The sequence below is a fragment of the Rhipicephalus microplus genome, chromosome 6, assembly GCF_043290135.1.
Source record: "Rhipicephalus microplus isolate Deutch F79 chromosome 6, USDA_Rmic, whole genome shotgun sequence".
In the NCBI taxonomy this organism is placed as follows: Eukaryota; Metazoa; Arthropoda; class Arachnida; order Ixodida; family Ixodidae; genus Rhipicephalus; species Rhipicephalus microplus.
Genome location: NC_134705.1, coordinates 106,193,995 through 106,266,083, shown reverse-complemented (window position 1 = coordinate 106,266,083; position 72,089 = coordinate 106,193,995). Strand labels below are relative to the sequence as shown.

General features: G+C 46.6%; 1 protein-coding gene across 4 annotated transcripts; it reads right to left on the bottom strand.

The window, feature by feature from the left end:
* Positions 1 to 13,649: 13,649 nt before the first annotated feature.
* On the bottom strand, positions 13,650 to 69,895 carry LOC142765410 (uncharacterized). Of its 4 annotated transcripts, none has more exons than XM_075866385.1 (7): positions 69,816 to 69,895; positions 69,615 to 69,746; positions 49,250 to 49,297; positions 20,349 to 20,396; positions 19,965 to 20,012; positions 17,019 to 17,196; positions 13,650 to 13,821 (listed from the first exon to the last, which is right to left on the bottom strand). In XM_075866385.1, exons 2-7 carry the CDS (start codon positions 69,702 to 69,704, stop codon positions 13,793 to 13,795), a joined length of 441 nt encoding a protein of 146 aa, XP_075722500.1. In that variant the 5' UTR covers positions 69,705 to 69,746; positions 69,816 to 69,895; the 3' UTR covers positions 13,650 to 13,792. The 4 variants fall into 4 exon arrangements, with proteins under 4 accessions (XP_075722500.1, XP_075722499.1, XP_075722501.1 ...); XM_075866384.1 differs by having other exon boundaries at positions 69,615 to 69,758; positions 69,816 to 69,889; XM_075866386.1 differs by having other exon boundaries at positions 49,250 to 49,294; positions 69,615 to 69,758; positions 69,816 to 69,889.
* Positions 69,896 to 72,089: the final 2,194 nt, after the last annotated feature.

The following is a 72,089-nucleotide window of genomic DNA, read 5'->3' as shown; positions in this document are numbered from 1 at the left end:
TGCTACCGGCTTTTTAGCTCCATACGTGTATATGTGAGCAGCTCCTTTAAATCCGCATGAGATGTAGCAGCTGCCATGCTTGTCTTGCAAAGACGTTGCATGCTGCCATGCAAAGACGTTGGCTTCAGACGCGTTTTCTTTTAGTGCCTCCCTGCGCCTTTCACGTGTATAGGCAAAATGATGTCGTACGGTAGTGCTAACTGTAAAAAGTCAATCAGCATAGCCGAAAAGTTTAGCTTGAGAACATTTAGCGCAGTTAGACAAAGGACATTCAGATGCACCACATTGTGAAGTCACCTGGGCTGCGGACGTCACTTCCCAATTTAACGTGACGTAGATTTCAGCGCTGTTAGGTTGTGTTCCTTAATTCCTTTTCAATCTGAGAAGCGTTCCTTGAATAACTCAATGGCGTCTGCATAACAGGCTTCGAAAGTCAGAAAACCACATACCAGCTGCCGCTTAAACGCAACCTAATGACGTAGATAGAAGAAATTTATCGTTGTTGACAAAACGTTCTTCAGGTAGACAGTTTGCTCGAACTGCTCCCTGAAAGCCGACCATTAATGTATATCACCTCTAAAAGTTGTCATGACAAGGTTCGGTAGCCTTGTGCCAATTCTGGTCAGCACGTCAGAAGGTGATGGGGTTGCGTTCTGAGGAGCAGCCGCTGCTGTACATCCTCCGTGCCGAAAACCATCTGCCTTTTAGCGTATCTCAGCGGGCATGCTTGTAGCTCTGACGGTATGCTCTGCTGCCACGACATACTCCGATCTCAGCTCCTCGTTCACAAAGTACTCCTCGACAGCATCATTATTCTCCGAGACCTCGTTATATTAAGCTAAAAAATTGCCCCGAATCTTCATGTTACATGGCAAATGTCGCTGAAATACGATAGCCTTGTGTCTGGACAGAGTGACCTAAATGTTTATTTGATGTTCTGCGCAAGAAAAGCGGTGAATAGTATTCTGGAGGCGCTGCGTCAAAGTGCCTTGAGCGTGCAGCGGAGGTGAAAGAGCGCATCGAGGCACGTTAGACACGAGCGCAGTCTGGCAGTTACCTTCGAAAACGTGGAGAAAGATGCGTGCCTGTCTCGGAGGTGATAAGGTGTAGAACGCAAAGCGACGGGCAGGTGCCACTATCGTGTCGTCGTAGCATAGCATTGGAAAAACGTACCTTTTTGAGCATCGCGTTGCGCTTGTAGCGCAGAGCGATAAACCTACAGTCGTTAGAGTTACTTGTGTGTGCATCTTCTAGTATAAAGTCAGACATACAAAACATTGATATCTTGTTATGACGCCTCAGATATGCACCTCTACTTTCCAGCAGAGAGCCTTCAGGCACGAGCACTGAGAATATGCTTTGGCCTGCCGCGGTGCACGTCAACCTCTGGCACTATAAAGGAGTCGCGCACCTACCCTATACAGGTTTACACGCCCTGTGAACCTCTTCGAGTGCACCTTCGTCTGCTGACCCGACATGCACAACACCCGTTGTCTTTACTAAAAGTGGACCGACCAGGCTGCACCTAGTCGCGATGCCTCGATACGCATAGACACATGATCCCTTCAGGCTTTGCACGTGCCGTAATCCCTGCAGTGCCTACTTGGACATTGAATAAACCGCTAGTGTGCCTTCACATACGTGAAATTTCATATAAGTCGCGTGTTTCTTATATTGCCCTCAAGAAACTCACCTAGGCACATTTGGATGATCAATACAGCGTCTCTGTGCACATTTACACCGATGGATCCCTAACTTCATCCGCTTCAGCTGCAGCCTTCGTGATCCCTCAACTCGGTATTTCCCGACAGTACAAATTAGATCAAAGGTCATCTTCGACTGCTGCACAAATTGTTGCTCCGCAGGAAGCCATAAAATTTGTGAACGACCAAGCACCGCGTAAATGGACGATTCTGTCTGATGCAAAATCAGCGCTTCAAGCTATCCATTCTTGTTCAAGAAGAGGCCAATTTTACAATTTAGCGTTAGGAATCGTCCAAGCATTTGACCTAACACACAGGAGCGGTCACTTAATTGCACTCCAATGAAGTCCTGGACACTGCGGCCTGGTTGGCAACAAAACAGGCGATAGCGAAGCAAGAGTGGCAATATACAACGCTCCTATGTACGCCAAAGTACCGTATTCGCGAAGTGACGTCAACATATTGTTGAGAACACTCATGCGCGAATGCGCTGCCGTTTACTGATCGCTACATGATCACGGGAACACGCGTTTGCGGGAAACAGACCCCAGTATGACTTTTCGTCTTCCAGATAAAATTAGCCAAATGCATGCTAATATACTGCACCTGATTCGCCTGGGCGTTGCCTTCACTCGCCACTACACCCACCTAATCGGCCGTGCGGACAGCCCGAATTGTGAGCGCTGCCAAGTGCACAAAACTTTAGCTCACATATTTTGTGACTGTGCACTATACGTGGCGCAAAGAAAAATGCTAACTGCCACGTTGGCAAGCATCGGACGAATGCCATTAAGTGAAAGCCACATATTGTCAGCAATGAACGACCAAACAGTCTTAAAAACTGCTACAAAGGCTGCTTTAGTCTTTATAAAAAGCACTGGACTAGATACTAGACTATAGGGTACTACGCCAAGTGGCTACTGTACATACGCACCACCTCTTCTTGTCCCCATCATCACCCTTCATTTCTCTTTCCTTCCCTCTTCCCTTACCCCCATGTAGAGTAGCTGGCTAGAGCGAACTGGCTCAGGCTGACCTCTCTGCCTTTAATAAATTCTCACTCACACACAGATATGCGCAATAAGTGAATGTTATATGACAATCGCGCAACTATGAACGCTAAATCTTGAGCAATATCGGTGGGCGCTGCGGATGGTGTCCGCCGTTTGGTGCGGTATGAGGTATCGTTTAGGGCAGATAAAAAGACAAATGTACAGACACACAGGCAGACCAAAATTTTTCCGTAGAAGGTGCCCAAGAAAGATTATCGTCTTTGAAACGGTCATGAATACCTCTGAGCTTAGGCTTGTCAGTGGTAGGGTCTGTTAGCAGGAACCTTTATTCCTGAAGAAGCTTCGTATTCTGGGCTCGTCGAGCCGAGCGCTTGGTCATAAAGCGATCCTACGGATCTGGTGCTATATTATAGGGGCCTGATCTACGCCGATTTAGAACTATTTGTTGCAGGCCTCGCCGCCCGCAGCACGACGCAGTCTACTAGAAGGTCTCCTCGAGTCGTGCAATGACGGGGACGCGTCCGCACGAGGGGTCTCCGAACTAGGATGTAAAGGAAAATTATTGATCGGCGAAGCAACCAGACCTAACGCAGTTTCTAGATTCCAGCTAGTTACTCCTCTTGTGCAGTGCTAGCTTGCACATGTTGATTTCTTTTCTTTCTCAATATATCTATCTATCCATTATTCTATCTATCTATCTATCTATCTATCTATCTATTTATCTATCTATCTATATCTATATCTATCTCTGTGTTTGTGTGTGTGTGTGTGTGTGTGCGCGCGCGCGCGTGTGTGTGCGTGTGTGTGTGTGTGTGTGTAGCCGCATATGACTTTTAGCTGTCCTGTCTGTTTCGTTGATGACATCAATTCCAAACTTTGTATCGCATAACATGACTCTACGACAAGCATAAAGCGAATATTGACATGATAATCATAATATCCCTATTGAAAAAACCTCCACCATAGGAATGGTGGATTCCACCAACCACAATTTTGGTGGATTATGGCGGTGAAATGTTGGTGGCACATGGTGTATGGTGGCTATGGTGGAGCGAATGGTGGATGGCGCGCTCCAGCCAGCAATTGTTGAGCGCGAAGCAGTGTCAGAACCACCGTGGTGAGCTGCCACTAAAGAAGTAATAAGCATTATTGTATAAAAAAAGAATGTATCAAGCACCCGTGAAAAAATAAGTTGCGCCAGCATGGGATCAAACTTGCCACCTCCGAATTACGACCTGAGCACACTGACCTCTGCGCCACGCCGACAGATTGAGTCATGGCTGTTAAAGAAGTAGTCAACTCACAAAGTCACTGTTTAACTTCAGTTTTGTTTGTCGTTTACTCGGGAGGGACGATATCTGCACCTGCTACTAAACTTTGCATATTTGTTAAACACGAACAACTGCTGCCTGTAACAATTGCCACTGCGATAATGGCAACGGCGCTATGTATTTGTTACAATTTACAACCGAAAGGAAAAAAAAATCAACTCAGGGAACTGAGGCGCCGATAGGGTTTCTCGACGGTTACTGGCAAGTTTATTATACGTTTCTTGCTCCTTCCAAAGGGCGATATCACTTCAGGCTTCATTATGCTTCTATGCTCATTCGATAGATACGCCCACACAATTGATTTTGATTTTTTTCGCGCAACGCACACCGCAGTAGTGCCAGCTAACCGCTGTTGCTCTGTCGTTAAGAACAGCTACATAACGGCTTGTCCAAAACGAATGCAATGCGCCAAAAACAGTATGCTTTCATATTGGTTCAGTTAGCGTACGAATTGGCGTGTCTATATTCTCGCATAAGAGCCAGCGAAGTGCCGGCGAGTGCAACCGGTGGCTGTCGGTGAGGGGAGGCGTACCTTTGGTGGAAGTGCTGCAAGCGCGTCGCATCGATGTTTCTCGCTTCTAGCGCGGACACCGTACACAATAAAAATGGCTTCATTTAGGTTAAACGATGCCGCAGCTGTGCTGTATTGTCATTTTTCGCTCGTCAAAATTGTGTATTCTGAAACCCAGAAGCGCTGATAACACTTGTACGGGCTCAGCCTGTAGGACTAGCCTGTGGTGGAAATCATGGTGGTGGAACAAAAAGGTGAAAGTCGAATTCACTGGGGCTCGTCTCTACGCATATCGAAAGTTATAGTTTATGCATATTCGCACACACTTTGTTAACCTGAAAGTACGGCTGAAGCAATAGAGTGTGCAAGATTTTCCAGAATTGCGTTTATGGCGTGACGACATAGGGTGAGCGCTGTGCACGTTCTGCTCTAACATTGAAAAGCGCAATTGAGAACTGGAGCCCAGTTATTTGTCGACAACTGCGCGCCGATGTATAACATTTATTGTGTTGTTCACAGTGACACCTCTGGTCATATAAACATCACAACAAAGAAACACATAGTGGATGTCAAACTCATATAAGTACGTGCGTGAAATGTAAACATATTCCTGGCCGCATCTTGTATGATTCACAAAAATTGAAGCGTTGTTGACACCACAGGAAATAAAAAAAACGTACAAGAAAGCGTAATGAGCAGCGTTGGTTTCTTTTGACCGTAAACATATATCTCTGCGTATTCAAGAATGAAAGACTACAAATGAGTGATTTCACATACTGTCATATGCTTCTCATCGTGCCTCCACCATCTACCAAGCATCCATCATGCTACCGTCATTCGCCTTGCTCACCAAGCCTTCCACAAAACACGTTTTGCCTCGACACCATGAGGCGGCATTTTCCACCGTCACCTCTATTGACTCGCCACCACCACCACCACCTACCATCATTTTTTCCACTGTCACGGTCATCAGCCATTATGCCCACTACTGTTTCCAACATATCCACTAATAATTCCACCATATCCACTAATATTTCCACCATATCCACTATTCTTTCTACCATATCCACCAATGATTCCAGCATCCACCAATGTAGGATTTTCTATAGGAATGTATGTCTTAATTGTTGTAATCAACAATTAGTGGTTTTGCTGCTATAACGATAGCTATGTCCTCATGACATAATGCAAAACTGGTAGGGTATGACATGACTGCATGGCGAACATAAAAGAACGACGCTCATGTAGAAATCATGATATACATGTCTTGTAAGTCATGACTACATTTTACGCTCACAGCGCGCTAGCGGCCGCTGACCTAGCTTCGCGTATGCCAAATTCGGTGTTTCGTTACAGCAATTGATGACAAACTTATATGACTGGTTGCAACATGGTAATCATAACATAAGTGTCATGTAAAAACATGACGACGCTCATGATGTGCTCGCGGATGTTTCGCTAGCTTCACGTATACCAAATTTAGTATTAGATTGCACGAATGGACGAGGAAGGCGAATGAGACGTGCCAACATGATAATCATGGTATTCGAGTTTATAAAACACGACTACATGCTACGCTCGTAGCATGCTCATGGCGGTTTGGGTTGCTTTACATATACCAAATGTGATATCCCGTGTCGTGAACAAACGATAAAGGTAAATGAGAGGTCCAAACATGTTTGTCATGATGAGCGTGTCATTTAAAGCATGACTACATGGTACAGTCGTTGAGTTCTCACGGCCGTTTCACTAGCTCTACAATAAATAAACATTTTTTCACGTGACATGAATCGACGACGAAAGTAAATGACACGTCCAAGTATGATAATCTTGATATGCGTGTCATGTAAAGCACAGCTACATGCTACGGCACGGCTACATGGTACAGTCATAGAGTGCCCACGGCCGCTTCACTAGCTCGACATATAATAAATATGGTATCACGTGACGTGAATATACGACGAAAGTCAATGACACGTCTAAACATGATAATCATGACATGGAAGTCATGCACGGCACAATTGATGTACGCCTCGTACTGTTGTACCGATTTGAAAGTGACATATCATTTGTGCTTGACATATCACTGATCACACTGTGCGGGGGATCTGCCAGTTTTTTTCATTGAGGAAATACAGATAGCCACTTTGTAGAAACGGGAAGATTTATATAGAAAAAAGATTGGCAGATTCCACGTATCTAGGGAATCAATTTTATGTGAAATATGCTGATGCAAGCTGAATAAATTGATGTAATTTATTTGAATGAAGCGTTACGTGTGGTGCTAAAGATCTTGCTCCACGCATGCACAGTGACATTCTCGATTTCTGTGCGCAGTGATGCCGGGCGGAGAGGACAACAATCTTTCTCCACTTACTCGCTGTTTAACAAGACCGGCGGCAGCCGCTGGTTAAAATATATTTTACCTTAACCCTTATCCATCTGGTGTCTCTTCTATAACGTAAAAATTTCGTCGAATGTATTGTACGCCCAGACATTTACTAAACAGCCAACTCGTTTTGCATAGCCAGTTGTTTAAAATAAATCAGAATGCTAGCAGAAACACGTATATTAGCAACACCATAAGCGGTAAGCTGACATTAAGCAGTTGTACTCACGACGAAGGTAGTCCTGGACACTGCTAGGCAAATAAGCCTCAACTGATGGCGCCAAACTATAATTCACGGTAATCCAACGTAATAGCTGTGTCATAGGAGTACGTTTGTATTGTTTTCGAAAATGAAGCCCACGCTGCAATCACAATTGGCTCTTCAAGGACATTGCCATCTATTTAAAGTGTAGTTCCAAAAGCAGGTGTGGCTCTGTGGTGGAATGCTTCATTACCACACAGAATGCCGGTGTTCAATTCCTGCTTCTACTACAACAATTACTTTTTGCATACGTCGAACCAACGATGAAAATGGCAGCTTCTTCTTCACTCCCTCGGGTTAAACTCACCTAAGACTGTTCACCTCATCCCTGGTTACATATGAACTGTCAGTTACCTGTTGCTCCCTATCTGTCTTCAGGTGTGTGCCACACTATTACAATGACCTTAAGAGGTGAGCACGAGAGCACCATACATGGGTGGCTAAATAAACAGGTAGGCATATACGTGGATTGACGCTCAGAGTGTCTGCATACGCAAAAAATGCGTCGCATTTAAGAGCATGGACCAGCAGTAAATGTGTGATAAGTATTTTCATGCAATGTATGAGCCCATGTCTGAAATTTCGGTATATTCCGGTCCCACACTGTCGTTGTTCTTCTTTTAAAGACAAGGGAGCTTTCTGCAGACACTCACGTTTTCAGTCTGTCAACACGAAAGCATCGACGGGTTGCGGATATTTTGGCCACAACTGGTGTGGAGGGGGCGCCTTACGCAGGGGGCGGAAACTGCCTATACCTTCCATGTATTCGCCTTCGGTAGCGGCAGTACCATTTTTATCACTGGTGATTGCCGGGCATCCTACTATAAATAAACCATGACAGAAAATTACTTTCATGACGTCCCGAAAAAGAAGGAAAGAATGAAAATATAGAAAAAGGAAGGTTGCCGAAGAAGCCCTTTTTCTTTCAGTTAACGCACCAGCAGAATGCTCTTGTGCCTTCACACACTATTGAAATGCACTGAGGCGATGCAACAATTCGTGAAACTTTGTTTATCTCTTTCTATTCTTGTTCGTGTCTTCTGAAGCGACTAAAGTTAAGCTGACGAATTTCTCACCTTGACGAAATTCGACCGACACAAAGGAAATGAGCTTTCTATTTCACGTTTTGTATATATAAAGTAACAGACACATGCCCGTAGTGTGTTAGTGTTATTCTAGAAAAGCAGAATAAACTTACAAGTGACATATGACTATATTCTGCAAACAATTAACCCAGAGTATTTGAGCCACTGGGAAATTTTTGAACAATTACGAGCAAAGATGCCAAATTCAACTCAATCATTTCCGTAATGATTGCACAGTTTTCTTACTGAACTTGAGTACCAAACGAGACGGATGTTGAGAAGCACATAGAGGATTGATGCAACCACAAATTTTTCGATAGAAAGTTTCACTAGAAGCAATGGTTGGGCAAGTTTACAAGTCAGTCGTCAGGGCAACAGAATTCAATACAGTGACGAAGAAAAGTTCACCTGTCAAAACGTTGGATTCATCAATATTCTCAGTTATATTTTGGAAACACTTTTTTCATCACGTGTTCAAGAGTGACACTATATGAAGTAAACACTCACAACTTGCCGAACCGTGGCGACAAGAATTTATTGAGCAGGAAGCCGTCTATGATCACTTGACGTCAATTGAAGTAAAAGTTGAAGCAAAAAGAAGCTAGAACTATATGAATGAGGCAGACAAAATTCAAGCCTTTCAATAAACGTTTTTTCCTGACAGAAGCTATGCTGTCATTATCACCAATTAGGCAAGTGACACTGTACTTCTGTTAGCCCAGTCTTGCTTGCACAAAACAGAATTTACTCATATCTGCTCTTGTGAAGTCATAACTTGCTCAAATAGCGGGTTCGAGTACTTTTTCTCACCTGCTGTATTTTGAAAATACCGAAAAACTTTCGCATAACTAAAATACCCGCGTTACCATAAGGCAGAACCGCAGAAAACATGTGTCGCCCAATTAAGCCATCTTCGACAAATGCATAGTTGGCTTGTTCGGTGCAGCTCGCTGCGGATTCTGTTCTCTGCCCACCAAAACTTGTCTTTATCTTTCCATTAGTTGATACGCCAACCGAAAGAGATAACTGAGGGTGATCCAGCTTTTGAAACTCCTAAGCGATATGCGAGAAGGAGTGTAGGCAAGCGCTAAGAACGAAAGTCTATCACTTCCCGCACTTCGCCTGAATATAAAATTTACAAAATAGGAAATAGAAAAGGACATACAAAGAAAAGAGAATTTATTTACAAAGTTATCAAATTTTGTGATTCGTAAAAGCTAGTGAAAGCCACTAAATTCCAACTTTAACATCAACCTCACTTTGTTAAACCAAATTTTAGGACGCCAGGCAACCACCATAAGTGTGCACTTTCCTTGAAACCGAAACTAGCGAAATGTTTTGGGACCTGTCCTACGTTCAAAATAAATGCGAGTGAAAGTCGCTCCTTACTCGGTCTAAAATTATGTGCTTGCACAGTAAGCCGTATAGTAAATAGGAATGTGCCTGTTGTCCAGGGGGAGCTTTGCAATGGTGATTTTATTCTTAAAGACCAGTGTCACCACAAAGCACCAAGATCTATTTCCTCCATGGACACAGACGAGTAAGGTGACCTTTCACACAAGTGTATCAGCACAAGTATAAAATTCAACAGATGTCATCGGGCTGCCAAAGAAGTAAAACATTGATGGGCTGCCAGGCGTGGTGATACCAAGCTGCTTCCTCACTTGAGGACTTGGGAATAGGTGCGACGACACCACAAAACAAGATAAGTGGAATTAGCAAGAAACAAATATAACACATGGAGTAAGTTTTCCTGACAACAATGCGAACAATTCAGAATATTAGGTTATATTTTTCTATACTTTCCTTTGTGCAATGTAATATATATGTTTTAGCGTTTGTGTATTAATACAGAAGCATAGTAAAATCGCCGCCCTATTCACACAGTGAATGATGTTGGAGGAACTTGCTCTGAATTGATCGGGTAACCCGTGGATGCTCCGGACATATTCATCGATTATCGTATAAAAACCTGACAGGTTCCTTCACCCCTTTTCCACTTTTGTTCTGCTTTGCTGGCCTCCAGCACAGGGCTTGTTCAATGATGAGCTTTCTTCCCTTCAATCTCTCGGGCTGTGACAGCTGACTTGGCGATGAACTCGAGCTGCTGCTGCATTGCAAGCCATCCAAGCTGGCACCTTGGCTTCTCGGTGTTCCAGCTGCAGTGTGGTCAGTATAACAGACTAGTTATGTGCCATAACGCAGCAAAGAGTCCAGTCGCCGTTCCATTTTAGGTGATCGAAGTTCCATGATCTTGGCATCATTAGCCTGGCGTTATACGAGTGCCTTAACATGGGGCGACGCAGAAGTTTTGTGTCGTCGCACGTTATCTATCCGGCTATTGCGTTAGCAGGTATGTTCTGCTCGCCGCAAGCGTGCCGGATGTCGGTGTAAAATTTTGATAGAAGCAAGTTATGGGAAATATAGGACTCTCCGGAAAGCGCATATGTACATTTGTGTTGCATAAAAAATTTAAACTGTCGATCATTAACGAAATAGCGAAAGTGCCGGAAGGAGAGGTGAATTCAATTTCTTGACGAAAGGTGCTGTATTGAGCTTGTGTGGGGCTTAGTGTCTGTGCGAAAAGGCTAGTAGTTGCCACGAGTAGTGACCTTGCTGCTGGAGAACAGTACCCATGTCTGTGCTAGACACGTCAGCCATGAGAGCTAAACGTGCTGTAGAGTAGCGTCCCAACACAAAGGCAGCGTTTGCAATCGCACCCTTGATCTTCACAAAGGTGCTCTCAGCAGTGACAATTGAAGGAGCAAGGACGTCTTGTTCTTGCTGGTAAGCAGATGGTTCAAAGGTACTACTGTATCTGCATGATTCTTGACAAATCGCCACTAAATGTTAACTTTGTCAAGGAACTGCCACAGATTTGTGATCGTTGTGTGCCGAGCAAAGCTTAGGAGTGCTTAGATTTGCGATGAAACTAGGCGGATGCTGGTGTCCAGGCGATGTCCTAGAAAGAGAAAGTTAGCGACACAAAATTCTCTTTCAGAGAAGGTGATGACAATGCAGTGTTCACATAGACGTTCTAGCAGACAACGAAGCTGTTGCAAGTGCACTCTAACATATTTTCTGGCATCAAAAGATATGACACGTAGGTGAACACGAAGGTTAGACCACGCCTGACTGCCTTTTATTGAGCATTGCCCTTGGTGAAACTTTGTTCAAGTGCTGCTGTAAAAGGCTCACTCGGGGAATTGCATCGAGAGTTGGCCGGCATGCCACAGCTTCTCTTAAGTTAGAGAAGATAATCCTTAGTGTCACTGTAATGTTTCTTGTAGCTTTGTGCTTTTTTCCCAAACGGTGATCATCATCAGGGACACGCGCCACACAGGGGAGGACAGAGGACGTCGGTGCTAAAGCCCCGAAAACTAACACACCAAGAATGACAAAGTGCCTTTCACAACGACATGTTTTTCTATCGAAACGTGGACCAGCCTCCCTGTGGCGATTCCTCTGTTTATTCTGCTTATCACACTACTGCATGAATGACGTCACTTACACAGCGTACGTTAATCTACCATTAAGCAGTTAGTAAACATGTGTTTTTCCTCGCACTGTCAGTACTTCATTGTCATGCTGTTCTTAACGCCTGGATTTAGCCAACCCCTAATGAATATTTAGAAATGATTTCCTTTTTTCTTAAAATTTGGTGTTATTGTTTCATTCAACACTGTGTTGTTACAGCTTTATCCATATGCAATTCTTGAGAAAATGAGAGAAAATTGGAGAATAGAAATGTCGCGGCACTTAGAATGATCTCATTACACTGCACAGCAAAGTTAACCGACGTTACAACCTAACTTTACTGGTATATAGACTACTAATAGTGTAACCATCTTTTATTCATTTCGACAAGATGTTCATTTACCTCTATAAAGTTGTCGCTATAACTAATTAACTCATGGAAGCTTGTGAACAAACATAGACCCGGCACCATAGGTTCTTTTACGAATGACTAACCCGTAGTAGATTGCTTTCTTCTACTTTGAGGAAATATTGTAAGAACCTGATGTGCCTCCTGTAATAGTGGTTGGCAAAGCTCATGTATTATGACGTGTCCCCTCGCAAAGTAACGGTTGCTAAGGAATTTGTTTACACTTACGGAGTTATCTTCCTCTAAAAAAGTTTTTTACATGAAGGTTACGTGGAATTCTTGTGGCAATAAAAGTACCACTTCTGAAGGAGAGCCTATCGAAGCCTCCTCTGCTGTCGAATGAAAGTTGACGGTGACCTAAGAAATATATATTTATATATTCATTTTCTGAAGGCATACTACGTTGATGTATAAAACACAATATTTCACCAGCGGCTCTCATTTGTGGCATCTAAACTATCCATGCAGAAGACCAGCATAAGGTGATGATGTCAAACACAATATAAGACTCACATCAGTTGTCAAAATATTTCTGATGTCGTCATGTGACGTAACACGCGGACATCATCTCTTGACATCGTTGCTTGATCATTTGTGAGTCATCCACAGAGGCAGCGCAGTACAGGGTTATAAACTGGAAGCTGACATTGGCTCTGACTCTAGAAGCATTGAAAAACCGTGTTCGTAGCAGAAAGGTCTGGTAATCTGGTGCAACGTGTAGAGCACATCATGTACATTGACGTAAAATCAACAAAAGAGAGAAGATGGCCTCATGCTTTGAGTCGACTAAAGTGATTCATTTGTGACCCAGTGAGCTTTCGCAACGTCGACAAAGCGCCTTATATAATTGAGCTGACTTGCGATTGGACAGGCTTGGGTACGCGTTTGCCGAGAAAGCATGACAGGAAGTGATGGTCATTGTGATGCTCAGACAGTCCCAATTTCTTTGTGTTAGTGCTTTACGATACTGCAGGCTAAAGGTTCTGCTCAGTAATCAAAAAGCTACCTACACAGGCAACTAAAATGTAAGACAAATTGGTAGTTGAAAAAACGTTTTAAGGTAAACAAGTTATTTGCATATATGCCACATGAATCAAAGAAAGAAATTTTTACTAGAAATTAAAAAAAACTGCAGTACCATATTACTGCCAGAGAAACACCATTCCAATCGCGAACGGTGTTTGAGAAAAAAAAACAGTGTGAAAGCTTTTGGTAAGGTGAACTGCTGAAATTAGACTTCCTAAAAGTAGCTGGAACAAATTATTTTCCTTGTGGCATGCACGTCTGGAAGTAAGGCGTTTAGGCCCTGAGATGTTCAGTTTTATGGTGAAATATCATGCATACATAAACATCTACCGCAGCAGTGGTAGCAAGCTGCACAGGGCTTCGATAACTAGCGTGCCATGAAAAAAGACTTTGGTCTACAACGGACGTAGTTTTGCTGCGATGAATAATAGAGACAGCAAACGTGACAGTTTTTCTTCGTTTTGTAAGAAGTAGGATCGTATCCAATTTTATTCGATGTGCAAGACAGTCGTATTTACGTAATCCAAAATGAAGCCCATTCACTTTCGTTAAGACATAGTGCGAACAATGGTTTTATGAATTTCAACTATATGCAAAGGCCGTCTATGCAAGTTCCTGCAAAAGAGGAAAATATTTGTTAATTTTCTTTCTGCCTTGTAGCCAAGCGGAAGAGCAGCACAAATATCCCCCCTCAACGCAGAATTCAATGCAACATGGCCGTAGCCACTTATGATAGACGTCGACAGTCTTCTCTTGACAGCACACTGCTAATCCCACAACCATACCTTCGGAGGTATCTACTCTATCGATTCACTGGTTATTGTGCCGGTAACTTGCGCTCGCCTTGCAGGCCCCTCTTTGAACTCCTCCTCTTGACGGCTTACGCTTCGAGTCTCAAACTTACTTCAGCTAGCCGGGGGCAGTCTTAAAACAGTATTTTCGAGAAGATGGTGGAGACGGGAGTTGAAGGGTAAAACTTTGAGCAAAATTTCAGCTAGCGTTTCTTTTCAGAAGTGCCTTATTTGTCATATACACTCAATTTTGCATGATAAATTGGTTATAAGATTCCAACAACATATTGATATTGATCTTGATCTTCAAAATGAATACTGAATTGCGATTTTTTATTTTGGTTTATGGTTATCCACTACCGCATAAAAACAATCATTCTAGTACCTAAGTAAAGGTAGGTGGGTAGTGGTCGTTCAAGGTCCACCAAGTACAAAAATTGGTTGTCTCCTGCTTACGGGAACTCATTGGCGTCGGCAGTGGCCCGGGCATGCTCGAACAAGTACTGTTGAGCCGTCTGGTCTGAGTAGCCGGACATGGCTGCCTTCTATTGATTAGATTGATTGATTGATATGTTGGGTTTAACGTCCCAAAGCCACCATATGATTATGAGAGACGCCGTAGTTGAAGGCTCCGGAAATTTCGACCACCTTGGGTTCTTTGACGTGCACCCATATCTGAGCAAACGGGCCTACAACATTTCCACCTCCATTGGAAACGCAGCCGCCGCAGCCGGGATTCAAACCCGCGACCTGCGGGTGAGCAGCCGAGTAGCTTAACCGCTAGACCACCGCGGCGGGGCTGGCTGCCATCCAGTCCTTCCGGGAAGGTTGAGTGGAGAGGTGAGGTTTGGGGTATTTTGCTAGGCCCACATCAAGCGATAATTGTCATAGGAGTTTCTCCCACAGTGAGGCCAGTTCCCGTCCAAACCAGGCTAAGGTACTTTAAGTTTGCCGGGATCTATTGAGTTTTGGTGTGAAGGCGAAGGAGTATTCACTCCTCTTCCTTTCTGAGGCTCTCGCATCTTTTCGAATGAATGGAATAGCCGATTCAGTAATATTATGTGATCCTCTCAAACGTGTAAACGGGGTTGGTTTCGAGATTCGGATTGGTACGGGATCGGGATGAGGATGGTGTCTGGAGAGTCGGAGCTCAGGCTGTGGCACTGGCCACCTCATTACCGTTAAGGATTCTGCAAGCCCGAGCTTACACGATCGTTAGATGTGCCGCGGCCCCTAAGAAGTCTCTTTTTAAAGAATTTTGTAGTCAAAGTAGAGGTTATAGCCCTGTTCAATATTGTGGCAGGCACTCCTTGATTCGATGATAATAACTCGAGACCTGTTATGCGGTGGCACGTGCAATGGCGAACTTCTTTGCTTGCGTGATTATACGTTCAGCGAAGCTAAGTTCATTTGTTGTGGCGCTTTTATGGACGTTAATGGCGCTGAACCAATCTCCGTGGTGCGTGCCGGAGGAGTCTACGTAGAAACTCCCGAAGTTATGAACATAGGGGTAACTAAAGGCTTCTGCGTGTGTGAGGCGTAGACCATGGTGGTTGTCTCTGGTGACGTTACCTTGCTTACTTTGCAATCCTGTATGAAACGGGATCAGCAATAGTCAATTCTATAGTTTTTTTCATGCTTGCTTTCTTGTTTTGCAAACATCAACAAGCAGCACACTTCCGCTAACTCAGCGCAGAATCATACTACAGCTTCATTTAGTGAAAAACTCGTTTTAAGCACAGGAGTTCGAAAGTCACCAAATCTATATTTGTGTTTTTTTTTGAACAGTCAAAATGAACATACCATTGTGGTTACTCCTTAGGACACCATTTGCAGTAAAACGTTTAAGAGGCTCATTTTCTATAATTACCCACAGGTTACGTTCGCAAATACATAATTAATGTTAAGACGTCAGTCATAGCATTATGACCACCTTCCGGCAAGTGACGTTTTTGAAAAAAACGCCAGGCCTGCGAGGTAGGCGCATCACAGTCATAGCGAAAGCTCAAAGAGCGGCTTTTTAGAGCCTTTTCAAAACTCCCATTGGGTACGTTCTGCAACCACACTTGCTTGGTACTCACTAGGGCATTAATTAACAACTTTTAGGTAGTAGTTCAGCATTCGATAAGCTATTTTTCGTCATTTATTTAGAAGCCTGGTATCCGCTAAACACCAGCAAGGAATTTTGTGCCAATTATCCATGCAGTAGCTGACGACAATGAGAAAATATGGTTGTAGTGCGTATGCGCCGCAATTATTCGGGAAAACAAGAACAAGCGTTTGCAATAGGTTGGAGCACTGAACGGCCCACTCGTTACGCTTATCGCATTGTGCGACGACTGATTGTTCTTTCGCTGTTTTAAAACGCTTTAAAAGTCGTATTAACGTGATTGCTTTCCCGACATCAAGCCCGCGTAAGGCAAGTTGTGACAACAAGACACAAACACCAGAGTAGCTTCTTGGTAGAATACTGGGCTGGCACCCAGCGGACTCGGGTACGAGCCCTACTGCGTCATTTGTGCTAGGTCATGCCTGTCTAAGGCAAGTTTTACCACAAGGTACAAGCACCGGCGTAACTCAGTAGTAAAATAGTGGGCTGGCACCCAGCGGACCCAGGTTCAACTCAACTGTGTCATTGGTGCAATGTTTCTTTTCTAATATCACGCAATGTGGTTACGGACACCGGCGGTGGCGACGGCAGCGGTGGCGGACAACACGCAACTGCGCGTAACCCGAAAAGTGATCTCAGCTGTAAATCTACAAAGATTTGGGTCATAGCAATTGCTCCAATACTATTGAAAAACTGTGTTTTTCAAATTCACTTTTTATATTGCGCGAAGCTTCTGAGAAAGCCTCGAAATTTTACACTGTATGTTTCAATTCACACGTGCTTGCGTCACGAATGAACTTGATGGTGAAATGGTTTCCGAGTTATTTGCCATTATAAACCTACGGGAAGTGAGTTAACAAGAAGAGCTCTGCCTCGTTGCCTATACGAACGCGAAACAGAACAAAATTTACCTTCAAGTGGACCACAGGGGCAAGCGCCGTAGTACAGCGTAGTTAAAGCACTGGGTGAGCAGGGCTGGCCATGTGTGCTGAGTGGTTTACATCGTTTACGGTTGCGACCGTAGTTAAGGCAACATGTCCCTTCTTCGCAGACTGAACGCTCGGAGCATTGTTGATTCCTAACCTTCAGCTATAAGGCAGAAAAAGTAGAAAAAACGCCGCACTATATTAAAGTCACAACATCTATGCTAGTGTTTGTTGTCGAAAAAAACACTTGTGATAAGCATATTCGGTAAACACCAAAATATAGTGTATCCAACACAATAATTTCCTACCAATTTGTTCACTCTTTGTTTACAGTTTTCAGCTTTAGTTGCAATGTGACGGATTGCACAATTGAATAAATCTGTCTTTTTGCCGATAGCGGCCGTACTCACAACGATAGAAATCAGCCAGCTTCAAAGTGTCATCAGCGCTGCAGCGACAGCCCCTATAGAAGATAGCTTTTAGGAGACACCAACAGGTTGGATCATCGTCCTCAGATTCACACCATAAATGAACAAAGAAGCACCATGAAATATATTTATGGGCTCACGATTATAGTGACCAGCAGCCTTCTTTTAGCTTTCAGTGCGCAACGCAAAAAGTTTAAAGGAGAACTGTGAGAAGCCTATAAAATTTGAAGTACAGAATACAAACAGAATGAAAAAGAAAGAGGCATAAATGTAAAAGGCACCGGCCGACCAAATTTTCACCGCTGATGACTCAAAAGACATAGAGGCGCACAGTTACAATGACGCTTTGAATTAGGGCAGAGTATTGGTAGTATTGGATGTACTTTTTAAGAAAGCGAAAGAAGACGACCACCTGTTGTAGCACGAAGCCACAACAAATTCCGTACGGATATCTCAGAAAGAAAAGCATCTTAGTAGTCAAAAACTTTATCCTGGTGTGGAGTAAAATCCCTGAACCAATGACTTTTCGTGGGGGTCGCTATCAATTAGGCTACCCATAAACCAAACAATGAACTACGCGAGCGCGAATTTATCGACATCTTGAAGCACATTGACAGAAGCAATGCGAGAAAATTGTGCGGAAACCCACAAGCTGACGGAATAGCAAAGACAGCAAAATAATACCACCAATTTTCATAACACGAAGGCACGAAAAAATGCGCATGAATTTTTCAGAAAAAAAAGCTTCTGAGTCGCCGAAAAACTTGTCCTCGTCCAGTGTGTAAACCCAAAACCAACGGCTTTTTATTGCTTTCGCTCTACCAACTGAGCTAACATTAAACCTAGGAATCGGCAGTGCCAGGGTGAAAACATGAACAACGCGAAGCAGATGAACAGAAGTATTGCAAATGAGTTTTGCGAAAACACGCATGGTGACAGAAAGGTCAAAAGGGGGAAAGAAGACAGCCATTTGTTGTGTCACAAAGCCCCAAGAAAGTCTACATGGATTATTGATAAGAAAATATTCTTAGTTTCTGTAAAATTTGTACCCAAACCAGGCAAAATGTTTTATTCGTCCTGAGAATTATTGAAGGCGAGGTATGGTTAACATGGCCTTCACGGCCGCTTTCAAATTTTTGCCACTGTCCAGAAGAAACGCACAGTTACACAAGAAAATGCCGCTTCAACAACTGATAGCACAAATGAATTCCACACTTTAATGCAAATTATGTCTTTACACAAATGCAGAAGGTAGCTATATGCCTCTATATTTGCTTATTAAGGCACCATTATTACTTATCAGCACTTACAAAAAATATTGCCAGGAAATTCTTAGGGTATGTTACTGGAAGTTATTCTAGCTTAAATGCGTCGCCCACTTTTCAATCTTCGCAATAGATTACAGTTACTTCTAATGACGCCACCTATTGTTAGGCGAGAATTACGCTACTTTTGTCATGTTTGGTGTGGTGAGAGTGCCGACTTGGACGTAGAGGAACAAGTCATTAGGCAGAAGCGCGTGGACAAGCCATGCGAGGAGATGAAGACGACGATGGGCTGCGACACGAGTCGCGAGAATACAGTGAAGTGCGCGTGGAGTGGATGGCCACGTGGTTGAAAAGGTGGTGCTCGCTCGAATGAAAACAGTTTGGAGGTGGTTCACTATAGCGTCACGATCGTGGTTTGTCTCGAGTGCTTGGCTGGGCCCAAAGCTTGACCGTCGGAGATTGAAGTCAAGCGAAGTAGGCACCTTCGACTCATTTTATAGAGTAGATAGGCACGTTCAACCGTTATAGCTTACGCCCTGACAATAAACACGCCAATACACCCTCTAATGTGTAAGGAGGGATGACCCGACACTGTTGCTTTGTGGTAGAGCATCTGGTGTGTTATTTGAAGCCCAAAGGTTCGGGTCCTGCCGGAGGCGAGTTCTCTTTTCATCAACTTTTTTTCTACACACCTACATCATATTTTTCAATAATGACCGCTGCGATTTCTCAGGCAATAATTTCTGTAGGTCCTCACTAATATTGTGCCTGACAAAGAAAACAAAGCCCTTAGAGTTGCAATGTACCTCAAGTATTATTGTGACGGTATTGACACGGTCTTAACGGTCTTAACAATGCGTGATTATAGGAATTTCACTAGAACATCGATATATGTGAGTAAAAACAGTGACTCTTCTATAGTGTTATCATTGAGGCTATTAAAGTAAAAAAAAATTATTGTATGGTCCAACCACTGGTATTCTTTGTAATATAAAAATCAAGTTATGGATATTTTGGTAGATGAGTTTTTTGAACTACAATATTTCTACAGCATTCGTTTGGACCTATTTAGTCCTGTTTTCTTCACTAGGGTGCATATGTAAGTGGTCTCATCTAAGGAATGGTACTATATTTAATAAAAAAGAAATTAGATAAATACATCTTGTGCATCTTGTGTAAGTTGTGCATTCTTCGAACTTCGGTATACTGTACTGAGTAAGAAAATGAAAACTTGCCCTTTCAGCAGGAATCAAACCACCGTAAAACGCTGCGGCCAACCATCTCTGAAAAGAGAACGGTATGACGACCAAGAAATGGAAGTGTGTAGATGCACATACAATGTAGCCGTTGCAATTGAATGAGTATTTATAGGTAAGCGGATGCAATTGAGCTGCTTATTCCATAGTTTTTAGTGAAAGTGCTGCTGATCTTGCACGAAGTCAACTTTTCATTCCTTCAGAACAGTTAGACCAGTTGTTGTTGGAGTTTCCCGCAACACTGTAAAAAACCTGCAACGTGACGATGAAGCTCACGATGATAATAGGGCAAACTATATTGCACAATGTATGACCCATTAAGCATGGGTGACCACGTAGTGTTCATCAGGATCAAATACTTGCCTGAGATGGACTAGGGTGAATAGTTCCCGGATTCTCAGGCGACCCAGGCTGAAATGTCGAGACAACCAAAATGAATATTGAATATTGGACGCAAGCGCATACAAATATTTGTCCAACCTATGAATCGTGATTTGAACGAATCATCTCTCTTGTATGTTGTGCTTTGTTGTACTATAGACGCGTTGTATCGGTTGCTCCAACTTAGGTTTTCTCTAATATGGCTATAATAATTAAAATATTCTGTTTTATAGATAATTGCGTCAATATGTTGGAACATTTTATTCTATATTAGTGGCAGTATACCCGATACCGCATTTGTGCTCGAAAAAAATTGATAAGTGTAACCTTAAGAGACAAGAGAAGAGCAGAGTGGATTAGGGAACAAACAAGGGTTAAGGATATTATAGTTGAAATCAAGAAGAGGAAATGGACATGGGCCGGGCATGTAGTGCGTAGACAGGATAACCGCTGGTCATTAAGGGTAACTAACTGGGTTCCCAGAGAAGGCAAGCGGTTCAGGGGTGAGAGAAAGTTAGGTGGGCAGATGAGCTTAAGAAGTTGGCGGGTATAAAATGGCACAGCGAGCACAGGACCGGGTTAATTGGCGAAACATGGGAGAGGCCTTTGTCCTGCAGTGGACGTAGTGAGGCTGATGATGAAGGTGATGATGATGATGATATATAGAACATCAGAGCATGAAACAATTACTTACTGAAAATATTTATTCAACTTGCGCAGACATTTATCTCTAATACTCTAAGTCTAAGTAGTGTAGCAGTATAGCCAAAGTTTTTCGACAGTGTTTACAAAGTAAGCAGTCGACATGTTCATGTAAAATTGCTCTTACTGTGCGCAATTATTTTAGTTGGGACATCGCCGTTACAGAATATCAATAATTGCCTGTCTCACAAGAGCCCTACGTTTTTTGTGATAATATTTTAAAAGACATAAAATCTGATTACCACTTATTCAGCAAAAAGGCCTAATGTAAAACCAAACCCCTCCACAGTGGAACTAAATTGGCTTGTTAGAACGCATTCATATTGAATTGCGTCTAATATACTCCTTAGTAAAGAATACAAAAATTACAAAAACACTTGTTCGTCAGCTGGAGTTTAGGAAGTTGGGTGCTGCTCAGGCGTGAAAAGTTTGCGTAGCAATATTGTGTGTTCTATTGTTCAACACACGAAGAACAGTAGGGAAACACAAGAACCGTGGTGCTTTGGAGTTTGAACTTCTTCATTCTCTATGGTTTATTTTTCAAACTTTAACCTATATACCAGCTTTGTCTTGATGGTAATCAATTCAGTTTTCAAAGTTTTTACACTACGGAATTGTATTGTTGCAAAACGGAAGTGATGTGGATATAAGAACAAGCCTCACAAATATTGCGCACCAGAAGTGGCATTTTATGTATTATTGTTGGGCTTGGCTTTGCGATACCACTCTTTTTTTAGTCACAATTTCTTGAAGCATTCTATAGATCAGCACAAAAAAGCACAAAATGTAAACTCAAGCAAGCACCAGGGTCTGGTATTCTCTTATCTAATTCAGCATGCTAGCGTTACCGTCATTTCGCCCATACCTTTCCGACTTCACTTGCTATTTTATCGCAAGTGTTGGAGTTTGGCGTAGTAAAGACAGCCCTTTGATAGCTGTCGATGCAGTACAAATATCAGCTGTCGTGGAGACACTGCGGAATCAGGGTGTCTAGGAAGCATATATAAACATCCTTGAAAAAATCTAGAGAGTATCAACTGCCAACATAGTGCTCCATAAAAAAGCAACAAAGTACCAATCAAGAAGAGTGTATTTCAGGGAGATAAAATTTTCTCATTGCTATTTACCGCATGCTTACAGGAAGTTCTGAGAGGGCTAGAATGGGAACAGTTAGGGATAAGAGTTCATGAAGAGTACATTGGGAACTTTCGCTTCACCGATGACATTGCATTGCTCAGCATCTCAGGGAGAAGTTGCAAGTCATGATTACGGAGTTAGACAAAGCCAGCAGAAATGTAGGTCTTGAAATTTTCTTCAGAATACGGAAGTAATAAACAAACCCCTCGGAGGAGAACAACGCATCGAGATAGTTAATAGTGCACTTGTAGTTACAGAAGACTACGTCTGCTTAGGGCCGGTAATAACCACGGAGCTGAGTCACGAAATTAGAGTAACTAGAATAAGATTGGGGCGGTACACATTTGGCAGGCACTCTCAACTCATGAATAGTAGGTTACCACTACCGCTCAAGAAGACAGTGGCATACCAACTTTTTCACGAATGCGGGGAGGGGGGACACCTACCTCTCTTCAGCTGATATATATATATACATATATATATATATATATATATATATATATATATATATATATATATATATATATATATTGATTATGACAAGAGCACCATAGGGGCAAAATCGGAGCGGGAAATTAACTGTAAGAATAGAAGAAAGAAAACTGGTGCAGCGAACGTACGCAGCCGGCTTCGATGCCTGTCGGGGCTTTCGACCCCGTGTCCTGGGCGCTTGCCCCGGTCGAGCGTGACGTGGACACCAGGAAGACATCATGGTGCTGGACATCGACTTATGCTCGAGCCAGAGAGCTGCACGAGAAGGTGTGTCTCACAGTGGACGCTACTGCGACGGACTCAACGCCACGTTGCCCGGTGCTGCGGTCACTGCAACGATGGTGTGCGTGGATGTGGTTTTCTAGACTCGGTGTCGCGGGAGTGAAGCATGCTGACCGTAACGACATGAACTTTTTTCTTGCACGGAAGGAACTTTATTGTAGACTTTCCATTTATCATCGTGAGATTCCATCATATGTGTTCTTGTCCTCAAATGTCTTCGTGTTATCGGGTCGTCTTGAGTGCGTCCGATGACCTGGGCCCATTGAGTAAAACCCCTTACTTACCACACTAGGGTACATTGTTTCCCATTGGTTCTTCGGTATTTATGTGTTCCATGAAATCACCCGCTTGTCACATGACGTAACGAATCCGTGAAACGTCGTGGTGTTTGTTGCAGCACATGTGCACGATATAGCACATTCAAGTGCTGAAAAATACCTAAAGCTTTTTGGAATAGCCGGACAGCATCTAGCTACTTCTAAACGTAACTGAAGCAGTCTAGCCGCCGATAATATCAGCAGCGGCTGCTTTTATTAGGTGGAGACCTCAATTCATATAAGGGCAATTAAAACATTTCACTTGCAGCATAACGGCGCTTAGCAGTTTCTGCATGTATACATCTCTGTGAACTCATCCTTGCTGAGATAAAGAGAGAAAAATAAGAAGCGCGTCACAGGTGTGCTTCGTTGCTGTCCGAGTTGTATTTTAGCTGTAAAAGACAATTCAAATGAAATGAGAACTTTTTAGCGAAGCTCTTAACTAGGCCTTCATAGTGTTAAAAACCACAGTCTTCCACCTTCTCTCTGGTCCGGTGGGCCCCACGGCTGGGCAAGCTTAAGAGCTGAGCTTCACACTGTATGTACTCTAGTCCATTGCTTTCTTCATCACCACTTTTCAAATTTCTGCCGCCGCTCCTGGTTAACACAAGCAAGGGCGACCGCTTTTGTCAGATACTAAAGCGTAAACCTTTTTTTTCCCTTATAGTACGGCAAAACTAAAACATTTGAAAAGATTCGGGACAATTATCGGCTCACAGCAGCTTCGACAGAGCCGCGATGATGCTATTCATTTTTGATGAAACAAAATCAGTTTGCTGAAGCAACAAATAGTCTGACTGGTCCATAAATTGATTGCTTGTTCTCATCTATAACAAAGCAGGCTACAGTATAAGTCGTTTTCGCGTACTGCACCGTATAGCTTTGCAAAGCAGACTATATACCGTACAAGGAGCGGGAACGACGCATACACCGCCTGCACCGTAAAGAACCTTCAAGAGAAAACGTCACAGCAGAAATGTTCGAAAGCTTTCGGTACATTTAAATATTCTCTGGTAACATTTTATTTTCATCGTAAAATATAGTTAAGTGAATACTGTGGTGAAGGAAAACTTCGCCTTAGATGTTGGTTTTCCCAGCGTGCAGCCGACAGTGACCATTCTTCAAAGTGAGGGGGAGGTGCTCAGCACAGCCTCTTACAATTGTTCTCAGTGGGGGGCTGAGTGGGGGCCCGCCCACCGACTGATACGCCTATGCAAGAGGAAGGTATATAAGAGTGGCACCTTGCGGTTACTTAGCCATGTAGGAGAAACCTGGAGACTTACAAAGAGGATTCAGCTTAAATTGAGGACGACGCAGCGAACGTTGGAAGGGAAAATGATAGGTGTAACCTTAAGAGACAAGAGGAGAGCAGAATGGATCAGGCAACAAACCGAGATTAAGGATATTGTCACGGTAATAAAATCAGTGCAAGTAACAGCGTAGCAAACATCGGAACAGCTTCGATCGAGCAGCGCGAGTTCGTCGTCGTCTTTATGCCGACCAAATCCTTTGACACGCACAAGTAGTGATGACACTAGCCACGCAACAGCCTGAAACCCACTACACGCTCGTGTCATTACTCCCCCTCTCGAAAAGCATTGACTCGATGCTTTCAAATGTATGAAGGCAAGATCAAGTCTTGAGCATGAGTAATCATCCTAGCCACGTGGACGGTGTCCTGCTGGGCACCACGACGGGAGAACTGCACGCTGGGCTGTGCGATAACTTCGTAGTTTACATCGCTGAGGCGCTGGAGAACCCGGTAAGAGTGGCAAGAGCTTCTCGGAGCAGCCGCGTTTGCCTACGGCACTCCAGAGTCATACTTTTTCTCCGGGGTAGTAGGTGACTTCTCTGTGCCGAAGGTTGTACCTATGAGCATTGCGTTTTTGCTGAGAGCGATTGCGCAAGCGAGCTAGTTGTCGAGCTGCTTGGGCGCGCTGCCCATACTGGTCAGCATTTTCGGTGGTGGTCATAAATGCGTCAGATAAAAGTATGGCATCTAACATCGTGGTAACTTCGCAGCCATGAAGCAGGCGGAAAGGTGTAAATCCTGTAGTTTCTTGCACGGCGGTGTTATATGCGAAAGTTACGAAAGGGAGGACACTGTCCCAGTTCCTATAGTCTACGTCGACATACATGGAAATTATGTCTGTGAAGGTCTTATTGAGCGGTTCTGGTAATCTGTTAGCTCGTGGATGGTAAGCGGTCGTTCGGCGATGTATGGTGCCGCTGAGTATTTTCACTTATACCAGTAGTTGGGCAGTGAAGGCCGTGCTTCCGCCTGTTTGAACCACGGCCGGTGTACCATGGCGGAGGACGACAGCATGAATGAATAAATCCGCGACATCGCTTGCGCGCTGCAGTGCTCGTGTTTCACAGTAACGGGTTAATTAGTCAGTCGCAAATAATATAGAGCGATTCCTCGCTGAACATTTTGAAAATGGACCTAGCAAGTCTATGCCAACTTGTTGAAGTAGTTCTCGGGGTGACTCCACAGGGTGTAAAAGACCAGCATGTTTCATGAGCGGAGCTTCGTGACGCCGACAGTCTCGGCAGGTTTTGACGTAGTGCTTGACGATACGGGACAGTTTTAGCCAGTAGTACTTGTGGCGGATACGTGTTAGAGTACGCGTGAACCACAAATGCCCGGAAGATGGTTCGTTAAGACACGTCTTAAGGATGTATCGCATCACAGATGGTACGGCCAGTAGGGCTGTTCGAACGCTGGGATCAAAACTCCGCTCCTACAGGACGTTGTCACGAAGGAAAAATGATGAAGTCATGCACCTGAGTGTTCGCGGAGGCTGTTCAAGCTTGTCCTCGAGATAGTCGATGATCGGGCAATGTTGTGTGTTATGACGCTCTTTTTGAGCATAGTCGAATGCTCTGACGGCCATGAGGAAACTTTCGTCGTCAGTTTGGTCTGGTGGAATCGACTGGGCAGGGGTACGTGACAAGCAGTTACCATTGGGGGGGGGGCTTGCGTCTTGACTTGTAAACCATCGTAACTTCAAATTCTTGTACGCGGAGACTCCATCGAGCTAGGCGGCCTGAGGGGTCCTTGAGGCCTGCAAGCCAGCTCAAGGAATGGTGGTCGGTGACTGCTTTGAACGGTTGCCCGTAATAGTATGGTCGGAACTTGGCTATGGCCCACAGGCCAGCTAAGTATTCCTTTTCTGTGGTGGAGTAGTTCGTTTCAGCCGATGATAACGTACGACTAGCGTAGGCGATCACTCGCTTGATACCTTCCTTTATTGCACAAGAACGGCTCCGAGGCCGACATTACTTGAATCTGTATGCACTTCAGCGTCGGCATTTTTCTTGAAATGATCCAAGATTGGATGAGTCTCGAGGCGCCGTCTTAGCTCGCAAAAAGCTTCGTGTTTTTCTAGGGCCCCACAAAAGCAACGTTGTCTCTCGTGAGTTGGTTTAAGGGATCTGCTAATTTGGAAAAGTTCAGAACAAAGCGACGATAATATGCAAAAAGGCCCAGAAAATGGCGTACGTCGTGTTTGTTTGTCGGAGTTGGGAAGGCAGCGACAGCCAGTGTTTTCTTGGGGTCTGGGCGAATTCCGCCACTGCTTAGGACATGATCAAGAAACTTCACTTTTTGGCAGCCGAAGTGACATTTTTCGGCTTGAGCAACAGGCCAGCTGTTCGTAGCGCCTCAAATACTACACGAAGACGCTGAAGGTGCTGCTAGAAAGTCGGTGAAAAACTGACGACGTCATATATTAGACAAGACACGATTGCCACTTGAGACCGGACAAAACTGTGTCCAGCATTCGTTGAAAAGTCGCGGGAGCAGAGCACTGTCCAAAAAGAAGCACCCTGAATTTGAAGAGCCTGTCAGCAGTAATGAAGGTGGTCTTTTCCCGGTCACGCCCATCGACCCCAATTCGCCAATAACCACTGCGTAGATCCATGCATGAAAAATATCGGGCGTTTTTAGGGCGGTAGAGTGAGCCGTCGATGCGAGAAAGCGGATAAACGCCCTTCTTTGTCACGGTGTTCCGTTTGCGATAATCAACTCATAAACGCAATGTACCATCTTTCTTTTTCACCAACACAACTGGTGATGCCCATGGGCTTGTAGATGGCTGAATGATGTCGTCAGCAAGCATTTGCTGCACTTGGTCGTGGATAGCGTCTTGTTCTCTGCGGGAAACTCGATAAGCATGTTGTCCAATAGGTCTTTCACTCGACTCTGTTATGGTTCTCTGCTTTGCGACGGGTGTCTGCTTGATTTTGGACGTCATGGCAAAACAATCACTGAAGGAAATCAGGAGGGAGCTAAGACTCTCTCGCTGTGAAGTCGAGAGTGCGCAGTTCACATCAAGCTTAAACGGAGACTGTTTGTCGTCGCGAGGACCGGAACAGAGTAGCGCGAGTGAGGAGCTGGTTTTCAAGTCTCTGATTTCTTCGAAGTAAGTGATGACACACTGCCTAATGAGGTGCTGGTATTCATGACTGAAATTTGTTAGTACAATTTTCACAGGTCCTTGTGTCATTTCTATGAGGCCACGGATGACGAATACTTGACGAGACAAGAGCACGGACACATTGCCTTCCACAACTCCGAAAGCCGTTCGGTTTGTGTAACTTAGTACGTTAACCAGAACACTGTAACGGGGCGGTACTATCACTTAATCGTCAGATACACGCAACGCCATCATACAAGATTTACAATCCTGGGAATGTTCGTTTCGTGAGCACGTGACCAGCGATTCTCGGAGATTTATAATAGCCCCATTTTCTCGAAGGAAGTCTAATCCCAAAATGACCTGCCTGGAGCATTCTTGCAGTATGACTAAAGTTCCTATGAAGGTCGAAGCGCCAATATGTATTTGGGCAGTGCACCTCCCAACCGGCGTCACTAGATGACTACCCGCGGTACGGAGCTGCGGACCGTTTCATGGCGTCACCACTTTTTGGAGAGCAGGCGCGAAGTCACCACTCATAACGGAGTTGTCGGAGCTAACACGGGAAAGATCCAGCCCTGACAGCGTTCAGTTTTCGAACTGATTTTTTTATTATCGCGTTGCATCCACCGCGCGGCCCAAATGCCAACTTCATCTTCCTTGATGAGCGGCGCATTGAGACGCTACAGGGCTCCCCCCCGTAGAGCGAGAGCCGTAGGAATCACCAGAGGAGTCACTCAGTGGACATGCTTGGATGTTGGCATTTGGACTTTAGATTGAAACCCCGCGGCCGCGAGAGCGGCGATATGCGCACGTTTCAGTCGATCAGTAGCCACGACGTCTTCACGGCCATCGATGTCCAGCGCGAACGTCTTAGGTGTACGATGGAGTACGCGGAACGGGCCATCATAGGCTGGTGTTAGTGGCGGCCGTATTTGGTCACGCCGAACGAAGACGTGACTGCAGTCATGCAGATCCTGACTGACGAAGACAGGCTGGGGGTGTTGGTCGGCAGGAATCACAGGAGCAAGGTCCCGAAACGTGGTGCGCAGCTCTCGAATGTACGCGGAGGCATCGTGAGTGGAAGGTGGCGATGATGGCTCGAAGAATTATCCTGGAAGACGCAGGGAAACGCCATAGACTAGTTCGGCTGATCAGCAGCCGAGATCCACTTTCAATGCTGCTCGGATGCCCAGAAGTACGAAGGGAAGGTGGTCGAGCCAACGTTCCCTTGGCTGGTGAGCAGTGAGGGCAGCTTTCAGTTGTCGATGAAGTCGTTAGACCTTGCCATTGGCGGAAGGATGGTAGGCCGTTAAGTGGATGTGTCGGATGCCCAGGATATTGGCAAGTGCGGTGAAAAGGGCCGATTGAAACTGACGACCGCGATAAGTGGTGACGACAGAAGGGCATCCAAAGCGCGACACCCAGCCGTTTGTGAAAGCCTTGGCAACTGTAGGTGCTGTAATGTCGGAAATGGGAAACGCTTCCGGCCATCGGGTGAAGCAATCCACACATTTCAGCAGGTAACAGGCTCCTTGCGATGACGGAAGAGGACCGACGATGTCGAGATGGGCGTGAGAAAACCTTGTGTCTGGAGGCCGAAACAGGGACGTTGCCGTGACGGTGTGACGGTGAACTTAGGCGCGCCGGCACTCAAGGCAGGTTCGCGCCCAGCGTGGGACATCAGCATTGACGCTTGGCCAAAGGAAACGAGATGTGACTAGCTTCTGGGCCGCATGAATACCAGGATGGCTCATGTTGTGCAATTGATCAAAAATTGCACGACGAAAAGCTGAAGGCACGAAGGACCGAGGGATACCAGTAGACGTTTCGCACGTTAATAATGAGGTAGAAAATGGAAGCGGGCACTCTGTGAACGATAGAGACGTCGATGAAAAGCGAAGACGATGCAGCTCAGGATTGTTGCTTTGGGCAGCTGCTAGCTCTTCCATGTCTAGTGGTGGCTGGGTCGACAAGGCATCGATGCGGGATAGTGCATCAGCAGCAGCATTATCCGGCCCATGTACGTGTCGGAGATCCACAGTGAACTCGGAAATAAAGCATAGTTGACGGATCTCCCGTGCAGTATAATTGCTGTGATTGCAATGGAAGGCAAACGTCAGAGTCTTGTGGTCTGTAACGACGCAAAAGTCCGCGCCCTCTAATAAATGACGAAAATGTTTGATGGCGAGGTATACCGCGAGGAGTTCTCAGGCAAATGTACTGTATTTTGTCTCTGGTGGCTTCAGTTTTTGCGAGAAACACCCAAGGGGCTGCCAACCGGATACGTGCTGCTCGAGAACAGCGCCAACTGCCACGCTTGATGCATCGGTGATGAGACGAATGGGGGCATCAGGGACGGGATGTATGAGCATGGTAGCGTCTGCCAGAGCCTTCATGGCAGTGTCGAAGGCAGATGCAGCGTCCTTGGGCCACTCCAGTGGCGCAGCCGGGTCTTTCTTTTTAGCCTATAGGTCGGTGAAGGGCTTTAGGAATGTGGTGCACCTTGGAAGAAAGCGGCGATGGAAGTTTAGTAGGCCCAGAAATTCTCGGAGTCTTTTCAGTGAAGTCGGGGGTGGAAAGTCTTGAATAGCCTTCACTTTGCTGGCGAGCGGTTGGATACCCTTTGGAGTGACAAGGTCGCCTAGGAACTCTATTGAAGCGACGCCGAAGAGGCACTTATAGGGATTAATTACGAAGCCATAATCATCCAGGCGGTGGAACAGGGTGCGCAGGTTGGCTTCATGCTCAGGGCTGGATGAGCTTGCTACAAGGAGGTCATCAAGGTAGGCAAATACGAAATCGAGACCTCGCGTGACCTTGTTGATAGTGCGCTGAAAGGTCTGTGCAGAGTTGCGCGATCCGAAAGGCATCCTCACATATTCAAACAGACTGAATGGGGTGGTGATGGCCGTCTTCGGAATGTCGGCGGGTTCTACAGGAATCTGATGGTAAGCCTTTATTGAGTCAATCTTAGAGAAGATTCTGCACCCTGCCAAATTTGATGTAAAATCCTGTATCATAGGAAGTGGATAACGGTCTGGTAAGGTGTGGGCATTGAGAGCGCGGTAATCCCCACATGGTCTCCAGTTACCAGGATTTTTCTTCGGCACCATGTGGAGTGGCGAAGCCCAGTTGCTGGAGGAAGGCCGCACAATGCCGAGTTCAAGCATGTGCTCAAACTCACGGCGGGCGATGGCGAGGCGTTCTCCAGATAGTCGATGGGGAGATGGAAGTGATGGGGTGATGGAAGTGAAGGAATGCTTCACCGGTGACTCTCTGGTGTGCGGCTTCCTGATGCTGGGAAAGTCGTAGAGTATTTTTGCATACGGGGAAGCAGTTGTGAGAGCTCTCAGTCCCGTTGGCGAGGAAGTGCAGAGTACACCGTTGATGGAGAGGCGGGTGTTGAGATCAATGAGGCGATGAGCATGCATGTCCACAGCAAGGTTGAAAAAACTGACGAAGTCAGCTACAAGAACATCTTGCGAGACGTCATGAGGATGAAAATCCAGCGGAACGTACGGCGTAGTCCAAGGTCAAGTGTAAGAGAGCGTTGGCCGTATGTGCGAATGGTGGAATTGTTGATCGCTTGGAGTGGGCAGGTCTGTTCGTTGCGACGGCGATCTGCACACGAGGCCGGGATGACGCTAATCTGGGCTCCTGTGTCGACTAGGAAGCAAGCGCCAGTGATCTTATCAGAAACATAGAAAAGTCGGCATTACTTTCGACCAGTACCACTTGCCGCCGTCAGTGGCCGGTCGTCGCATTTCCCGACCAGGAGCATGGGCGAGTGCATTTACGAGCAGAGGCACCGAATCGGCGGTGGTACCAGCACACGGTTGAGAATGAAACGTCCCGCGGCTCGTCGGGTGGCCGAAGTTCCGGAGAACGTGGGAGCGTCGAGGAGCGACTGTGTATCTGGAACCTAGATGACGGTCGACGATGCGCAGGTACAAAGTCATCGAGGTGCCTGACAAGGGCGTCCAAACGGTTCTCGATGCTCGCGAGCGCCGGGTCTGCAGCGGGGGCCGGTGGTGGTGTGGTAACGGCATTGAGGTTATGTGCCCGCGAGTAGTCCACCACTCGGTCAGTCATTTCCGCGAGTGTGTCTAGTGGGACATCTCCTGCAGCTACGAGGACCGGGACCATGCTCTGCGGTAAGCGCTGGAGAAACAACTCACGTAACCGCTTCTCCTCTTGAGGGGCCGCAAAAGCCAAGAAGCTGAAGCATGCATCGCAGGAGCTGTGATGGGCGACGGTCACCGAGCTCTGTAGCCGTGATGAGCTGTTGGAGTCTGCTGTGTTCGGACTCAGACTTGCGGGAAATGATTACTGCCTTCAACGTGTCGTAGGGGTGGCTCGGGTGTGGTGACGCTAAAATATCAGCTAAGTCGTCGGCTACGTCCGGAGCTAAGCAGGATATTAGATGCCAGTGCCTGGTCTGTCGGCTAGTGATTTGCCGTAGACGGAAGTGCGCCTCAACCTGCAGAAACCATGTTCTGGGGCTGTTGGGCCAAAATGGTGGCAGGTTGACATGTTGAATTGCAGCGACTGTAGCACCGCTAGGTTTGGTGTCTTCTTGGGCGTCAGGACCGGTCGGAATGGTGGCAGAGCCGGCGGGATCCATGCGGGATGATCGGGGCTGTGTGTTCTTTATCGGGTCACCATTAACTGTCGGAGCTATCATGGGAAAGATCCAGCCCTGACGGCGTTCAGTTTTTGAACTGATTTTTTTATTATCGCGTTTCACCCGCCGCGTGGCCCAAATGCCAACTTCTTCTTCCTTGAGAAGCAGCGCATTGATACGCTACAGAGTAATCGGCACCAATATCCACGAGTGCGGTGGTCGAGTGATTGTCGACGGTTATATAAATATCGGCGGAAATTTCTGTGCCACGTTCAAAAAATTTTGTGCCAGAAATATCGGCGTCGTCAACGCGTCGTACCGGAAGATGTTTGTCAGTTTGGTCAACAGCGGCCCTACCCCCCGAGGCCACTAGCCTCAGATTTCCTGGCGTGAGCCAGGACTTGGGGACCTGTTTTTTACACCAGAGAACGTGGCGTAACGACTAGGCGAGCCGACGCACCGAGAAAAAGGTGAGCGTGGCAGTAGGCTTTGTGCAGAAGAAAACGGCTGCTGCACTGCTAGGTGTTGCTTAATCTTGTGAGGACGCTCCCCGTTGCTGGGTCAGCGCGCGATAGTCTGAAACCCCTGAAAGCCCATCCTACGATACGCACACTAGCGGTACAGATGGCCCGCTTCACCGAAGTGGTAGCAAAGAGGCCTGTTGTCAGAGGTGTGCGATACGTCAGATTTACGGGTGACTTCACGCGGAACGTCATACTGGAAAGAGCTCTCGTAGTTATTTGCAGGCGCGAATTGACGGGGCTATGGTGAGAAAGTAGAGAGCAGCCGGCGTCCAGTAGACGGCTGAGGACTCCTCAATGCTTCGGCGTAAGACAGAGCAGGATCTTCCACACGCAATGAGAGCAATGATCGGGTCACATTCCTGAGTTCGCGAATAATGTCTCCCAGAATTGTCGCACTAGGGTGAGCAGAAGTCGGACGAAGTTTTTCGAGCTCCTCGTGGGCCACGCTTCGCACAATCTCGCGGAGGGCTGGTAGTCCTGTCCACAGGTGAAATGTGACACCGCGGCATTAGTAGCTTGGTGGTCCTACTGTAGAGAGTGATGCTGTAGTGCCCGTTCTATGGTTGTAGCTTCCGCGATGAACTCATCGACAGTGGTTGGGGGCTTGCGCATGAGTCCAGCAAACTGTTGTTTTTCGACACCGCGCAGGAATAGGCGAATTTGTTTTGTTTCGTCTATCCTTGGGTCAGCACGCTTAAAAAAGCATGACATGTCTTCGACAAACATAGCCACGCTTTCATTCGGCTTCTGAACCCGGCTCTGCAGAGCCTGCTCGGCCTTTTCTTTCCTTTCGAGATTTCTGAATGTCCGACATAGCTGTCGCTGAAATTCTTGCCAGTTGGTGATAGACGGCTCATGGTTCTCATACCAGATGTGAGCATAGTCTTCAAGTGCGAAATAGACGTAGTGATGCTTCTTGGTGTCGTTCCATTCGTTAACGGCTGCGACCCGATTGAAGTGGTCTAGCCAGTCATCTACATTCTCAAATAAATCATCATGAAATGGCTTCGGGGTGCGTACACTGTAGACGACGGCTTGGGGTGGATGCGAGTTGGTCTTCGTTGCTCTCTTGCATATGACTTGCCGTTGTGGTGCACATTCTTGCCGAGCTCAAGGGACCGAATTCAGGAGGTAGTCCTAGCACGTTACGGCTGAGGCGAAGTGCCAGGTTTTCCTCTGGAATTGTTTAAATGGTGACAGAAGCTGGAATCGGCTTGAATTAAAATTAGCAATTAGGGATTATAGCCAGCCACTCCACCAGTTTGTCACGGTAATAAAGTCAGTGCAAATAACATTGTAGCGAACATCGGAACAGTTTCGATCGAGCAGCGTGAGTTCATCGTCGCCTTTCCTTCAACCGAATTCTTCGACATGCACAAGTAATGATGACACTAGCCACGCAACAGCCAGAGTCCCACTACATGCTCGTGTCTATATTATATCCAGAAGAGGGAATGAACTTGGGCTGGACATGAAGCGCGTAGGCAGGGTAACTGCTGGTCATTAAGGCTAACTTTGTAGATTCCGAGAGAAGGCAAGCGGGTTAGGGGAAGACAGAAAGTTAGGTGGGCAGATGCAGTTAAGAAGTTCGCAGTTATGATGTGCCAGCAGCAATCACAGGACTGAGTTGATTGGCAGACCATGGAAGAGGCCTTTGTCCTGCACTGCACGTTGTCGGGCTGGTTAAGATAATGATGATGATGATCATGCCGAAGTGCAGATAACCTTAAACGTTCAATAATCGGGTCATGATCATAATAATTACCGTCGTCATTATTCAGACTGCGCCCACTGCAGAGCAGAGGCCTCCACAACATTTCACCGATCAAGCCAGTATTGTTCTTTCTGCTCCCCTGCAACTCTCTTGGAACTGATGGGGACACAATATTTTTTATAGCCAGACATTAGTACGAATTAGTACAAATCGCGCAGCTGTTATACGCTACTCTTAGTCTACGTTCAAGTGCTTGCTGCGCTCCATACCTGCAGCCTGCGGGCATTAAAAAACGAAACTCTTGTTTGTGATGCAAAGGTAGCCTCACTATGCGCCAAATTTGTGTTTCTTCCTTTATAGCTTAGGTGTGTCAATAAGTTTGCACAACGCTGGAAACTAGGGCGCTGGAAGGCCACAATCAGGGTGTTGACTTCCAACTCAATATTCTGCAAAAACGCTGAACGTTTATACACGTAATAGCAAAGAGTACACCACAGTACAAACGCGTAGACTTTTGTCTCACACCCATATACTAAATACCTCATTGAGCGAGTGCAAAATCACACCTCAGCACAAATTCCCACCCTCTTTCTTCACATCCAGCTACACTATTTCTTTTTTATGAGTGCAATAGATGGCATGCTAACAGGGAGGTCACCCAGAGTTTTGTTTATTTGCCTCCGGGACTTCACGTGTTAGCTGCTCACGATGGCTTGAAGAATTATGCACTTTTCAAATTCCGGTTTACAGTGACAATTTCTACAGTGAATACATTGATAAGCTTGAACTGATGTGTTTATATCATAACTTCTGTAAACGCCCACTCAAGCACCTGGCCGTTTTTTCAACACACTTCTTTCCGCAAGATAACAGAACCAACTTAACAATGACCACAGCACATGCTACAAATTCCCTCAAATGTTTCATTGTGCAACAGATTTTTTATGCGTGTTGAGAATTCACACTTTTACAGAGCACTAAAACCTTTTTTGAGGCAGAAAAACAACCTTAAGGTCAGACTTGCTACCTATTTTTTTCTTAAACTGGGTAAAACATTATGTAGATAGGGGATCACCGCAACACCCTTTGCTTCACTGGCCGCACAGTACTCTGCTGCTTAAGATCATTTTGAAATGGTCCTAAGCAGCTCTTCCGTCACAGAAACCAGGAACCTAGTGCTCATCACACGATAAAGAAGCCTACTCGATAAAGCTGCTGTTTAAGGGGTGACAGCAAGATTTTCTTTGAGAATTGCTGAAAGAGCGATTAGGTATTCCTCTCTTTACGAGCTTGGAATAAGCTCACAAGTACGGAAGAAGTGGTTCGCTTCCTTTAGGCTCATATTACTAGGAGATGTAATCACTTGAGGTGTTTAGTTTACAAACTAAAGACCTTAACGAGGCATTCTGTGGCAGCCTATGCGTTAGAATTAGTGGGGTCAACAGCTCTTCGAAACCACATATCGTGATCTAAGGCAGCTTCCAAGCCCGTGTCTTTACAAACTTAAAAAGTGCACTGTTTTTGTGAAACATTTTCAGCAGATAACACGCAAAATCACCGAGGCTAATCAAATATAACTGCTGGGTGACTTTTGTGTTAGCACGTCTTCTATTGCGTTTACTAGAAACGATATCGAGTATGTGGCTGTGGACGTAATAGATTGTGAGTTTGTGTTGAGTTGCGCTGTTGCACCCGCATATTAATATATCAAATATCTAGACGTAACGTAATAGGTTTTATATTTGCGCTGTGGTGGGCTCCATAAAATGATATGTACATATACTTTTCATTCGTGTACCCCTGTACTGTATACTTGATACCAGCACTTATGTATTCCCGCCGTATGCTCTCGTTTTCTGCACATAGAAAACACGTTGATTTGAAACCACCAACTAGCCCAAGCATTCTTTCATCAAGTGTGAAGGTCAACTCAATTAGTGGGCCGTATTCACACAATTTATTCCTGCAAAAGCCTAATCCGAGGAGTAGGGCAGTTTTAGGTAATTTTAGCATATGCTCTAATTTGACGAAAAACCTGTCCCATTTAACGTATACGACTTATTTCTAAAGAAGATCTTTCGGTAGGACTTTGGCATGCCGATACCAATCTCAAACATGACTACACCTGGAGACACGTTGCGAAAGACAGCGTTGTTCCCCGCTAGCTCATCAAACGTGGTGACCACGGCATGTGCTTCACGAAAAAGAAAACGCGTCTGACCTGTCAGCCCTGTGAAGTTGTTGGTACGATTGAATGACGCAAAGACGAAGCGTGTTGCTGAGAGTCTCGATACGAACTAGCTTTATTGTTAGTTCAACTTGGTAGCCTCGGGAAACCGGTTTCTCTTTCGTCTTCTTCTTCGGGCAATATTTCGTGGAGAAGAGGGACGAAAAGGAATGTGGGTCAGCGAGACTCGGGTAGCCTCACTTGCTGTGCTGTAGCACATCTAAATTTCACCATAATTCTCATTCCTATCAAGAGCACGAGCGAGATGAAACGCCAGAGTGGCCACTGGTGCGCATCTAAGCGATCTGGTGCGTGTGTTTGTTTGACACTGCGTGACTAGTAAGATTGTCTTGGGGAATTCCAGTGCCCGCCATCTCGTTGGTGTGAAATGTGGCGCTGCAAGGCAGGTTTTTAGCGATTAGGTAGAGGTATCTGTCATTGACCGGTTGGTTTTCATGTGGGTTGGCTAGACTTGACTTAGTCCAGTGACACAACTTTTTCGTGGCCACGCCTTTCAATGGTAATCGTCTTCTTCCATGACGGATATTTTTGAAGCATTCATCGTACGGCGCTTGTAATGTTTTCCGTACTGCATCGTTAGGCTAAAAGACGTGGTTACACGTGTCCTGTTCCCTACTCTCCTGCGTTTGTTCTCTGGGCTGTCGTAGAGGTGTAGGCCGAGCTTTAAGTATTATGTGACCTAGGCGTGATTCGTAGTCACTAGCAGGAATGAGCGTTTGCTGTCGGTCAGATGCAAGGAACTCGCCAGGCAGATGCAGGGTTGCCCTGTAAACATGTTCTCGGCGCTTTCTGTGACGTGAACCTTAAAAGCGGTGCGTATTTCCCAGAGTACCATGTGTAGTGCTTTGAAACAAGAGTGTTCTTCGTGTGCTATGAGTACGGCTTTGAACTTCTGGTGGAATCGCTCAATCATGCCGCCACTCATTGGACAGTAGGCCATCGTTTCGGTTCACAATGTACCGATGAGCATTGGCAAACTGGTAAATAATGCCGAATCGAATTGCCTTCCTCAGTAAGCTGTGATAAACGATGGCATGCTGAAGCGACAGAGCCGGTACGAGGCACTACCGACAGCTTGAGGTATGGTGTTGGGAATCGGAATAGCCGCTGCTGAACGCGTGAAACGATCAACACAAATTAACAAGTACAATGGGCTTTTACCGGTTGGCAACAGTCCAATGACGTCGAAGTTTGCAAAGTTGAACTGACCACCTGGCCCGGGAAACTTCTTCAAATATGTTACGTTGTGAAGCTATAACTTGGAGCGCTAGCACGGGAGACCCTCACGGCTGTCAAAATTAGGGCTTGTTGGTGCATTTTGACGACTTAAAACAGCGCTAAGAAACGGGGACACATATACAGAAAACACGACGTGCTAAAAGTTACCACTTGTGTCGTGTGTCCTCTTCTTGTGTCCTCGTTTCTTAGCGCGATTTCCAGTCGAGACACTAACGAGTTTATTCCCAAAAATTATGGTTTGTGTCGGGCGATACAACACGTACTGCGAGAATCTTTCTCGTAGAACAGATTCCCGGGTGTTACATATTGTGAAGCTATGTGAATGCGTCGCGACAGAGTTGCGTGGGCACAAATGGTCGTGGCTTACCAGTACACGTTTCACAGCAAAGGCCTTCTGTACCTGGCGAGGGTAACCACAGCAGGTCAGGCGACACCGACATTTCTTGTATTTGGCACCATCAGTCGTCATCACTTTCAGCAGCTGCCTTTAGAATAAATTCTTATCTGTTGGCCAGGTGTTGGCTCTGACTGGGTTACACAAATCGTCATTAAGGAACGCATTTTCGACTTTGCTGTGGCTATTGTCAGTGGTAAATTCAGGTGTGTATGACATCTGCCGAGATTCGCAGGGGGTAGGGACGCCTCCCTCAGTACTCGGTGACCACAAAGCATACCTGAGAGCTTTGTGGTGCGCTGGGACAAAGAACACGGTAACTTCTAAGTAATACAAGAAGTGCTGAAATGTCGTGTAGATGGCCATTAGAGTACGTGCGAAGATGCTGCATCATTGTTTGGTGGGCGTCAGTTTCTGCGAAAAGCATTAGATTGGTCACCATACCCCATTTATGTATTTTTCAAGTGTGGCAACTGCAGCTGTGTTCGATGCGTCGACCATAACGCACTGCGAAAGTCCCGGTTATGGGAAAGTGAAGAGCGCGGTGTCAGCAAGACTACTCGTTTCCTGCTGGAAGGCCGCTTGTGCACGCTCCATTCAGTGGAGCTCTTTAGCAGAATATTCATGTGTCGTGAGCTCGAGGTGAAGAGGCCACATAGTAGTTGCACACTGGGTTAGCAAACGGCGGTAGTAGTCCACGAGAACAAGAAACGCACAGAGCTTACGTTAAGGGCTGGTTTGTGGAAACTGCTCGAATGTTTGGTATCGATGATGTCTAATTTCGCAGCTCGAGATGACGTGTCACAGAAACGCCTGCTCGTGCACCCCAAACTCAGTTTTGTCTGTGTTTGCCAGTGTTGCATCGTCTGCCTGGCATTGATACATTTATCACATGTTCACCACTTGCTCATCTGGTGAGCGGCTTTCGTTGAGTAGATCAATGAAGTGTGCTTTACAGAAGCCGAGGCCCTGAAAAATGCCAATAATAAAGTAGTACTGTGTCTCTCCAGAGGTTTGCATGCTGAACAGCATGCGAACGAGCTCCAACAAGCCGAATCGCGTCATTATCGCAGGTTTCGGGATGTATTCTGGGGCCATAAAAATGACGGTAGAAACTTGTGATGTCAATCTTGAAGCAAAGTTACGCACCGAGTATTCGGCAATGGCCCCGCGAACACGTGTTAACGGATAACGGTGGCGCACAGTTGCTTGGTTGAGGTCTCTATAATTGCCGCAGGACTGCTAGTCTCGAAGTGTACTCTCACATGTAAAGATTTCCAGGACGCGCAAAGCGTGCCAGAGCAGCGAAAAACGGCACTTCTTACAACTTCCATAATGTGCACGATGACTATGACTTCTGGGATCACAGCCACCAATGGCGTGTTCCCTAAACGCGCCTTTTTGAAGCACCGAGACCACGTACCGTACTTTTTGTTCTTGTTCTTGGTCACCTATTGACCGTGGCGCATACCCAGTATGGGGTTTGGCCAAGAAAAATTATTGTTCAGATTAGAAATAATGAAGATATATCAGAAACATTACCTATGATTAGGAAAGTGTGGTGCTTGATCTAACGCATACAAATATTTTATTAGAGAAACGAAGTTACGCTTAGAGTAGAGTAATCATCTAATTTTTGTACGTATATATTTTAGTACACACGTTAGGAAAATGAAACAGATTTATTAGTCAACCTATTAGTTTCATCAATCTCAACACCATGCTTCGGAAAAGTAGGCAGCGTAGCAATAAAGCAAACATTTTGTTCTTGTTCTTGTTCATGTATTGTCCGTGGCGTACACCCACTTTGGGCAATTTGCCAAGAATTGAGTAGTTTTGTTATGATCGGCATTCCTGATATGGCGCCACTTGACCGTGAGCCAGTAGCGGTGCAACTCTCCCAAGAAGTGAACCACAAGCAACATCGACACGCAAGCCGTACTTCGAATTTTGCGGTTCAGTCATCTCTCCGCGTAGAACCCTTTGAACTTACCCGACCGCCTATCAAAGGCAGTGTACAGTGAAAACGATTTAAAACGGGTGGTAACGTTTGTACGTCTTTGTTTGTCGGCGTGCCATGGACAATAAGCCAAGCGACTTAGAATGGTCTGCGGATACATTTCCCAAGTTTTCCGAGGTGTCTAATACCGCTCTTTCAACAAGAAATGGTCTGCCTGGCGCCACATAGACATCACTGCAACGGTCTACAGAGTTGATTTCCACATAGGACTCAACGTCTTCGTGCTTTGCTGTGTTATGCGTGGTGTGCAATGTTTTCTCCCTCGCTATGAGACGAGCTTGGCGTGCTTCTTTCCTGTTTCCTTGGCCGGAAAGGAGGCAGCGTTTCACCTTACCCTTTCGGAGGCGGAGGTGAATATGGCAATTTTCATTGGATTGTCCAGGCGTTCATTGTTTTTTATGCAGGGGATCCTGGGAAGGCGAGGACATAAAACGCGAGCGCCATGGCAATCCCGGCGAGCTCTTACAAGATCGCAGAAGCTCCCATCATGCTTCCGTCGAGAGCTTCCATGATGCTGCGCTCATCATGTCATGTATTAACATGCTACCTGTATATAATGTAATAAAAAATTACTGTTGACTGCTCCGGGCTCTTCTCCCCGACATTTCCCCGAGACTCTGGCTGGCTCCGGTCCTCTGGGCAGACCCCCGGTTACATCAATCAGTGGCAGTGGTGGGATGCTATGGATAACCACAACACATCAACTGGTTAGCAGCAACGGGTTGACCTATGCTTGACTCGGGCCTCAACAATATGGTGTGTGCTCGACTTTCGAGTTTTGCCAGGTTTTAGCTTTTGAAGTTTCCGAAGTTTTTGTGTATTGATTTGTGCGTATAGGCTTCGTTGTATTGCTACCATACGTTGCAGCTATTCACCAAAGTTTTAGCTTTCATGTTATAAACTAGGAGTGTTTTTACCGTGCGTGTAAACTTCGCTTGTTCACTACCTCACGTCACGGCGGGTAAGAAAGTTCTCACTCGTGAATACCATGGAGTTGGCAAAGAAGCTACAGAGACCAGACCTTCTACTACTATGTAAAGAGCTGGGAATCAGGGCTGGGGGAAAAGAGGGAGAGACGCAGCTGATTTGGGCTGTTTGAAAGATGTGGAGAGGAGGAGGATGAAATTGAGAAAAGCTGGAAGGAGGTTGAAAAGAACAAAAGGTGGCCTGAAGAAGACAGAGTAAATGAGAAACGACGATTGGCTTTAGCAATTTATCAGGCCTCAAACGTACCGATTAACGGCATAGCAACCTCTGACAAAAAAAAAGAAATTCAGTCCTGCCAAATCCACGTCTACAGTGAGCCGCTTAGAAGAACCCTATAAAAGGGAGATGTTTAGGGCTAGAAAGCTGGTCGTATGCCGCCGTCGCGAAGAGCCTGGTCACATAGCGTTCGACTGCCGTAAGCCTAAGAGTGTTCTCTATATGGCGCAATGGAAAGAGTCACATTTCGTCCATGCATGGTTAGGTACTTTAGACCCAACTCTCAGTCTGCGAATTCCTCCGGAATTACGCCAACACGCTAGTATGCTGTGCAGATTATGGTTGGGCGTCGCATTTACCAATGCGTAGGCGTTCCGCATAGAAACGGCTGACACTGCTGCATGCGACAATTGTGGCAGTGATGAAACAACTTGGCACATTCTGTGTGAATGCCCACAATACTGCTCGCAGAGACAGTCACTCTGCAATGTACTAGATGAACTGGACAACCAGCCTCTTTCGGAAGAAAGAATCCTGCGCTGCCGACAGGACTTTATGTCGCAGAAGAAGGTTGTGAAGGCGCTCCTGCGCTTCTTGCGTTCAACCGGCCTGTCCAAACGACTGTGATCGGAACTCCCTGAATGTGTGCGCAAGTGGGTTTTTTTGCTAATTTATTTTTTATCTCTCTATTGCTATCCTCTTTCCAACCCTTTTCCCCACCCCCGTACAGGGTAGCATACCAGTTCGTCTAGGTTAACCTCCCTGTCTCTTCCTTTTATTTATTTCTCTCTTTATATATATGGCGGACAGCAGTGACAGTGAGCGGGAGCAACTGAAACCCCACATTCAGGAAATAGTTGAGGACAACGTACTGTTGGACTAAGCCACAACGTTTGAGAATGTTGATCTCTTCTCTGTGAAAATTGAGGTGACCACAGGGAAACGCACGTGCAAGCGGTAAATTGTTGATAAAGAAAGTGTGCGTTTGCCGGTAGCCCGCGTTGAGAGTTAGGGACCGTTAAGACAGCTCGCGACGGAAGTTGTGGTGTCCCAAAACCTGCCAGAGAATTTCTCTTTTAGAACAACGCGAATATGCTCTTGAAAGACCTTTCTTTTGGTGACGAATCAGTGGAAGCTCTGACGCGTCTGGTGGCCTGTCATGAGTTTCCAGATTCACAAAGTGCTAATAAAAAGCAAGTAGGCTGTAAAAGAATAAGTGATGAGGCGTTTAGCTTGGCACGTAACGGAGAGGCCCTTAGCATAGCGCGAAAGTACGAAGCGCTTAGATTTGCTTGAGCTGATGACTATCATCAAGGAGAGACATCTGATGGCGAGCCAGCTGACTTAAAAAGAGTCAATTGTACCGCCATTTTCAAAAATCTCGTGAGCGTAATTGACTTCTAGGATAAGCCAGTTGAGCCGCCTGATTTTTGAGCAGTGTGCTTTCGAGTATTACTGCCGAGTCGGTGAACGTTCCGTGCCTCCCCGAAAGAAGGCGCAGGTGGTGAAAACGAAGAGGGAACGCGAAGGGTCAGAGTTGCCTCGAGTGGAGGCCAGAAATCTCGAGAAAGTGGGCTAGAAATTAAAAGTTGATGGCTCCACTGAAATCGAGATCGAGCGTGAAGCGTGTTGTAAAGGCGAAGAAGCTTAGATGTTGAAGTGGCTGCCTGTTCTCATCGCCTTCAGCGCAGAATAGACAGCCGAGCGGAACAACGTGGCACGTTCTCCGGAATGTCAAAAGCCATACCCCTCCACGGCGAAAAGGTAACCACTTGACTGGGAGGCAAACAAGAAACGTGCGAGACCATCGGTATGCCTCTCTATAAATAAAGGTCGCCGCCTCCGAGTGCTTTGGTGGTTTTGGACCAGCTGGCTATATGTCCCTCTGTCGCGATCTGGCCTATCGACAGCTGTTGTATGCACGTCCAACCAGAGCCCGTCTCAAAGGGTTCCCCGTGATGTTTCGGACAGTGTGAGGATGCCAAGAATTTCTCTTGTATCTAGTTTTGACTTGTTTTATTTTTGATGTTTGCATGTCTGCTGATGAGCAAGAAGTAGGTCGATTTACAAATGTTTTATTTTTCTCCTCATCTTAACAGCAGACATTGCGAGATATATCAGTTTGCTTACATTTAGCAAAACATAGCACCCGAGTAGAGGGTTTAGCGCAGGCTTGTCTTAACAGAGAAGTAGGCTAAAGGTAAAAGGCCTCTCTTTGAGCCATCTGTTTTTGCAATGCAGTGTAGGTGTTTTCATTCTCTGTTTGTTTTATGATATACGCACGAGTTAGATTTTCAGTGTTACTCGTGCAGTGAGAGGTGTAAATCATTAACTACCTTCTTTCGTTTTGTTTCGCCTGTAGCACCTGCGTGCCGGAAACGCTGTGAATCTCTCTGGGAAAAGATACAAAATGGTTAGGCTGTTGATTTGCTTCACATGTAGTAGGTCTGAGTTTGTTATGGCTTCGTTATCAGATTCTTGATTTTCGCGAATGAGCACACCGATTTGAAACTTCTGAAGAATTTTATCAGAACTGTGACCTGGTATTCCTTGAGGTCGGTTGAGCTCTCTATGTTTTTTGTGCCTCGAGTCTTGCGTGGTTTGTTTCTCGTGTTTCCTCGCCATGGCTCAGGTCCAGAGTTGGGTGCAGCTGCTCAACATCTACAAAGGGCAGATCTACGTTCTCTACAGAGTTCTTTGGTGCTGCAATCTCATCGAGACCTCCTATGGTGGTGGACGGGCTGTTATATTTGGCCTTTCTGACATGGCGCCGCTTGTACTTGAGACAGTAGCAGAACAGCACTCCCAGAAGTGAACCACAAGTGAGAACGACACGCAAGACGTACTAGAAATTTTGCACTGCAGCCCTTTTTTCACGTAGAACCCTTTGTACCTACCCGACTGACTGGCGACATATGAAAGGCTGTTTACAGTAAACACTTCTTAAAAGAGATGGTTATATTTGTACGTCTCTGTACGTCGCCGTGCCGTGGACAATAAGCCAAGTGACTGAGAACCGTCTGTGGAACATTTTCCAAGTTCTCCGTGGTGCCTAATACTGCTGTTTCTACAAGTCATGGTCTGCCTGGCACCACATAGACATCACTGCAACGGTCTACAGAGTTGATTTTTGCGTAGGACTCAACGTCTTCATGTTGTGCTGTTTCGTTCGTGGTGTGTAGTGTTTTCTCCCTCGCCATGGGACGAACTAGGCATGCTTCTTCCCTATTTTCTCGGTCGGAAAGAAGGCAGCGTTTCACCTTTCTCTTTCGGACGTGGAGGTGAATATGGCAAATTTCATTGAACTGTCCTGGCCTCCATTGTTTTTCATGTAGGGTATCCTGGGAAGGCAGGATATAACGCGAATGCCGAGGCGCTCCCAAGAAGCTCTCACAAGCTCGCAGAAGCTCCCATCATGCTTCCGTCGAGAGCTTTCATGATGCTGCTCTCCTTATGTAATAACACGCTACCGAAATTTAATTAACGTAATTAAAAGTTACTCTGACTGTTTTCGCTCCTCTGGGCAAGCACTGGTTACATCAGTTTCAAAAATAATAATCACACTTAAAATAGTGGAGATATATCAAAAAGATCGCCGATGAACTAGAAAATTGTGGTGCTTGATTTCCTGTTGGTAGTAGACAAGGTCATCATATGTAGTAGGGATGCCCAAGGGCGAGCAGATGGTTGGCTCACTTGAAAAAACAGCGCCAATAACGAGGGACAAGAGAAAGAAGGATACAGACAGCGGCACTGACTTACAACAAGATTTATTTGCTAGAACCGCACAATATATACTTGGGGAGTATCTGACAAAAAAAAACAGAAAAATACAAAGCAAACAAAACAGAATTCACCTAACAACCACGTAGTCATCTCCACATTGCACCATGAACAACACGTGTGTGAACGTTCCGAAGGAAATCTATTTCTTTTAGTGATAGCGCAATCGAAGGCCTGCTTGACACAAGCACTGCCCAGCCTTTCTATTTCTGAAGCCTTATAAATTTCACGGATCATCTGGTCCCGATGACGCCTAATGACGGTACGAGCTGAAGTTGATGGTTGGGCAAAAAAGATAGATGGCGAGAAAAACCTTAGCATGGAAATTTTCTTTAACGCGAAGACGCACAAAGTCAACTGTCCTTTCCGTGTTATAGTATCGGAGGCCAACTCGTGGCAAAAAATACTGGCACAATTTCTTCAGGGTAAACTGATGTTATTAAGCATAGACGACCCATTCCTAGCTAAAAGTTCTGATGATGTGATTTCTGTGCTGAAAGATAACAAATTTTATGGCTACGAGGTATGCTCTATACATAATAAAGATCTGTACTACTCATTGCCACACAGTGAGCTTCTAGCTTGCATTCGCGGGTGCATTGACAGTTTTGGCGTAGTCAATTATCAGAATGCAGTAGGCATATCTGTTGAAGGTTTTATGGAACTGCTAGAGTATTACCTGAGGTCGACATTTGCAGAATGGGACGATCATATCTACTTGCAACGTCAAGGGGTGTGCATAGGATCATGCCTTGCGCCCATTTTGAGTGATTTGTTTTTAGCCAGCCGTGATCGTGCCATTCAGAATTGCTTGGGATCCACTTCTGTTAAAAGAGTGTTCCGCTATGTTGAAGATTTTCTTGTGTTGTTTCAAGCTGGAACCTCGTCAGACGGTTCGCCTTTGACTAGTATTTTAGAAATTTTCAGTAAGTGCCTTTCTCCGCTTGTTATAACACATGAAGTTCCGGGCAGAGGAACCATCAGTTTCCTAGATTCGATGTTAACATTGAGTCCTTGCCACGTGTGTTGGGCCTATGAGCCACGCGCTAACAAGCCAATCCTCCCTTTTGGTTCAGCACATTCGAAAGTGGTGAACCGCGCTATTGCAAAAACTTGCTACACAAACGCTCTGCGAAAGTCCTGCTGTCACACCATTCAGTCCAGCTTTAATCAGCAAACTAAACGCCTTACAGAAGCTGGTTTCCCGATGTACGTTTTGACCGCCGTTGCTGAGTGTCTACTCCGAGAAATCAGAACGAGCCCAGAAAATAATGCTCAAACCTGTACAAAAGATAAGGGACGGGAGAAACGAAACTTCGTCGTTATTCCCTATATCCACGGCGCCACCCACAATCTCAAAAAAGTGGCCAGCAGGTGCGACGTAGACCTGGTTTTTTCTGCCCCAGAAAAACTGGCTAGGTGGTGCAGGGCCGTGAATCCCGGTTCGAGGGGTGAGCGAGGCTGCAAAATCAAACATCGGAAGAAGTACGTTCCATGCATTGAAGGGGTAGTGTACTCTCTACCCCTGTCCTGCGGCAAGTGGTACATCGGCCAAACAGGCAGGTGTTTAAATGAGCGGCTGAAAGAGCACGCTCACAATGTCTCCTCTACAGTTTCGGGCCATCTCGGCATTCATTGCCCAGACTGCGGTTGTGTCCCTGATTTTCAGCTTGGTACCGTTATTAGGCGTCATCTGGACCAGATGATCCGTGAAATTTATGAGGCTTCAGAAATAGAAAGGCTGGGCAGTGCATGTGTCAGCAGGCCTTCGATTGCGCTATCACTAAAAGAAATAGATTTCCTTCAGAACGTTCACACACGTGTTGTTCATGGTGCAATGTGGAGATGACTACGTGGTTGTTAGGTGGATTCTGTTTTGTTTGTTTTGTATTTTTCTCTTTCTTTGTCAGATACTGACCAAGTATATATTGTGCGGTTCTAGCAAATAAATCTTGTTGTAAGTCAGTGCCCCTGTCTGTCTCCTTCTTTCTCTTGTCCCTCGTTATTGGCGCTGTTTTTTTAAGTGAATAATGTCGTACCAACTCGCCCAGGCAACCACGTTAGCAGATGGTTGGATTATACTGAGCTCGAGCATGTGATCAAAGTGTTGTCGTGCTACTTTCCTTTTTTTTGGTGAACAGGTGGCTTAGGCGATTGTGAACCGGGGTTCCTGTAGTGAAAGTATGGTGAATGGCATTGTGCTTCGCGACAACACGGTTCCGTGGTGGTCGCGTGAGCTCGGTAGGAATTTCAAAGATTAGCTGTAAAACACGCGGTTCCCGTAGGTATCACGAGCGTAGGGCTGAGAAGAGGACGCTTAGGTGGCTTTTGCCACACTTTTGATTATGATAGGGTGTTCTGTATACGCCGGTCGCGTACCCAAACAAGCATTCCAAAGAGATGCTAGAAGTCCGCTTTCAGGATAGCAAATATTGCATCGGGTATGACAAATAACCACCTGAATGTTGTCTTGAAGCACAGATCAAGCGCAAAAGAGAGGTGCTCGTACGTCGGTATTGTCGCCTTATTTACCGCTTGCACAGACGACGAGCTCGAGCCTGTGCGATCTCAAGCGACGTCCACAGCATGCTCATGTCTGCGCCAGTATCGACGAAAAGAGGGTGCCTTCCCTGCAATCAGTCAGGAATAAGATATACGCGTACTTTTCTCTGAGCCGATACCACCTGTTGCCCTTAGTGCTTGCTCATTGCGTTCCCCAATTTCGCGCACACTGGAACACAGTTTCTTGAAGTGCCACTGAACGTACAGTTGTACCAGCCCACCTGTTGCTGTTGTTCTGCAGCACAACACCGTGTTGTTTGCTTCAACCTTACTTCAGTGCCGCAATGGTGTTAGTGAGATAAAAAAATTAGGCCTGAAACCGCAGCAAGACTGCAGAAAGCGGGGCTTTGGAAGCGCTGTGTCAACTGCTGGTGAGGTGACAGCCATAAGTCAGTCAGCTAGTTCAGCTATTCACGTCCATCTCTTCGAAAGCCATGACACCTACCCACATGGTCGCGGACATTCTCTGGCGAATTAGCTCTGTCGAGGCTTGCTGTACTGCCCGGTAGTTGCTGCATCTCGCTAAACAGTTGGCTTGGTGAGCGGTCACTCACTTCAGCCTCACGTAGCAGGCCAATTAGTGCTTCTTTTAGCACTCGTACGCATCTTTTTCTTGTGAGGCAAGCAGAATTTCACACACCTCACTTCCTGTGCAGACGGAATACTTGCCTCAACTTGGTGGTACTTAGTGGTGTCGGTGTGGTGTTGCGGCGAATTTAGCTCCCACCTGGATGAACCAAATTTTAAAAACAGGGAAAGCTTCTAATCTACTAGAGCCACTGGCATGCTGGTGACAGCATCGTGACACTCAATGCTCAGGACAAGCGTTCACCAATTTTCGGTACGCCTGAGAGATGCAGCGGTGAAGCGTGTTGCTGAGGGTCTGAATACCAAGTCACTGTATTGCTCGTTCAACACTGTGTACTCGGAGACTGGTTTGCTTTTCTTCTTCATTTCCACGCCTTCGTTTGTAGAGCGGAAAAACGGTAAAAAGTGTCGGTCTACGACACGGTGGCAGCAGAATGTGCAGAGCCATGGTGTACCTAAAGTCCACGAGAAAGCTTACAAAGCTACTTATGAAGACAATGTAACAACTTATAGAATAAATATATATGCAATTCACGGGCCAGAAGCATAAGCGTAAGCGTTTTGAGGCGTCTGCTATCTCACCTACAAAAACAATTCTCAATAATTTCAGTGCATTAGAAGAGAACTTACCTCACCTGGACGAGGCCTCATCATCCTCAATATTGATAGTAGCGACTGCTGCATGAACAACAGAATAACAATCATGATTGAGAAGTATATAAGCATACAAGGTATGAAAAAGTGTTTGTTGATAAAGGTCTCCTTTTTAATGAAAAGTAGTAGCTCTGAAGTAAGATTTGCTGTAAAAACATCAATTGCAATGGTTCAAGCAATTGAATTCCACAGCCACATAGCCCGAAAATTCAAAGGAATCCAAAATGGGTGTTTTAGCTGTGATTTAGCATTTTAGCGTGAATTAAAATTCGTCAGAATGGTACAAAATGCGTACCATAATGCAAGTACGTTTTCAGCACCCAAAGATATTTACGCAGTGTGTAGTTTTTTGTGTCGCCGTTTTTTCATTCCTAATATTGTCACTTTTTCTTTGTACACTTGTGATCGAAAGCACGCAAACCCACGAAATCGGTTGATCTCAGGAGAATAATCAAGCCTTTCTTTACCGTAGGGGTTTTTCTGGCGTGGACAAAAAAGAGAGAAAGCACAGCCTGTTAACTACCGTGCGAGAATTCGAAAATGCAAGCGCCAAACATACGCGCAAACTTGGGTGAGGCATACACGGTTTAAGCGCGGGACATTTTTTGCTTGTACTCAGAACCCGGGGCTGGCATACATGGCGCGGCAGCTGCGTTTTTTGCCTCCGTAGTTTGCAATGGCTGATATGCAACGACACACGATGTGCAACGGCAGGAAGAAATTTCGCGGACAACCAGCCTTCTAACTTGAGCCCAATACTGTTTCATTAAGCCTAAAAGCTGCAAAAAGTGCTTGGTAGTAATTCACCCAAAGTTCAGCGAGGGTGGCGTTTATGATTGGCAGCCCTTTGCCGTTTCAAATACGCCGCAAGTCTGACACCCATGGCAGGATAAGAAAGGTTCATCAACAGTGCACACATGCGCTTTGCCTTCCTCTTCTATTAACTCTCACCCCCCTTACTCTCTGAAACCCCGTGTTTCCTGTAGTATACGTCACCTTCCCTCTAGTATTTATCTCGATTTATTCATAGCCCCTTGCGGAACTGTACCAGTACCACCCTCTTGCGGTTCAACGCCCTTGCAAAGGCTCGTTTTCAATTCATATTGAAATGGCTGAAAATCCTGTATGCCACAACTGTGGCCGCTAGAAGACGCTACAACAAATCCTCGGCGACTGCCCTGGCTACAATACTCAAATGAAATCACTTCCAGCCCCGTTAGCTCACATAGATCGTACACCGATGACAGCGGACGCCATTCAGGAGTGTCATGCAGAGAGGCCATAACGAGTGAAGGCGATAAAAGCAGTCCTTAGCTTTATAGAAGATAAGAAATTCCGACCGGCGGTGATAGACTAATAGTGTTATGATGACTGTGAATTGCGATTTGGAGCATGCGTTCTCTCCTATCTCGCTATCCTTCTTCCCAACTTCCTCATCCTTGGCCCCAATGTAGGGTAGATGCATAGTGGTCGTTTTAGACTTGTTAACATCTCTGCCTATCATATCCCTCCTGCTCTTCCCTCACAATGCCTCTTCCACCTTGCAATACTATACAAGGCTACACAATTTACTCTATCGCACCTCGTGTCCCTGCTGATCATCCTCACTTCATTTTATGACACATTTCTATAATAAACTACGCAGGCTATGCTATGGTTAATTTTGCCTCCTCCTGCATTCTCCTTTGCCTCCTTTGCCCCTCGCTTGGTTGATATCAATCTGTATTACTCTCACCTCTTTTCCGACATCCCTAATATAATATAATGCACTCACTTTGTTCAATATTATTCATAAATAACAGACAATGATGACAAGAATCATATAACGAGTGGTTAAATGTGTATGTGATGTAAAAGCGAAAAAAAAGGCCTGGCCTGCGCAAAGACACAGCACAGTCACACCAAAAGCCAGAAGAGCGGCCTTTCAGTGCAGTTTCTAAACACTTACTGGGTAACTGTTGCAAGCAAACTTGCTTCGTGCCCACTACAAGTTTTTGATAATTATTTCTGGGTAGCTGGCCGGCATTCGCTATGTTATCCTTCGCCATCCACTAAACACGTGCAGGGAATTTTGTGCCCATTGTTCGTGCAGTGGCTGATGACGATGAGGCGCTATACCTGAAGTGGGTATGCGCCACATTTATGAGGTGATCAAGAACAAGCTGTTGCAGTAAGTCGGAGCATTGAGCGACGCGACCGGTACGTATTCCGCTGTTCTAAAACACTTTAAAGTTGTATTACCGCGATTTTTTGCCCCACATCAAGTCTACCTAGGGCAAGTTTGCAAACAAGTCACAAGCACCGGTGTGGCTCAGAGGTAGAATACTGGGCTGGCACGCAGCGAACCAGTGTTCAAGACCCACTGGGACCTCAATACGTCTATTTTTAAAGACGATAGTCTTTCTTGGGGATCTTCAACGATAAAAACGTTGGTCTGCCTATCTGTACATTTGTCTGTTTGTCTGCCTTCACCGATACCTCAAACGGCACCAAACGGCCAACCCTATCTGCAGCACTCACGATTATTACTCGAGGTTTAGCGTCCATAGTTGTGCGATTGTCAATTAAAAAGCACATATTGCGCATCTCTGAGGGGCCATGACAACACGCCTATGTTTTGTATGTCTGCCTTTATACTAAAAGAGGCACACACAAGTAACTCTGAGGACTGTAGCATTGATCGCTCTGCGCTGAAAGTGCAACGCGATGCTCAAAAATTTAAGTGTTTCGAACGCTTTGCTACGACGACATGGTGGTGGCACCTGCCTGTCGCTTTGCGTTCTACACCTTATCACTTCCGAGACTGGCACGCATCTTTCTCCGCGGGTCTGCGCAGAGAAAGATGTGTGTGCCCGAACCATGAAGCAAGTCGACTAGTCTCACTTCAACGTGTACTTTGATAGCGACCACTACCTCCTGACCACTGCCGTCCAAGCTAGAAGAACAAAATAACGAAAGTTTTCTGAGATCAGGTCTGAAAGTAATGAGCAGAGATATCAGGTCTATCAGGAGCAGAGATATCAGGTCAGAGATATCAGGTCTGAAAGTAATGAGCAGCTTTCTTTCGAAAAGTAGACGGCGCACCTTAGAGAGGACATCCAGGCTAGCAATCAGGAGCTCCACGGACATGCTTGTATAAAACGATGGACATCAGACGGCCCCGTACTCTCGAGACGAAAGAGTTCAGTCTCTCAGTGATAGCTCATTGATTGGCTTCTTGCGTATCAGATTCTGTCATTATTTCTTCAAGTCTAGGTGAATCGTACCTTGCCAAGCACTTGCACATCCTGCACGATGCCGGGGGGGGGGGGCGCACTAAGTATAAAGCCTGTTTCGATCTTAAGGCTCTCTCGTTGTAGTACCCTCCACTTATGGTTCCCTCATTTTTGGTAGAAGGTATTCGAAATCCGTAAATAATTGCATTCGGCGATTTCCACTAGTAGCCCTTGTCTCGCATTCCTAGTACCGATGCCATAATCTCGTACTGCCTGGTATTCAGCCTGTTCCTTCCCTATTTTTGTACTAAAGTCTCCCATGAGTATAATATATTGTCTTATTGCCCTACTCATTGCTGATTCTACGTCTTCATACACGCTTGTAACTGACGCGTCATCATGGCTGGACGTAGGCGCATAAGCCTTCACTACCTTTATCTTGTATCTCCTATTTTGTTTAATTACGATAACTACCACCCTTTCATTAATGCTATAGTATTCCTCAATAATGCCAGCTACGTTTGTGACCATAAAGAGGCCCACTCCCAGTTCTCTTCTGTCAGCCAAGCCCCGATAGCAAATGAAGTGCCCATTCTTTAGCACTGTATAGGCCTCATCTGTCCTCCTAACCTCACTGAGCCCCATCACATCTCATTGATCGCCCTCTAGCTCCTCGAATAAAACAGCTAGACACCTCACTAGATAAAGTTCTAGCATTAAACGTTGTCATGTTCAGGTTCCAATGGCGGCCTGTCTAGATCCAGAGATTCTTAGTACCCTCTGGTTCGTTGCAGATCTGACCGCCGCCATGGTCAGTTGCTTCGCAGCAACTGGAGACTGAGGGCCGTCAGTTTATGGACGTATCACTGTAGAAGGTAGTGGCCACCTACTGCCCCAAGTTGGCCAATCTTTTTCTGGTGAGGGAGTGCGTTACCGGCGGTGGTCACCGGTAAGGCCACACTCCGTGCCTCTAAATGCAGTTTCATCACCACGTGGACTCTTTTAATCTGGTTGGGAACTGCGCGGCATCGGGTTTGAACCACGGACCTCTTGCATGCGAGGTAGATAATCTAACCACTAAGCTATCGCTGCATCTAATGGGGAGGCTTTAATATTAACCTGAAGGAGATGCGCAATGGGGAAACTTGATTGAACGCTTTGAATTGTGTGGTTGGTCTCACAATCGACGAGATGTTTGTGCGAAAGCTCAAGAAATTTAAAGTACATAGAAATTAGCTATGATTGTTGGTACAAGCTCATCGGCATTAACGAATTTAATTGAAGTTCGCGTGTTTTACAAATGCCAAGCATAACAGACTTTTGCTCGTAGGTATATGTCACTGACGTTTTACCTTTAGAACAACTGGTGCCGTGTGGCTTCGTGTATGGTCCTCTAGCACATGAGGAACAAAACACGTTTTAGCACCTGTGTCAGTCAGATACAAGAGAATAATGGTGTGTTTTTGGACGTGGAATACCCTCCTGTATATCACATACGAATTAATATAGGCGGCCATCAGTGCACAGCCCCTCATACTTTCCGTGAATTTAGACGACCGAGGGCATGCATAAGCAAGCGCTCCGTGCCGGTGGTGGTACCAGCAAATGTTGAGAACAAGAAAGGGCTATTTCGTTTGGTTGTTGTGTGAGTGTGTTGGCGCAGCGCCTCAGCGGTCTGCTTCGAGTAAGGTTAGTTCAGGAATCAACTTGACCATATTGCTGTGGGGCTTCCTGTTAGCTTTAAAGATGTCCCTAAACACTTAAAGGTAACTATGAAATTTATTCACGAAAAGAGCCTATTGCGTCACAAACACAATGCCGCAAAATGTCAAGAATTCGACCAGTACGTGTAGAGTTACAAAAAATTATAGCACTCTGCAATCGCATTCTCTTTCCTATCATCCAAGCGAAAGCGCTGGAGGCTAAGCAAGGAGGGATAGCAGGGGCAAAGAAAATACGTCACGCGCACCTCCTGAGCTTGAGCACTATTTTTTGTAGAATTAGCTACACTGGCCTCGCTGAGCCAATTTTGCGTGGCAGTGGTCTGCGCATGCGCAATGATACTCCGCCGTCACCGCGCGTGGCTCCGAGCCGGTGTGCGCGCGATTCGATGTGCTGCGCAGATGATCAGTGGTGTCACGCACCGGAGCCAGCACCTCCCTCGCACTCGGCCACGGCCACGCGAGACTCGCCGCCGCCGGTGTGCGCTTTCCAAGGAGTGCCGTCATAGCCTTAGTAGACATATAGACGCCGACGCGCGCGCCTTCCCTGTGCAGTCACCATCTGACACTGCACTGGAGCCGCTTGATAGCGCCTCTGACAGGCGTTTGCCACTGTGGTATAGCCATGGAGAAGGAGAGTGCAAATGCTGCTCAACAGTGCATTAGAGCGGAGAAGCTTAACTCATTGGATCCCAAAGTAGTTGCCCGGCAAAAGAAATATACGAGTTTCATTTCAGCAGCAGTAAGCATTATAATCAAGCTAATCCTAGACACACTGGAAAGCTAAGAATAATCAGCTGAACCTTCGCTAACGCTACGTATATCCTGGAATAGCTGAGCTAAGCCACTGCCATTTTTTTATCGAATACAAGGCTTTTTTCGCGTGATAGCGCGCGCATGCGTGAACAAGTCGTGGCCTCTTACGGCAGTTCCTGTAAAAAGCATTCGTGAAGTGACCAAATGAGCCAATGACTGATAGATGGCCTTCCACACGTAATTTATGAGCGTCTTCTGTCATGTCTCGAGAGAATAGAAATCAGTTTTAAATGATTCAGACAATTTACTCTGCATTCCAGGCCGCGTGCTCCGCTTTATTATTAGGCTCGCTTGTTCCCGGAAGCCTTTGCTATCGATCGGTAGCGCTTTTTGACAATGTCTTAAAAGTATTTTCAGGGCCCCTTTTAAGTCACTGGTCCAAAAAATTGTCGCGGATCGGTGCAAACAGTGACGGGTCACGTTATCTCTCGATAGCAGGTAGTAACAAGGAACTGTACTCTGTAACTTCGTCGCCAATTTTTTTCTACTCGGCCAAGGGAATCTGTCGACGACACTATAAACATCTTCTGCACATACTGCGGCAGCCAATTTACGCATAAAAATTCAATCCAAGGCTGTGGACAGGTTTCTCATAGGAAGCCGCATTCGACCCTCCAGTCATGTTTGATTTCCTTTCGAGAGCTCCTCAATACTGAGAAGCTGCTGCATTCTACGCTGTCTCGATTCCTTTGTCTGATGTAGAGGCTATATTTTAATAATGTTGTAAGGGTTGCCAGGTGCCAGATAGTGCACAACGTGTTTGACTATCACGATAACGACAGGTACAATTACATCGAGAATATTGTCATAACTTGCTCTTTAGAATTATATTTTGTGTGATATTAAGGCCACAGAATAAGCTCATATCTGCTCATCAAGACATTATTTTATCTTCTGAAGTATTGAAATTACCGAGATTTTCAAACGTTCGGGTGTCATTTCTTCCACTAGAACGTCATGAGATAATCATGTTATTTACTATACAACTAAAGGAAGCAAAAAACTGGTGTAGTAGACCGTTTACGCTACATTCATTTCACAAGTAGTGAACTTTAACTATATATTTCAGTGTTTAAATCACCTTCATTTATTGTCAAACAGTTTGGGTAACACAATACACACCAATCCAGAATGTGTTTTCCTGTTACAAAAAGAATTATCTGCAGCACACTTAGAACGCTTTCTACACAGCATCGAGAGTAACTTTAAGAAATAGGAAGTTAGTTCTGCACACAATCTGTTCCTATGTCATTATAGTCATATTTATGAACGAGATTACAATTGGAACATGAACAACTTGTTTGTTTTGTTCAACTTCAAAGAAAAGCTCCAAGTTATGGTACCAGATCCCAACACCACCTTCAAACCACGGAAAACAAAGACATGAATAAACGATGCCTACATAGTAAAATGCCTACTTACTAAAAGCTATAAATCGATACAGTTTCATTTCTTACAGCCTCCTCCAAAAAACTTGAAATGAATGTAGGTGGTTTCTTCATAGATTTATGCTGCAATGTTTGCACATCATCGATTTTATTACCTTTCGACATGAAAGTGTGTGAAAATATGTTGAAGCAGCAGTGCACCCCTGTATGTAAATATGCGTGTGTGTGAGTGGCTTTGTGTTTGTAAAATCATAATGCCACGTTCCATTTCCCAAGTTTTTGTTATCGTCCCAAACCACCACACGATTCTCAGCGCAAACCGCGCCTGCAGTTTTCGAGAAGGTTCCGGACTGTAGTAGATCATTTCGATAACATCACGCCCACTGTGCGAACGGTACAGATTGTTCTGGAATCTACGCCACCGCCAGCGATAACGCTAGAACATTTGGCAGCAAGAGTATAAATGCCGACGCGCTCCGCCGCTTGTCAGTTGTTGATCGAAGGCCGACGCTCCGTTCGCCACTATCAGTCCGAGACTGCTATCTGTTTAAGACTGCTGCTGTACTTGGACTTTCCGTTTACCGGGCACGGGTTCGCCCAAATAAAGAGGTAAATCCCAACATGAAGTCTCTTGTCTTCGGCCACGTCACGACCCCGTGACATCTGGTGGAGGTGCTGCTTCGTTCATGTACCGGACGTCCCCTTCAAGCCGTGAACCCATCCTACGACGCGGAGAAGACACCGACGCCAACCAGGAGCAGCGAACAAGCCTCCGACAGCAAGGGCCACACCGGAGTATGGGATTCTACAAGACAATGCGCGGATGACCAAGGCCATGACAGCGACTGCAGCGACAATGACAACCGCAGCGTCCCAGCCTACGATGGTCATGAATCAACCCAGGGAACCACCAATTTTCCATGGGTCATCGTTCGAAGACCCGGAGTCCTGGCTAGAAACATATGACCGTGTGGCCGCCTTCAACCACTGGTACAATGACGAAAAAAGGCGTCATGTGTTCTATTTGGAAGACACCACAAGGACCTGGCTCGAAAATCGGGAGTCCACGCTCCGAACGTGGGATGTTTTCTGCGGCACATTCCTGCAAACGTTCGCGAGCGTCGCTCGCAAAGACAGGGCCGCTGCTTTATTAGAGACCCGGGCTCAGCTACAAAATGAAAATGTCGCCATTTTCATAGAAGAAATGACCCGACTATTCCGCGACGCTGACCCAGACATGCCTGAGGAGAAAAAAGTTCGTTTCCTCATGCAAGGGGCCAAACAGGAGCTCTTCGCGGGAATGATGAGAAACCCACCGAAAACCGTCCAAGAATTTGTAGCCGAAGCGACCACTATCGAAAAGACCCTGGACATGCGCAACAGACAGTATAATCGTCGCCTGACTGCAAACTGCGCTGCTGCTCAAGCCAGTTACTCCGGAGACCTGCGTGAAACGATCCGAGCGATCGTGCGGGAAGAGCTGCGCAAGCGGTTGCCTTCGGAGCAGCCTCACGTGGATTCAATTGCCGACATTGTGCGAGAAGTTCGGCAATCGCTTCAAATTCCCCACGCACCACTGCCCGAGCCGGAAGCTATGAGCTACGCCGCTGCACTGCGCCACAACGCTCCTCCCCGTCCACGCCAACACGCCGCCCCATCGCACTTTTGTCGACAGACGTCACCGTCGCCACCACCCTCACCCACGTCATACCGTTCGCCAGCGGCCCACCAAGCCCAATGCACCGATGAAGACTGACGTCTGGCGCACCCGTGACCATCGCCCGCTCTGCTACCACTGCGGCGAGGCCGGACAAACATTCCGCCGTTGCCAGTACCGACAAATGGGACTGCGTGGCTTCGCCGTCAATGCACCGCGTCCACAGCCAGGAGAACGACCACGTGACATCGCCGACTACCTGACAGGAACTCGGTGGACACCACGAAGCCCTTCGCGTTCGCCGTCGCCCAGCCGCCACACATCACCGCACCACCGGCAGTACTCTGGCCCAATGCGGGGCCGGTCTCCTAGCCTAGCCCGTATTTGGGAAACTAAGGGCAGCAACCGGTGGAGGTGCGGTTGCTTTGCGACAGAATACGGAAGATCCTCCTCCTCCGACGACACCGCGACGGAGCTTTCCGAACACAACGCCAACCAGGCAAAGCCCTGACGGCGAAAGCTCACTTACCGAAAGATGCCTGACGACGCAACATGGGAGCAGCGGAACAAGCTGACGAAGCCGTGACACGACCCCACGCCCTAACTGTAGTGTGAGACGGCGAACTAGTGACCTCGACGTTCTAATCGACGGCCACAGTGTGACCGCTCTCGTCGATACTGGAGCCGACTATTCTGTCATCAGTGTGTCGTTCGCCGCGAAGTTGAAGAAAGTTAGGAGAGCTTGGAAAGGCTCTGAAATCCGCACAGCCGGAGGTCATCTCGTAACGCCTGCAGGAATCTGCACAGCGAGAGTCACCATTAACGGCCGTATTTATCCTACAGACTTCGTAGTCCTACAGCGTTGCTCGAGAGATGTCATCCTTGGCATGGACTTCTTATGCCTCCATGGTGCTGTCATCAACCTAAAAACAAAGTCGATAACGTTATCCACAAAAGAAGCACTACCGCCGCGCACGCCGTCAGGACACCATGCCTTAAATGTGCTGGAAGAACAAGTCACCAATCCGCCTCGCTCAAGCGTCATTATTTCAGTCGGCGCTCCTAAATCACCTGTCTTGAAAGACGTCATTGAAGGCAGTCAGCATGTGTTGGTCACCCGAAATATTTGCGTTGCAAGAAGAATTGCAGAGCTGCGGGGAGGCAAAGCAACGGTTATGCTCATGAATTTCAGCAATGAGTACATACATGTGAACAAAGGAACAATGGTCGCATACATCGAAGAAATTGTCGAAGCCACCACTGCTTTCGCCCTCGCCGATTCTGCGGAACCTGCTCAGAGGAACCAAGCCCCTTCCATAGCTTTTGACGTCAATCCCAGACTTCCAAACGATAAGCAAGAACAGCTCAAGGCCCTGCTCCTGCAATACGAAGATTGCTTTTCGTCGTCATCGAAAATTCGGCAGACCCCAATCACGAAACATCGCATCATAACCGAAGAAAATACCAGACCACTCCGTCAGAGTCCGTACAGGGTTTCGACGCGAGAACGTGAGGCCATGAAGAGACAAGTTGATGAAATGTGGCGGGATGACATTATCAAGCCGTCCAAGAGTCCATGGGCATCCCCCGTGGTGTTAGTGAAGAAAAAGTATGGGACCCTACGTTTCTGCGTCGATTATCGCCGCCTGAACAAAATCACATGGAAGAACGTGTGTCCTCTCCCACGGATAGACGACGCACTTGATCGGCTCCATAACGCCAAGTACTTTTCGTCCATGGACCTCAAGACTAGCTATTGGCAAATCGAAGTCGACGAAAGAGACCGAGAGAAGACGGCGTTTATAACACCGGACGGCCTCTTCGAGTTTAGGGTGATACTCTTCAGCCTTTGCTCAGCGCCTGCAACTTTTAACGCGTTATGGATACAGTACTGGCAGGATTGAAGTGGTAGACTTGCCTTGTGTACTTGGACGACGTCGTCGTGTTTTCCTCGAGTTTCGACGCGCATCTTCGGCGCCTTGAAGGTGTACTTCAAGCCATCAAGACTTCCGGACTCACACTGAAGCCAGAAAAGTGCAGATTTGCGTATGAGGAGCTCTTGTTTCTGGGGCACGTTATCAGCAAGTCTGGAGTTCATCCCGATCCACGGAAAATAGCCACCATTGCCGACTTCCCGCCGCTCACTGACAAGAAAGCCGTACGCCGATTTATGGGCCTGCGCGCCTAATATAGGCGGTTCGTGAAAAACATCGCCGATCCTCTCACTTACCTTACCAAGACCGACGCGGAGTTCAAGTGAGAAACGCCACAGGAACACGCTTTCCAAGAGCTTAAACATCGCCTCCAGACGCCTCCGTTACTTGCCTATTTCGACGAATTTGCCGTGACAGAAATACATATTGACGCAAGCAGCGTAGGTCTTGGCGCCGTTTTTGTGCATAGGACTGACGGACGTGAAAGGGTTATTAGTTACGCCAGCCGATCGCTATACAAAGCAGAAGCAAATTATTCCACAACAGAAAAGGAGTGCCTCGCCATCATCTGGGCTACGTAGAAATTTCGCCCCTACCTCTACGCCAGGTCCTTCAAAATTGTGAGCGACCACCACGCCTTGTGGTGCCTTGCCACTTTGAAGGACCCTTCACGTCGCCTCGCACGATGGAGCCTGAGACTTCAAGAATATGACATTGCTGTCATTTACAAGTCCGGCAAACAACACTCCGACGCCGACTGTCTCTCTCGTGCGCCTGTCGACCAACCACTACCCGACGACCCGGATGACGACTACTTCTTGGGAACGATAACTACCGACGACTTCGCTGAACGACAGCGGGCCGACCCGGAACTTAAGGCTCTAATAGAATACCTCGAAGGCAGGACCGCCGAAGTCCCGAAAGTATTCAAGCGCGCACTTGTGTCGTTCTTTGTACGAAACGGTCTTCTACAAAAAAAAACTTTTCACCGCTTCGAGCTAAGTACCTCCTTGTGGTGCCTTCAGCTCTGCGACCAGAACTCCTGCAGGCCCTGCACGACGATCCGACGGCAGGGCACCTCGGTGTTTCTCGCACGCTCGCGAGGATACAAGAAAGGTACTACTGGCCACGTCTTACCACCGACGTCACTTCTTATGTGAGGACATGCCGGGACTGTCAGCGACGCAAGACACCGCCGACAAGGCCAGCGGGACTTCTGCAGCCAATTGATCCACCTTGCCGACCTTTCCAGCAGATTGGTATGGACCTACTGGGGTCGTTCCCGACGTCGGCTTTCGGAAACAAGTGGATCGTGGTAGCTACCGACTACCTCACCCGCGACTCCGAGACAAAAGCCCTGCCAAAAGGCAGTGCATCCGGGGTAGCTAAGTTCTTCGTCGAAAATATCGCCCTACGTCACGGCGCCCCGGAGGTCCTTATCACCGACAGAGTAACGGCATTCACTGCCGACTTAACTCAAGCGATCTTGGCATACAGCCAAACAAACCACCGCCGGACGACAGCGTACCACCCACAGACCAACGGCCTCACCGAGCGGCTTAACAAGACGATCGCCGACATGCTGTAAACGTACGTCGATGTCGAACACAAGACGTGGGACGCCATTCTTTCGTATGTAACCTTCGCATACAACACGGCGGTGCAGGAGATGACGCAGATATCTCTATACAAATTTGTCTACGGAAGGAGCCCGGCAACGACGCTCGATGCCATGTTACCCAACGTCACCGACAAAGAAGACCTCGATGTGAGCGAGTACCTTCAACGCGCCGAAGAAGCTCGACAACTTGCGCGTCTCCGTATCAAGAATCAACAGACGACTGACAGCCACCGTTACAACCTTCGACGACGCTTCGTGGAATACCAGCCCGGTGAACGTGTTTGGGTGTGGACGCCGATACGCCGACGTGGACTAACTGAAAAGCTTCTGCGACGGTACTTCGGACCGTACAGGGTGGTTCGACGTCTCGGCCCACTTAATTACGAGGTTGTCCCCGATGGCATCACGAACTCTCAACGACGCCGATCGCGACCTGAAGTCGTCCATGTCGCGCGCCTCAAGCCGTTTCATGCGCGTTAACAAACTGAAACAGCGTTTTTTGTATTATTGTTGTATCGTAATTTACTTATTTTACCTTCTTTCATTATTATTGTACCTTCGTCTTTAGGTAAAGCATCGGGACGATGCCTTTTTTCAGAGGAGAGCAATGCCACGTTCCATTTCCCAATTTTTCGTTATCATCTCAAAACACCACACGATTCTCAGCGCAAACCGCGCCTGCAGTTTTCGAGAAGGTTCCGGACTGTAGTAGATCGTTTCGATAAGATCACGCCCACTGTGCGAACGGTACAGATTGTTCTGGAATCTACGCCACCGCCAGCGATAACGCTAGAACATTTGGCAGCAAGAGTATGAATGCCGACGCGCTCCGCCGCTTGTCAGTTGTTGATCGAAGGCCGACGCTACATTTGCCGCTATCAGTCCGAGACTGCTATCTGTGCGAGACTACTGCTGTAATTGGACTTTCCGTTTACCGGGCACAGGTTCGCACAAATAAACAGTTAAATCCCAACGCGAAGTCTCCTGTCTTCGGCCACGTCACGACCCCGTGACAATATGAACGCTCTAGAGTACGTACCTGTACGTATTGTAGTGAAGAGGAATGCCCACTATTGAAGCGACATCGACACGTTGACGCGAGACACGAGCTAAGACTGCCTGTTTGTTGCTGCGACGATGCCCGTACACCCGGCCAGCTCTTGCTGCTTTTGTACAGACGCTGATACCGCTTTTGACCTTGCATATACATTATATTTTGGTGGAGGTGCTGCGGTCTTCCCCAGTCCTGGAACTGCGTAGTCGAAAGCTGCCATCCGTCATGCTTGACGACGCTGTGTTCACACCCCCACCGGCTTCGCCACGCAGGAGCTGTCCCGGTGCCCAGCTCTTGCGAGAACCCGACATCTTCAGCGGCACCGACGAGAAAGACATTGAGGATTGGCTGGAATCTTATGAAAGAGCCAGCGCTACTAACAAATGGGAGGATCCCACAAAGCTTGGTACCGTGATGTTTTATTTAACGGATGTTGCCAAGCTGTGGTACAGAAACCACGAGGCGGATATCCCCACCTGGACGACCTTCAAAGCCTGCATCGCAGATGTTTTTGGACGCCCTGGTGTGTGCATACTTCGCGCAGAACAACGTCCATGAAGCCGGTTCCAACAAACTGGCGAAACATTCACTAGCTACATTGAGGACATCCTCGACCTCTGCCGGCGTGTCGACCCGATGATGGTTGAAACTGACAAGGTACGACACATCATGAAAGGCATTTCCGACGACGCCTTTCAAATGCTGCTCTCGAAGAACCCTGTCACCGTCTCTGAGCTCATCGAGTTGTGTCAGAGTTTCGACGAGCTCCGACGACAGCGTCTTCTCACGCGACGCCCTAACGTCGTGGATGACACACTCTCAAGCCTAACCACCACATCTGACCATGAGTCCCTGCTATTGCAGATCAAGGAGTTTCTTCGTGCTGAATTTGCTTGTCAGCTATCGCTGCTATTGACAGTCGGCCAACCAAAGTCACCTCTTCCAGCAAATCTTCGCCAGGCCATCCAGGAGCAAGTTTGCGTGGCTCTTCCATCTGCCCGTGACGCTTCAACGTTGCCGACCCCCGTTGCCTGTGCCGAGGTAAATGCACCTCTAAGCTATACTGACGTGGCCGCTCGACCACCTCTTCAGATTTTTTCCTCACTGCCATCAGCCGTGCCACTGCGACCTACTACTGCTCGGTTCGCTCAGCCAAGGTCCCCCCAGATTAGTGGACAATCGGCCCATATGCTTTGCCTGTGGTTTACCTGGCCACATAGCGCGATACTGCCATCGACGCGTCCCTGTCTACCGCCAGAGCTGCCACCAGAGCTTCGAACCTGCCCCTTATGTGCCATCGCGCCCTTCGTTCACGAGATCTCAGCCTCCTGAACAGATGTCATCATACGCTGACCACCGCCTTCTGTTAACCATCGCTCGTCATCACCTCGACGCCGCTCGCCATCCCCGATGCGTCGTCGTCCTTCATCGCCGGAGCGGGAAAACTGATTGCCGCAGTTTCAGAGGCAGTAACTGCGTCGCCCGCGAAAAGACCAAGGCCTCTCTCTTCCCCAACGAATGTTCTCGACGTATATGTGGACGGCGTCGCTACACTCGCTCTTGTCAACACTGGTGCCGCAGTTTCAGTGATCAGTGCCAGACTCTGCCGCTTGCTCAAAAAAGTTATGACGCCAGTAGCAAGTATATCACTTCATACATCCAGCGCAGAGCGCGTCACGTCAGCCGCGGCCTGTACTGCTCGCATCGCTATTGATGGCCTCATCTATGTCGTTGAATTACTAGTTTTGGATTCCTGCTCCCATGACCTCACTTTGGGTTGGAACTTTCTCTTCACTAACAAGGCCGTCATCGACTGCTCTCGCGCTGAGGTAGAATTTTAAGTGTTCGGCGACGACCCGTTAAATGATGCTCTTGAAACCGAGGACAAACTATTTGTTGCTGAAGACGTCATCATACCGACGCACTCTTTCGCCCTTACCATGGAATCTTGCAACTCGCTCGCTGAGTCAAGTGCCCTTTTCACGCCATCTGCCCTTTTCGTTCGCCGCAAGTGTTCGCCGCTACCTTATGCCCTTCTAGAACTTCATGATGGCGTCAGCAGACTGCTCATCTCGAACCTCTTGTGATGTCCTGTAAATTTACATCTGGGTAAGTGCGTCGGGTGGGTTTACAGTCTCGACCCTTCTGCAATTTTTGACATGTCGACTGGTCCTTCCGCCAAACACGAAGTCGCCGGAATAACTTGTGCCTCTTCGCCGCAGACTACTAGGCCTGACGTACTCAGCAGCTCCATCGCCGACACGTTAATCACTTCGCAACGTGCTCCGCTTCTACGACTGCTGGAGAAGTTCCGTTCTTCCTTTGACTGCCAGCATACTCCCCTCGGCCGCACGTCCACTCTGTGTCACAGCATCAATACGGGTACCAATGCGCCATTGCGTCAAAGACCCTATCGCGTGTCCGCAGCCGAGCGCCAGGTTATTGATGACCAAGTAGCTGACATGCTCAAGCGTGGAGTCGTCCAGCCTTCGAATAGCCCTTGGGCATCTCCAGTGGTTCTCGTTAAGAAGAAGGACGGGTCAATTCGCTTCTGTGTTGACTACCGTCGTCTTAACAAAATTACCCGAAAAGACGTTTATCCCTTACCGAGAATCGACGATGCCCTTGACTGCCTCAAAGGTGCGGAGTACTTCTCTTCTATTGACCTACGGAGTGGCACTAGAAAGTCCCTCTGGCACCTGAAGATCAGCCTAAGACGGCCTTCACACCTGATGGCCTTAACGAATTCTGTGTCATGCCTTTTGGTCTTTGCAACGCGCCCGCAACATTTGAGCGGATGATGGATAATCTTTTGCGTTGCATGAAGTGGAAAACATGCTTGTGCTACTTGGATGACGTAGTTATATTTTCACCAAATTTTCTAACGCATCTCCGCAGGATAGATGAAGTACTGCAGTGCCTAACTGACGCCGGCCTTCAGCTCAACCTGAAGAAATGCGGCTTCGGCGCAAATCAGCTCACCATCCTCGGCCATGTTGTCTCTAAACACGGTATTCTTCCTGACACCACCAAGCTTCGGGCAGTTGCATAGTTTCCTAAACCTGCGTCTCTGAAGGATCTGTGCAGCTTTCTTGGCCTCTGCTCCTATTTCCGCCGCTTTATTCGGAAATTTGCGATGCTCAGCGCCCCCTTGACAGAACTTCTGCGCAGTGACTCGAAAAGTTACGCTTGGTCACCCGCCTGTGACAATGCTTTCAAAAAGTTGCGCCGCCTCTTAACCTCGCCGCCAATCTTGCGTCACTTTGACCTGACTGCTCCGACTGAGGTACACACCGATGCCAGCATTGTTGGACTCGGTGCGGTGCTCGCGCAGCGCAAATCGGGATTCGAGGAGTACGTAGTCGCATACGCAAGCCGTACCCTCACCAAAGCGGAAAAGGACTATTCTGTGACAGACAAGGAGTGTCTGGCAACTATATGGGCTCTAGGTAAATTTAAACCATACCTATATGGTCACCCCTTCCACGTATTCAACGATCACCATGCGCTTTGCTGGTTATCCACATTGAAATACTCCTCCGGCCGTTTAGCTCGCTGGGCTTTGCGGTTGCAAGAGTTCGACATGCGTGTTGTCTACAGGTCTGGTCGACGTCACACTGATGCCGACGTCCTATCACGTTCACTTGTGTCCTCCGAAAGCTTTGCATGTCTATATGCCGTGGACGAAATGGTTGCGTTCCCAGAAAACTGCGACATGGCCTCTGAGCAACGTAAGGATGACTGGATCAGCACTCTTCTGCGATTCATTTCGGACCCGTCGACTTCTCGATCTTCTCGAACGTTGCGCCGTCAAGCGGCTCACTTTGAGGTCTGCGATGGCCTCCTTTATTGCAGGAACTACAAGTCCGACGGCTGAAAGTGGTTACTCGTCATTCCACGCCATCTTCGTGCTGCAATATGTTCAGCTTTCCACGCTGACCCTCAGTGCGCACATGCGGGCATCTTCAAAACATACGCTCGGCTTTTCTCCCGGTTTTATTGGCGAAGCATGTACACCTTTTTGCGCAAGCACATTCAGTAATGCCCGCAGTGCCAACGACGGAAAGCTCTGCCTCATCATACCCCTGGTCCAATCCAGCCAATTCTTGCCCAGCCAGGCCTTTTGACCGCAATGCGATCGATCTGTACGGGCCTCTTTCATTCACGGCTTCCGGAAACCGTTGGATTGTGGTCGCTGTCGACTATTTGACGCGATACGCAGAAACAGCCGCTTTGCCTGTTGCTACAGCACGCGACGTATCCTCTTTTCTCCTGCGGAACTTCATTCTCCGTCACGGCGCACCGCGTGAACTTCTCAGCGATAGAGGACGTGTATTCCTCTCTGAAGTCGTCAACGCACTCCTTGTCGAATGCCGTATCATTCACCGGACTACCACCGCCTACCATCCGCAGACAAATGGCTTGACGGAAAGATTCAACCGTACCCTAGGGGACATGATATCAAAGTATGTTGCCTCAGACCACTCCAGTTGGGACCTCCTTCTCTCGTTTGTGACGTAATAACACTGCTCCACAGGCAACTAAGGGCTTTTCGCAAGTTTCCCGTTATATGGCCGAGACCCTTCCACCACACTAGATACCATTCTACCCTACCACCCAGATTCCTCAGAGTCTACGCCTATCTCTGAAGCTGCCCGCTGTGCCGAGGAATGCCGTAAGTTCGCCCAGTCATTTACAACTGTCGACCAATGGAGACAAAAATCTCGGCGTGACGATAACCAGCCGTACTCTAACTTTGTTCCGGACACTCTTGTGTGGCTTTGGGTGCCCGCTGTGTCTACAGAACTTTCCTCGAAGCTTGTTTCAAAATACCAGGTACCCTACCGCATTGTGTCGCAGACTTCACCTGTTAACTACATCGTCGAACCCGTTACGCCATCCACAGACCAGCGCTTTCGGGGTCGTTAAACTGTTCACGTACAGCGGTTGAAACCTTATTACGATCCGCTCGTACTCTCTTCACCGTGAGTCGCCAGGACGGCTCCTTTTCCGACGGGGGACGAAGTGTAGTGAAGAGGAATGCCCACTACTGAAGCGACATCGACACGTTGGCACGAGACACGAGCTAAGACGGCCTTGTTGTTGCTGCGACGCTGCCCGTACACCCGGCCAGCTCTTGCTGCTTTTGTACAGACGCTGATACCGCTTTTGATCTTGCATTTACATTATAGTATATATAAAACTTCCTCATGACCATATATGAAAGGTTGTAGACTAGTCGAGCCGTCCAGGGAAAGCTTTTTTATTACAATGCCCCCATTTTCATTTCACAAATATGGCAAACAAAGTAAAGGTATCCCGAAATTGCAAGTGCGCGGCTGACATTTTTCAGGTGCAGGATGTCGGTGTGCTTATTGCTTCAACGCACTAAAACTTGGAAGTCAATACCACTTGAATCACAAGCTAAATGTCCCACATTGAGAAAAAGAATGCATATATTCAACACTGAAGGTCTCTTAGACAGAGTCTCTTAGACAGAAAGTTGCAGAGCTAATTGTTTTAAAGGCAGAAGAGCTCCCCAAATGGACTTCCGTTTAGCCAGCATTGGTTCAGCCTTAACACACAATTCTTGGGCTCAAGAAATGGGTCTCCACAGGAAAACAATTAGGGACGTAATTCTTACCTTGAGGAACAAAATTTTTCTTAGCAGAGAGTAATGCTTGTTCCGCAATTGCACCGTCGGTGGCGACTATTGTTTACAAAAAGAGACAATATGTGCATGTGTAAAATGCTTCGCCGGTGTCACTGTGTCTCTCATTGATGCAGCATGTTTGCTTAGGTTGAAGATAAAGTGTCTTCTTTTCTAAAAATTGCATATTTCCGGAAAAAAGAATACTTGACACCCGCGTGCGCCACTGTATTGTGGTATAGTCGATACTTTGTAAAATATTGGAGTAATTAGATTAAAATACATTTTGCAAATGTGTTTCCATGCAACAATACGCATACTCAAAAGTACCTTTAATATAGCATATATATACTGCTACAGCTCAATACTACCAACCACTGCTGCTCAGCTTAGTTTCTTCGATCAATCGGAATTATCCTTTGCCACGTTTACTGAAGAAATCATAGTGGTCATGAAATTCTGTGAATTGATAAAAGCCTGAGCAGGTTCAACGTTCGCGTTTGACATCCGGGTCAACGATAGTGCATTCACATGAGTCGTTTGCCACCCCACATATAATATTTTATAGTAGTTTCCAAATAAATGACTGTAAGCTCCACAACCTTCCTCTATCGTACTCGGCTTGAACTTGCGCAGCAGCTGAAGCGCAACTTCTTCGTCGTCGCACTTGTGGCGAAGGCTCGTCACACGTACACTAGTTCGCCTGCTGTGATGTTGAGGCTGTATGAACCACTCACTGTCCAAGCAGCCATTTCTTGCTTCATTCCAGAACGCTCATAAATTGGTTAGCACTCCGCTGATTAGAATTCTGATGGGCTCACGTCTACGATGGCCTCTCAGTTTTCTATACATGAACTCTAGTGATCCTCTCTATGTGTAGAAGCCATCACATTGAATTTCCCGATGAACTCCGAGCAATCCTAGTTTTCTTTAATACACTTGTATGATTTGGTAAATACGTGTTGTGAATGCGGGTATTTCTCACGTGTGCTAAACGAATCTCCTAGTATATCGAATTAACGAGGCTATGAAAACAAAGACGTGTAATTTGTGTCTAAAATTGGCCCAACTGAATTTTCCCACTATGTTCACATCAGAACAATTGTTGTAGCCCAATCTTTGTGGCATAGCGGTATTTGGCTTCAAAAATATATAGGTTTCACTCGGCGATACAATTTCTGCAAACTGTTTGGAGAAAAGTAGCTTATTTGTCAAACTGAGTGCTTAAACATACGTCAAAAGTCTCAGCGCTTTATAGTTTGTGAATTCATATAGGCCTACTTACTTTTCCTTCACGGCATGTCGACTTTCCCACTAACATTGCGAGCCACAATGTGGTGAAATATAGAGCAAAAAGTCGCACCAAAGTGCTCATAGCTGAGTACAAAGGGTCCGCTGACGGAGGCGAATCAAATACCTGTTTGCGAAACTGGTTAAATTAGGTTAGCAAGCAATAGCAAGGGTCGTCAATAAGGTATATTTTTACCGTGTGCAGAGACGCTGGCTAGAGTGCTTTAGCTCAGGCCTAACTGTCTTCAGTCTGAAAAATTACACGCCCCCCTCTCTCTAATATACGCAAACGCATTAGATTTCTAATCACTTATGAAGATCGCTGATGACGTTAACATTGATTGTCTGCAATCCCTAACTATTGCTTTAGGTGTTATTTTTGTTTCAATAAACGAGTGGTTTAAGGCTGTGCATGTGTCCTTTTTTTATTGGTTTTAGGCATACATGATCATCAAACATATATTTGAAGAATGTATTGACTTCCAAATGGAAAGGCGTTTAAGGTTATTTAATACCGCGTTAAAGACCACAAGAAATGTTTTGGAATTGCAGCAAATTATTATTATGCTGAGGCTGCGTTTGCCCTTGTATCTCAAAACACGCTCCTCAATTCTAGCGGTCGCTTGTCTTAACTGTTATTGCATCGTGAATTGCGAATGAAGTTAAAGGAAAACAAAACAACAAATAAGCATAAGCATTGTTCATTTTGTCATTGCTATGTAAGCAGCCAGTGAGGGACATCTTCCGTTAGTATAGAAAGTTCTTTTTTTTTACGGAAAAGCAGCCCTGACATACTAAGAAACAGAATGAACAAAACAAATTACATGAACTTCGTTAGGCGTTTCACAAAGAGTGGGCGTAGTAGGGTGGGAAGACTTATACTTGTTGAAGGCACTTTGTCATCCTTGGCATGCGACATTTGTGCAACATCGAATCACTGACGTAGCTGGCGCTCTTAAAAAGTAGAAAATCGAAAGACGATACCAATGATAATGTGAAAACCATAGTAGAGAAGTAAGCGCTGAAATGTTAAGATGAAATTCATTAGGTTGACTGGCGCTAGGGAAATAAATAACCAAGCCGCAAAGAAAATATTTGTAGGCTTACTAGAAACGTGAAGAAAATTCGTACATGAAAATACGCATGAAAATATTTCTATTGTTACGGGGAGAAAAAGCTTTACTGGACAAAGTACAGAATGACCTCGGGCGGACGAGATGGCGTTCAGCTCCCTCGTAGAGACAAACCACGTCATCCATTTCCCTGTTCTCTTCGTCATTCTTGTCCGCCCATTACATGATTTTCCCGACGGCTGGAGCACCAACTCGATGCTAATCAGGAGACACTGGAGTAATATGGCTTGAGTCGCGTAACATGTACCATGTCAGTGCGAGGGTGAGTGATGGCGGGGTCCATGGAACTATTTCGTAAGTGACGTCGGTTACTTGGCTTAAGATGCGGTAGGGACCTGAATAGCGAGGGATCAACTTGTCTGGAGGCGTGAGGGAGACCAAAGCAGAACAAGATTACCTTGTGGGAAGTAAACATCACAATGGCGGGCGTCATATACGCTCTTCTGATTGTCCTGGGAGTCCAGTAGTCATCGTCGAACAACTTGGCGTGCCGCTCGGGCATGCATTATTGCATTCCGGGCGTACTCGCGCGCGTCATTCAGTCCGGTCGTCAAATGCGTGTCGAAAGGTAGCGCAGGGTCACGGCCTAACAGCAGAAAATAGGATTGAACCCAGTAGTGTCGCGTCAAGAGGAAATGTACGCGAGTGTTACTACGGGTAACGTAGTGTCCCAGTCGCGGTGGTGGGTGGAGACATACATGGAGAGAATGCCGGTGAAAGTGCGATTAAGGCGCTGCGTTAAATCATTTGTGTAATGTTAAGCAGTCGAAAGCTTACGTTCAGTTGCGCAGTAGTGGAAGAGATCATCAACCACTTTGGAAAGGAAGTACCTGCTTTGGTCGGTAAGAAGGTGTTGAAGGGCGGAATGGTGTAGGATGACGTCCGCCGAAAAAAAATCGGCCACATCAGTTGCACAGTTGTTTGGTAGGGCCCGTGTGATCACGTATCGGGTAGTATATTTGGTTGCTGCTGCAACCCACTGATTACCCGCAGGAAAAGGGCCAAGCAGGTCTACACCAACATGATAGAATGGGTTTTGTAGGATGTCTAGTGGCTGAAGACGTCCAGCAGGGGGAGAATTTGGTTTTTTTCGTCGTGAAGAAGGGTCGCAGGCTACAGCATAACGGCAGACGTCGCGGTACATGCCAGGCCAAAAGGAGCGCCAGTGAACTCTGTCGTAGGTCCGTGAAACGCCGAGGTGACCGGCTATCGGTGCATCATGAAGCTGGGCGAGATCAATCTGGCGCAATTGAAGGAAACGACGAGTAGTCTTTCTGGGCCATCAGAACGCACATCGCAACGGTACAATCCACCACCATGTAGTTCAACCATTCGAA

Coding starts and splice junctions, on each gene's coding strand:
- LOC142765410 (XM_075866385.1), bottom strand. CDS start 69,704: ATGAGCACTTTGGTGCGACTTTTTGCTCTATATTTCACCACATTGTGG. Junction 20,397..49,249: donor TGAGGCCTCGTCCAGGTGAG/GTAAGTTCTCTT, acceptor TCGACATTTCAG/CCTGGGTCGCCTGAGAATCC. Junction 13,822..17,018: donor CCCCTGTGGTCCACTTGAAG/GTAAATTTTGTT, acceptor CCTCTTTTGCAG/GAACTTGCATAGACGGCCTT.